Genomic DNA, 72089 nt, shown 5'->3' on the forward strand with positions numbered 1-72089 from the left:
TGGAAAATAGACCCGGGGGCCATAGGTTTCACTAGAGGCTTCTCTCATGAAGGCAAATAACATGGTGGGTGAACAAATTACTGTCGAGCAATTGATAGAAAAGCGCGAAGTTATGACAATATCCAAGGCAATGATTATGCATATAGACATCACGTCTGTGTCAAGTAGACCGACTCCTGTCTGCATCTACTACTATTTCTCCACACATCGACCGCTATCCAACATGCATCTAGAGTATTACGTTCATAAAGAATGGAGTGACGCCTTAAGTAAGATGACATGATGTAGAGGAATAAACTCAAGCAATATGATGAACACCCCATCTTTTTATCCTCGATGGCAACAATTCAATATGTGTCTCGCTACCCTACTTTGTCACTGGGTGAAATCATGCAAGATTGAACCCAAAGCTAAGCACCTCTCCCATTGTAAGAAAACCAATATAGTTGGCCAAACCAAAATGATAGTTCGAAGAAAAATACAAAGATATCAAATCATGCATATAAGAATTCAGAGAAGATTCAAATAATATTCATAGATAAGTTGATCATAAATCTACAATTCATCGGATCTCGACAAACACACTGCAAAAGAAGATTACATCATATATATCTCCAAAAACATCGAGGAGAACATGGTATTGAGAATCAAAGAGAGAGAGAGAGAGAGAAGAAGTCATCTAGCTACTAGCTATGGACCCGTAGGTCTGTAGTAAACTAATCATGCTTCATCGAAAGGGCAATAGAGTTGAGTAGATGCCCTCCGTGATTGAATCTCCCTCCGTCAGGATGCCGGAAAAGGCCCAAGACGGGATCTCACGGGAACAAAAGGTTGCGGCAGCGAAAAATTATTTTCATGGACTCTTCTGGTGGTTCTGAAATATATGTGAATATATAGGAGGAAGAGCTAGGTCAGGGGAGTCCTGAGGGCCCACAAGGTAGGGGGTGCCCCCTAGGGCGCGCCCTCCACCCTTGCCGCTGACTCGTGGCTCTTCTGGCTTGGACTCCAAGTCCCCTGGGTGTCTTCTGGTCCAAGAAAAATCATCATGAAGTTTTATTCCATTTGGACTCCGTTTAGTATTCTTTTTCTGTGAAGCTCAAAAACAAGGAAAAATAGAAACTGGCACTGGGCTCTAGGTTAATAGGTTAGTCTCAAAAATAATATAAAATAGCATATTAATGCATATAAAACATTCAAAACTGATAATATAATAGCATGAAACAATCAAAAAATATAGATACGTTGGAGATGTATCAGCCATCCGACCTTAATTTTAAAGATTTGGACTATGGTTCATCCAGGACAAAAAATACTTAATAATACTAGTAAAGATATGTATTCTAGGTTCATCCTTCAGAAAATACCCCACCACGAACAACGAAAACACACTGATCAACCAATCCTGACTCAATGACTCGGTCATAAATAGTTGACTCGTTGTTTAGTAGAGATTCCATGTCTTCTTGAAGCACTTGCCACAACTCTCACACTTTAAATTGAAAAGCATTTTCCCTCGCAAAAAAATAATTGAAAATCCTTTTGGGAGTCAACTTTAGAGGAACAAGTGGGCAGCTAAGGATCCAAAAGATACCATAGGAGTATGTAGTATACCGACCCAATTTTGCTTTATTGTACCCAAACAAAAGTGCACCGTGGTCAAGCTTGGCGACTAAAAAATCATTGTTTTAACCTTTTGGCTAAAGTCTAGCATGATTTGACCCCATCTTGAAAGTTTTTCACAGTTTGACCTTTTGATGACGCCACCCACTATGACGCTTGCATTGCACTGTAGACGCCATGGTCCATGGCGTTTGGCCCTGGCCCACCATCTGGCTCTCCATGATGAATGGATCGAACTGATCCATCGTCTTACAACCTTTTGTCTCTAGTTAGATTCAGCAATCCATTTCAAGTAATTCATGTTATGTTGTTTTTTGCAGGACCATATCATGTTGTTTTGCATGTGGCTTTTTGAACGACATTGGACTAAAATGCTCAAGATGTGACAATTATTGTTTTGCCTATCTTGGAAATGTTTGTATGACCATCCATTCAGGTGTACCAAACAGTCTTTCACATGCATATACTCCCTCTGGTTCTTTTTACTTTGTGTATTAGATTTATGTCAAGTCAAACTTTACAAAGTTTGATCAAAGTTATATTGAAAACTATCAACATCTACGATACCAAATATATATATTATGAAACTACATTTCATAGTGAATCTAACAATATTGATTTGGTATTGTGAATGTTGATACTTTTTTCTATAAATTTGGTCAAAGTACAAATACTTTGACTTCGAACAAAACTTATATGCAGACTAAAAAGGACTGGAGGAAGTATATGCTCATACGCGTTGTTAACAATGTTGTAACTTTCAAATGGCAGTTTTTTGTATTAGTGCTCTAATGCGAGTATGGGGAGGATAGTTAGGTATGTGAAACTTTAGTCATCTTTGGACAAATATGCATACTTCGAGTATTTGTTTAAACAATTGAATCATAAATGATTAAAATGGGAGAAAACAAAAGGCAACAGCTAGAGAAGTAAAAGTAGGAAAAGAAAACTCAAAAAACGAGAGAGAGAGAGAGAGAGAGTGATGGCGGGGAGGGTTGTAGTGTCAGAAGATGAAGTCTTGCCTCCCCTCCCCGCCGTCTTTCTAAAAGCTTTATCGAATATACAGTTACAAGATGACCAGTATACCTTTAGATGGATTTTTCTAAAGGTATATGCACAAGAGGAATTATACTAACTGAGCGTCTTGAATGCCTAAAAAAATCCTCTTTAATGCCTAAAATTGCACGCACATGAGCATCTTGAATGCCTAAAAAATTCCTTTTGTTACTGTTTTTTTTTAATTTACTGTTCATGCTCGGGCATAGATGAGCCTTGGTACAGAATCGCTTTCCGTTCCATTGTGATGATTACATAAGGGGAAGGAAAAGTATAGATACCCCTAGAAGTATCTTGTTTCGTCCACATAAACCCTCATGTCAAAAAATAGGATCTTAATCTCCTCAACTATCGAAAACCATACAAATCACTCCCGACCCCACCGAAGCGGTATGGAACGGTGGTTCTGCCTACATGACGCTTGGGTTGAGCGACCAACTGCAATTGCAACTACAAAGCAGTGTGGAATGGTAGGTTGAGCGACCAACCGACCATGCCAGATATGGTGGGAAATGTTGCATGGAAAACAAAAATTTCTACGCACACGCAAGATCTATCCATGGAGATGTATAGCTATGAGAGGGGAGAGCATCTACATACCTTTGTAGATCGCTAAATGGAAGCGTTTATCAACACAGTTGATGTAGTCGTATACCTTCAGGATCCATTCCGATCAAGCACCAAACGTACAGCACCTCCGCGTTCAACACACGCTCAACTCGATGACGTCCTTGCCTTCTTGATCCAGCGAGGGGCGAAGTAGTAGATGAGTTCCGGCAGCATGATAGCGTGGTGACGATGGTGGTGAAACTATTTCCGCAGGGCCAAGCACAACAGTTTTAGATCATAGGATGAACTAGAGGGAGAGGGGGCACCGGCACACGGCTTGGTGAATCGTGGTGTGTTCTAGGGGCTAGCCCCGCCCCTCTATTTATATGTTGAGCCCTGGGTCGTAACTTGGAGAGAGGGCCTCTCCAAAGTCGGTTTGAAATGCAAGGAAGAGTCCTTCTCGGATTCCAGCACCAGACGCCAGGGTCCCTGGCGTCTGGTCCCTGATCTCCGCAAAACTTCCTTTTGCACCGACCTAAAGCCCCGTGGGCCTTAACCCTTGGCCCAACCAAAGTGTCCTCGCACCAGAACATTTCTAGAAACATCTGAAACCCTTACGGAGATCAAACACTATCATCCCATGTATCAATCTTTACCTTCGGACCATTCCGGAGCTCCTTGTCATGTCCGTGATCTCATCCATGACCCCGAACAACATTTGGTCACCAACATACATAACTCATATAATACTATATCGTCAATGAACGTTAAGCGTGCAGACCCTATGGATTTGAGAATGATGTAGCATGACCAAGACGCTTCTCTGGTCAATAACCAATAGCGGGACCTCGATGCCCATATTGGTTCCTACATATTCTACAAAGATCTTTATCGGTCAAACCTTTATGACAACATACGTAGTTCCCTTTGTCTGTCGGTATGTTACTTACCCGAGATTCGATCGTCGGTATCTCCATACCTAGTTCAATCTCGTTACTAGCAAGTCTCTTTACTCGTTCTGTAATACATCATCTTGTAACTAACTCCTTAGTCACTTTGCTTGCAAGCTTCTTGTGATGTTGTATTACCGAGAGGGCCCATAGATACCTCTCTGTCATATGGAGTGACAAATCCCAATCTCGATCCATGCCAACTCAATAGACAGCTTCGGAGATACATGTAGAGCACCTTTATGATCACCTAGTTACGAAGTGATGTTTCATACACACAAGGCATTCCTCTGGAGTCTGGGAGTTGCATGATCTCATGGTCGAAGGAATGTGTATTTGACATTAAGAAAGGAGTAGCAATAAACTGAACGATCATATGCTATGCTAATAGATGAGTCTTGTCTATCACATCATTCTCCTAATGACGTGATCTCGTTATCAAATGATAACTCATGTCTATGGTCAGGAAACCTTAACCATCTTTTGATCAACAAGCTAGTCTAGTAGAGGCTTACTAGGGACTTGGTATTTGTTTATGTATTCATACATGTATTTAAGTTTTCGATCAATACAATTATAGCATGAATAATAAACCTTTATCATTATTAATGAAATATAATAATAACCACTTTATTATTGTCTCTGGGGCATATTTCCAACAAGATATAGGTTTTGCTGGGAGCGGTCTAAATGACCCTCTGCCCCTTCACCTTCGTCCCCTTCTCTTCTCATCTTCACATTGCAATTGCCCCTCCCCCCTCTCTCTCACGGCAGTGACAAGGTGTAAGACGAAGATCACTGACATGAACCCAACATCGTACAATGGTGTGACGAGCAGATCTGTCACCATAACTAGGGAGTGTTTAGTTTCCTAGGTGCATCCGACCTGAATCACATGCGGGAGCTCGGTTGGGTCTGGCCTGGTTGAGCTGATGCAAGATGGAGTTGAGATGTGTGTTTGGTGTACTTGCATGGGGCTAGGTTCACCTCAGATGTTGTTTGGTAGGCTGCATGAGGCCAAATAATATGATAGATGTGGAATTTGATTCTAGGTACTACTACGTCTTGAGCTTGCGTTGATTTTCCCCGAAGAGGAAGGGATGATGCAGCGTAAGTATTTCCCTCAGTTTTTGAGAACCAAGGTATCAATCCAGTAGGAGCCCACGCTCAAGTCCCTCGTACCTACACAAAGCGATAGCTACTCGCAACCAACGCGATTAGGGGTTGTCAAGCCCTTCACGGTCACTTACGAGAGTGAGATCTGATAGATAGAATATTTTTGGTATTTTTGATATAAAGATGCAAAGTAAAAAGTAAAGGCAAACTAAATAGCAAAACAATATAAAAGTGATGGAGATTGATATGATGAGAATAGACTCGGAGGCCATAGGTTTTACTAGTGGCTTCTCTCAAGAGCATAAGTATTCTACGGTGGGTGAACAAATTACTGTTGAGCAATTGATAGAATTGTGCATAATTCTGAGAATATCTAGGCATGATCATGTATATAGGCATCACGTCCGTGACAAGTAGATCGAAACGATTCTGCATCTACTACTATTACTCTACTCATCGACCCCTATCCAGCATGCATCTAGAGTATTAAGTTAAAAACAGAGTAACGCTTTAAGCAAGATGACATGATGCAGAGAGATAAATTCATGCAATATGAAATAAACCCCATCTTGTTATCCTCGATGGCAACAATACAATACGTGCCTTGCTGCCCCTTCTGTCACTGGGTAAGGACACCGCAAGATTGAACCCAAAGCTAAGCACTTCTCCCATGGCAAGAACTACCAATCTAGTTGGCCAAACCAAATGGATAATTCGAAGAGACTTGCAAAGATAACCAATCATGCATAAAAGAATTCAGAGAAGATTCAAATATTGTTCATAGATAGACTTGATCATAAACCCACAATTCATCGGTCTCAACAAACACACCACAAAAAGAAGATTACATCAAATAGATCTCCACAAGAGAGGGGGAGAACTTTGTATTGAGATTCAAATAGAGAGAAGAAGCCATCCAGCTACTAACTATGGACCCGAAGGTCTGAGGTAAACTACTCACACTTCATCGGAGAGGCTATGATGATGTAGAAGCCCTCCGTGATGACGGCCCTCTTCCGACGGAGCTCCGGAACAGGCCCCAAGATGGGATCTCGTGGATACAGAAAGTTGCGGCGGTGGAATTAGGTTTTTGGCTCCTGTTCTGATTGTTTGGGGGTACGTGTGTATATATAGGAGGAAGGAGTACGTCGGTGGAGCACCGAGGGGCCCACGAGGCAGGGGCACGCCCTAGGGGGGGCGCGCCCCCCACCCTCGTGACCTCCTCTTTGATCCCTTGCAGTAGGGTCCAAGTCTCCTGGATCACGTTCGGTGAGAAAATCACGTTTCTGAAGATTTTATTCCGTTTGGACTCCGTTTGATATTCTGTTTATCCGAAACACTAAAATAGGCAAAAAAACAGGAATTCTGGGCTGGGCCTCCGGTTAATAGGTTAGTCCCAAAAATAATATAAAAGTGGAAAATAAAGCCCAATATAGTCCAAAACAGTAGATAATATAGCATGGAGCAATCAAAAATTATGGATACGTTGGAGACGTATCAGGCATCCCCAAGCTTAATTCATGCTCGTCCTCGAGTAGGTAAATGATAAAAAGAGAATTTTTGATGCGGAGTGCTACTTGGCATAATTTCAATGCAAATCTTCTTAATTGTGGTATGAATATGAGACTCGCTATAACATGGTGCTACTTTGAAGCACAAGTGTGGAAAAAGGATAGTAGCATTGCCCCTTTTTTATTTTTATTTTTTGGGGGGGCCTTATTTTTTTGGCCTTTCTCTTTTTTGGGGGCAATGCTCTATTGAATGATGATCATCACACTTCTATTTATTTACAACTCAATGATTACAACTTGATACTAAAACAAAGTATGACTCTATATGAATGCCTCCGGCGGTGTACCGGGATATGCAATGAATCAAGAGTGACAAGTATGAAAGAATTATGAATGGTGGCTTTGCCACAAGTACTATGTCAACTACATGATCATGCTAAGCAATATGACAATGATGGATGTGTCATGACGAACTAGATGGTGGAAAGTTGCATGGCAATATATCTCGGAATGGCTATGAAAATGCCATAATAGGTAGGTATGGTGGCTGTTTTGAGGAAGGTATATGGTAGGTGTATGATACCGGCGAAAGGTGCGCGGTATTAGAGAGGCTAGCAAGGGTGAAAAGGTGAGAGTGCGTATAATCCATGGACTCAACATTAGTCATAAAGAACTCATATACTTATTGCAAAAATTTAGAAGTTATCAAAGCAAAGTATTACACGCATGCTCCTAGGGAGATAGATTGGTAGGAAAAGACCATCGCTCGCCCCCGACCGCCACTCATAAGGAAGACAATCAATAAATAAATCATGCTCCGACTTCATCACATAACGGTTCACCATACGTGCATGCTACGGGAATCACAAACTTCAACACAAGTATTCTTTAAATTCACAACTACTCAACTAGCATGACTTTAATATTATCACCTCCATATCTCAAAACAATTATCATGCTTCAATCTTTTCTTAGTATTCAACACACTCAAAAGAAAGTTTCACAAATCTAGAATACCAAGCATATTATTAGGCAAATTACCATGCCATTAAGAGACTCTCAAATTAATTTAAGTGAAGCATGAGAGATCAATAGTTTCTTTAAAACAAATCCACCACCGTGCTCTAAAAGATCTAAGTGAAGCACATAGAGCAAAATTATCTAGCTCAAAGGATATAAGTGAAGCACATAGAGCAAAATTATCTAGCTCAAAAGATATAAGTGAAGAACATAGAGCAAAATTATCTAGCTCAAAGGATATAAGTGAAGAACATAGAGCAAAATTATCTAGCTCAAAGGATATAAGTGAAGCACATAGAGTATTCTATCAAATTTTAATTCATGTATGGCTCTCCCAAAAGGTGTGTACAGCAAGGATGATTGTGGTATACTAGAAAACAAAGACACAAATAATACAAGACGCTCCAAGAAAAACACATATAATGTTGGTGAATAAAAATATAGCTCCAAGTAAATTACCAATGGAAGTGGACGAAAAGAGGGGATGCCTTCCGGGGCATCCCCAAGCTTTAACTTTTTGGTGTCCTTGGATTATCTTGGGGGTGCCATGGGAATCCCCAAGCTTAGGCTCTTTCCACTCCTTGTTCCATGATTCATCAAAAGAATTCACCCAAAACTTGAAAACTTCACAACACAAAACTCAAAATAGAAAACTCGTGAGCTCCGTTAGCGAAAGAAAACAAAAGACCACTTCAAGGTACTGTAATGAAATCATTATTTATTTATATTGGTGTTAAACCTACTGTATTCCAACTTCTCTATGGATTATAAACTATTTTACTAGCCATAGATTCATCAAAATAAGCAAACAACACACGAAAAACAGAATCTGTCAAAAACAGAACAGACTGTAGTAATCTGTAGCTAGAGCAAGATCTGGAACCCCAAAAATTCTAAAATAAATTGCTGGACGTGAGGAATTTATCTATTAATCATCTGAAAAAATAATTAACTAAATATAACTCTTAAAATAAAAATGGCAGCAGTTCTCGTGAGCGCTAAAGTTTCTATTTTTATACATCAAGTTCAACAAGACTTTCCCCAAGTCTTCCCAACGGTTCTACTTGGCACAAACACTAATTAAACACAAAAAACACAACCTAAACATAGGCTAAATAATTTATTTATTAATAAACATGAGCAAATAGCAAGGAATAAAAATAAAATTGGGTTGCCTCCCAACAAGCGCCATCGTTTAACGCCCCTAGCTAGGCATAACAAGCAAGGATAGATCTAGGTATTGCCATCTTTGGTAGGCAACCCATAAGTGGCTCTCATGATAGTTTCATATGGTAATTTTATTTTATTTCTTGGAAAGTGTTCCATGCCCTTTTTTAATGGAAATTGAAATCTAATATTTCCTTCCTTCATATCAATAATCGCACCAACCGTTCTAAGGAAAGGTCTACCAAGAATAATAGGGCAAGAAGGATTGCAATCTATATCAAGAACAATGAAATATGCGGGCACATAATTCCTATTTGCAACAATAAGAACATCATTAATTCTTCCCATAGGTTTCTTAATAGTGGAATCCGCAAGATGCAAGTTTAGAGAGCAATCATCAAAATTACGAAAATCTAGTAAATCACACAAAGTCTTGGGAATAGTGGAGACACTAGCACCCAAATCACACAAAGCATAAAACTCATGATCTTTAATTTTAATTTTAGTAGTTGGTTCCCACTCATCATAAAGTTTTCTAGGGATAGAAACTTTCAACTCAAGTTTTTCTTCATAAGATTGCATCAAGGCATCAACAATATGTTCGGTGAAGGCTTTATTTCGACTATAAGCATGTGGAGAATTTAGCACGGATTGCAACAAGGAAATGCAATCAATCAAAAAGCAATTTTCATAATTAAATTCCTTAAAATCCAATATAGTGGGTTTAGCAACATCTAGATTTTTATTTCTTTCAATCCTACTTTCATCAATTTCATCATTAAGATCTAAATACTCTGAATTTTTAGAACGCCTTCTAGGTAAAGGAAGATCATATTCAGTTTCATCAAGATTCATATTGCAAAATAAAGATTTAATGGGAGACACATCAATAACTTTTAGATCTTCATCATTACTTTCATAGGAATTGGTAGAACACGATTTAATAAAGGCATCTTTGGAAGCACGCATCCTAGTGGTTCTTTCTTTACACTCATCAATTGAAATTCTCATGGCTTTTAGAGATTCATTAATATCATGCTTAGGTGGAATAGATCTAAGTTTCAAAGCATCAACATCAAGAGCAATTCTATCAACGTTCCTAGCCAAATCATCAATCTTAAGCAATTTTTCTTCAATCATAGCATTAAAATTCTTTTGCAAAGAAATAAATTCTTTAATATTAGATTCAAAATCAGAGGGCATCTTATTATAATTTCCATAAGAGTTGTTGCAGGAATTCCCATAATTATTAGAAGGATTACTAGGATATGGCCTAGGATTAAAATTCCCTCTATAAGCGTTGTTACCAAAATTATTCCTACCAACAAAATTCACATCCATAGATTCATTATTATTCTCAATCAAAGTAGACAAAGGCATATCATTAGGATCAGAAGAAACACTCTTAGTAGAAAATAATTTCATAAGTTCATCCATCTTTCCACTCAACACATTAATTTCTTCTCTCGCATGCACCTTTTTATTAGAAGTTCTTTCAGTATGCCATTGAGAATAATTAACCATAATATTATCTAGGAGTTTAGTAGCATCTCCTAAAATGATTTCCATAAAAGTGCCTCCCGCGGCCGAATCTAAAAGATTTCTAGAAGCAAAATTCAATCCGGCAAAAAAAATTGTATAATCATCCACAAATTCAAACCATGAGTAGGGCAATTACGTATCATTAATTTCATTCTCTCCCAAGCTTGTGCAACATGTTCATGATCAAGTTGTTTAAAGTTCATAATATCGTTTCTAAGAGAGATGATCTTAGCGGGAGGAAAATACTTAGAGATAAAAGCATCTTTGCATTTGTTCCATGAATCAATACTATTCTTAGGCAAAGACGAAAACCAAGCTTTAGCACGATCTCTAAGCGAAAAGAGAAATAGCTTCAATTTAACGACATCATTATTGACATCTTTTTTTCTTTTGCATATCACATAAATCAACGAAGCTATTCAGATGAGTAGCGGCATCTTCGCTAGGAAGGCCGGCGAATTGATCTTTCATAACAAGATTCAACAAAGCAGTATTAATTTCGCAAGATTTAGCATCGGTAAGAGGAGCAATCGGAGTGCTAAGGAAATCATTATTATTGGTATTGGCGAAGTCACATAATTTGGTAGTATCTTGAGCCATCGCGACAAACAAGCAATCTAACACACGAGCAAACAAAAAGCAAACGGACAAAAAGAGACAAATAGAGAGGGAGGATAGAGAGAGAGGGCGAATAAAACGGCAAGGGTGAATTGGGGGGGGGAGGAAAACGAGAGGCAAATGGCAAATAATGTAATGCGAGAGATAGGGATTGTGATGGGTACTTGGTATATTGACTTTTTGCGTAGACTCCCCGGCAACGGCGCCAGAATTCCTTCTTGCTACGTATTGAGCTTGCGTTGGTTTTCCCCGAAAAGGAAGGGATGATGCAGCAGAGTAGCGTAAGTATTTCCCTTAGTTTTGAGAACCAAGGTATCAATCCAGTAGGATCCCACGCTCAAGTCCCTTGTACCTGCACAAAGCGATAGCTACTCGCAACCAACGCGATTAGGGGTTGTCAAGCCCTTCACGGTCACTTACGAGAGTGAGATCTGATAGATAGAATATTTTTGGTATTTTTGATATAAAGATGCAAAGTAAAAAGTAAAGGCAAAGTAAATAACAAAACAATATAAAAGTGATGGAGATTGATATGATGAGAATAGACCCAGGGGCCATAGGTTTCACTAGTGGCTTCTCTCAAGAGCATAAGTATTCTATGGTGGGTGAACAAATTACTGTTGAGCAATTGATAGAATTGTGCATAATTATGAGAATATCTAGGCATGATCATGTATATAGGCACCACGTCCGTGACAAGTAGATCGAAACAATTCTGCATCTACTACTATTACTCCACTCATCGACCGCTATCCAGCATGCATCTAGAGTATTAAGTTAAAAACAGAGTAACGCTTTAAGCAAGATGACATGATGTAGAGAGATAAATTCATGCAATATGAAATAAACCCCATCTTGTTATCCTCGATGGCAACAATACAATACGTGCCTTGTTGCCCCTTCTGTCACTGGGTAAGGACACCGCAAGATTGAACCCAAAGCTAAGCACTTCTCCCATGGCAAGAACTACCAATCTAGTTGGCCAAACCAAACGGATAATTCGAAGAGACTTGCAAAGATAACCAATCATGCATAAAATAATTCAAAGAAGATTCAAATATTGTTCATAGATAGACTTGATCATAAACCCACAATTCATCGATCTCAACAAACACACCGCAAAAAGAAGATTACATCGAATAGATCTCCACAAGAGAGGGGGAGAACTTTGTATTGAGATTCAAAGAGAGAGAAGAAGCCATCCAGCTACTAACTATGGACCCGAAGGTCTGAGGTAAACTACTCACACTTCATCGGAGAGGATATGATGATGTAGAAGCCCTCCGTGATGACAGCCCTCTTCCGGCGGAGCTCCGGAACAGGCCCCAAGATGGGATCTCGTGGATACAGAAAGTTGCGGCGGTGGAATTAGGTTTTTGGCTCCTGTTCTGATCGTTTGGTGGTACGTGTGTATATATAGGAGGAAGGAGTACGTCCGTGGAGCACCGAAGGGCTCACGAGGCAGGGGCGCGCCCTAGGGGGGCGCCCCCCACCCTCGTGACCTCCTCTTTGATCCCTTGCAGTAGGGTCCAAGTCTCCTGGATCATGTTCGGTGAAAAAATCACGTTTCCGAAGATTTTATTCCGTTTGGACTCCGTTTGCTATTTTGTTTATCCGAAACACTGAAATAGGCAAAAAAACAGCAATTCTGGGCTGGACCTCCGGTTAATAGGTTAGTCCCAAAAATAATATAAAAATAGAAAATAAAGCCCAATATAGTCCAAAACAGTAGATAATATAGCATGGAGCAATCAAAAATTATAGATGCGTTGGAGACGTATCAGGTACTTATACATGTATGTAAAATTATTAGAAGATAATTTTGATGACATGCACTTCAACTCAGATATTTGCTTATTGAAGTAAAAAAATGATCAAATACAGATAAGAAATCATGATATTCTAAATCTGACTAATTTCATATGAAGATCCTTTGAATCAAAGAGGTGGCTAAACAGCGAAAGGAAACAAATGAAAACCAATGTATTTCTTTGTGTACTCCATTGTCAGCATTCATGAGGTCCTATAAATTAGCAGCCGATCTTTGTGTTTCCGCTCAGCCTGGCTGGGAGCCCGATTTTGCATCAGTCAGGTCTGGCCCAGTGAGACATGCAGCCTACCAAACATGGAGAAAATTGTATGGTGGATGCGATGCAGGTGCAAGCCAAGGAACCAAACATGCCCTAGATCTCCATATGAGTAATTTATGAATCTCTCCTTATTATCAATTCAGGTAGTTTTAGGGGTTTGGGGGATTTCAAAATCGGTTAGGGTTCACCTTAGATTGCATCAAAGACTATCTTTAGATGCTTTAATCGACCTCGTGTCACAGTTTTATTAATTTTCGGAGATCTATAACTTTAAAATATTAAATCTAAAAAATAAGTGGCTTTCGATAACATCAATACTCACAAAGGGCATCGTGATTATCTTTATTAATTTAGGAAAATAGCCATACCATCCACGAGAGTTTTTGAGAGAAAATCAATGGGCATCGATGAAGCTATTGCTGATTCGTCGTCGGCTCCGACTCTTACTAAGAAAACAGAAAATTGGAGAGAGAAAAAGTGGATATTGCACAGGAGAATCTGACCAAGAAAATCTCTATCTAATAATAAAAGGGCTATTGCTTCTGGCGATACGTCATGTAATTTACCATATAAGTTGAAAAAAATACCCATCAATTCCACCCGTAAGTCAAAATCGTTTTTTTCTTAAGTTGCCTCCACTGGCTTTTAGTTCATGTACATCTATGTCCTAAAACATCACAAGTGAACAACCCGCTAACTGTCAAGCGTTTCAATCCCCCCTACTCCCTGTTTTCTGTTTTTTTCCTCTTCTAACTGGCAAGCGGTTCGATTCCCCTACTCTCTATTTTCTGTTTTTTTCTCTTCTAATGAGTAGGTGGGCCGCACAGTGTCACAGTTCGACCCAGCCTCTCTGTTTAACTTTTCTTTTTTTGGACATTTAAGTATTTTTAAAATAATCATATTTTTTCAAAAATTAACACCAAATTTAACTTGTTATTTATGGAAATCGCTTAGAAAAATGTGTAGATTTCAAAAATGCTTTTTCCTCAGAAATCTTACATGTTAATCATTTCAAAAAAGTTAATACTTTTTCTTATATGTGGTATTTTAAAATGTCTATTATATATTTTTCCTACCCATTTAAATTAACTAGATAGGATAGTACAATGTCACAATTCAGCCTGGCTTCTTTGTTTAACTTTTCTACTTTTTGACACATTCAATTACTTTTTAAAATATTCATATCTTTCAAGAATTAACACCAAATTTAACATGTTATTTATGAAAATCGCTCAGAAAAAATGTGTAGATTCCAAAAATGCTATTATCTTACATGTTAATCATTTAAGAAAAATAGTACTTTTTCTTATATGTGGTAATTCGAAAATGTCAATTATATATGTTTTCCACTCATTTAAATTGACTAGATAAGATAGTTAGATGCTCTCACAAAATATATTATTTGGTGCCTAGCTTTCGCTCCTTTTTTTTAAAAAAAAACTACTAGCTAGCTTTTGTTCTTTTTCAAAGAAAAACTACTAGCTAGCTTAGTGATATATATGTACGTGTAGAAATATATGTCTACATGTCGTTGTGTATGTAAAGCAGTTGATGGTCGGCTACAAATGACATGGACTAAAAAGGAATAATGTCCGATTCGCGCGCGCGCGGGGGGGAGGGGGCGCAAGGGAGGTAGGGCCTGGAGTTTGCACAAGCCGTGACATCAGACGGTGATTGGAAGGGCAGGAGGTCTCGACCAGATATCAATCATGATCTTGCCTAACACAAACAAACATGTTTTGCTTGCTCCCACCGTTACTCCAGATTAATCTACTTGATGTTATTGTTACTATTAAATTTGTTCATAATATTATTTATTTTTAATAAGCTGAAGTAAGTTGACTCGGGACCAAATCTCATGTTTCAAATTGACATCCTGAGAAATCCTACCCTCAGTTGATTCATTGTTCGACATGTTGTTCATTGTTTTGGAAGCTCACTGCGCCGAATGACCACTGGTTGTGATGTTAAAACAGAGGGCATGGACTTGTGAAGAGTGGTGAGAATGCTTATGATATTAGAGACGTGTGTTATTGTTTGATCTCCCGCACATTTACAGGTAGTATAAATCTAAGTTCTTCTCCAAAGAAATTATAAATCAAGTAGCACAACCATATATCAGAAAAACAACGCCGCAGAGTCTCAAAAGGCGACCAGCCACGAAACCAACTGAAGTCTGAGCTCTGGCACCCTCAATCTGTACGGACTAGAGTCATGAATCGACGCTCGCGCCGCAGAGGCAAGCGCGGGCGCACGAGCCCGGACCCCCCAGCGAAGCGCCGCCGCGGCCCGCTGGAGTCGATGCCCGGCGAGCTGGAGGCCGCTCCAGCTCCAGCGCCGTCCGTAGTGATGGTCGCCGGGCTGCCGCCCGGGTGCGGGGTGATAGAGCTAAAGTCGCGCCTGGAGGCGTACGGCCCCGTCGCGCGCACTCGCATAGACGCAGCCGCGGCCACCGGGCACGTCTCCTTCCGCTCCGCTGCCGCTGCCACGGCCGCCATTGCCGCTTCCCTCGACCCCGAGTGCGGCATCACCATCGGATCCAAGAAGGTAAAGATCTACGTTTGCTGAAGCGTGATGTCGCAGTTGCTGGATTCAGCATCAGGGGAGCCAATTTTTTGCTAGATTCGGGCCAATGCTAACTTGCTGTACATCTAGCAAGATCCGGTTAAGGTTCCAGCCTTCTTTTACTTGTAGTGCCAAAACAGCTGGATTTGTTGAGGTGCAAACCAGCTAGTTGATGGTGAATGCGTGAATTTCCCTGATGCCTCTAACAAGGCTAGACCAGGCATTGGTAGTCCATTACCCCTTTTAGGTTCATATTATGTTGGTAGGTTTTAGCTCAGTTCAGACATGTCAAACCCAATCTGGTTGTTCACTTTTGTCATTCACTTGGTAGTTTAATTTTTATTTACCCAAGCATTCTAGATTTTCGTAATCTAATCAATTTGCATACTCATTATCTCTGCAAAGTTGATTGACTATTTGATATGTTGTGCTTCATAGCAGTAACAATAACTGATTAAAATGGCAGGACTTGCAAAATTGAATACAGACCAGAATTAAGCATTTATATCTGTGATATACTGCTTGACATCACCCAATAGACTCTGTTGATCTCTGTGAGATTCTTGCTCAATTCATATGAAGCGTATGGGTGTGGGTTTCAGATGTATACTGTGTCTTGCTTTCACTTTATTCGCCAACCTTTGGTACTCAGATTGGTGTTTCTTTCGTTTGATACAGGTTTTAGTTGTACAGGCAAGTGAGGCGCCAAACAATTCGACAAGCGTAGTTCAATCAGACCCAGCGGATGCGAGTAACAATTTTGTGAGTGATGCTTTGGCCATCCCAAGCTCCAGAATAGCTCCAGAAGCAATCCACAAAGCGCGAGAAATAGTCGCTTATGATGATCTGTTCTGATAGGCGTTCTTCCTCTAGATAAGGGAGAAATCAGTGTGCTGTTGTGCAATATTAGGGTCTTTAGGTGTCTAACTGTAACCGAGGTATCTCCTATCTTGTGATGTTGCACTGTAGGCTGCAACTAATTGCTTGTCTTCATCATTGAACCTATGTGTAGATCAAGCAGTGTCGTACTATGTGAGTTTTCACTGAATTAATTTACTACCATGCAAATCAGGCATTATACATGATTACATTCGTACTAGAAACAAAGTGATGTAGGCAAAAAAGAAACCAGAAAGCAACTCCTGGTTAACCAAAATTGTGTTCTCGACCAGCATAAAAAGTAGCAACAATAAAATTTAAAGGGCACATCATCTGTACTCCATGTATATCCTGGAAGAAATGGTATCAAATAGTTAGCCTATACACACAAGCTATTATTTACACATTAGTATCTGGGAAATGAGCAAGTTCCTTTCTCAGTGTGGGCGAGATTCTTTCTGCAGCATGATGTCATTGGACCTTGCCAGCATTTTCACTGAATGGCTTGCCTCATCTTGGTGATAGTTGGGTGCTTTATCAACTTCAGTCTGTTGGTACACCACTTACTTGAGCTCTTTCAAATGGTGACTTTACTGACTCAGAACACATTGCAGCTGAACTGAGCAATTATGTGCTATTCTTGAAGCTTCTTGCCTTCCTTTTGGGGTACCACTCAGCATGTCTCACTAATGTTGCTACAAATTTTTAAAATAAAGAAAGTTAAGGAGAATCCCAAGTAGTAATCTGTGTGCTGGTAAGATAAACGAAGACGTAAATTCTAGGCCAATGTCACAACAGGTTAAATACAAGGTATAGCCAAAATGCATCATTTGTTGAAAGAGGAGAATAGCCTTGTAATAATATCTGCCTGCCCAATTATTCATAGGATAGTGTTGATATGACTGGTTGATTACTGTCAGAAGTAACCAACGTTCTACACAGATAGATTGGTCAAAAAAAGCAGACATAATTCTAACATTATCTTGGTCGCATCTTCATACTCTTTTTGGATTATGAAGCTCAAGAACAGCATGCCATAGTGCACTAAGGTTATTAAGACAAAATGTGTGCACTTCATCAAATGAAAGCAAGGGAATAAAAGACAAAGAGACAGGAAAGGAAGGTTTTATCCACTAGCAACAATATTGATAATAGGAACAGGGATAGAGATTAACCCGTCTTGCTCCTTGCGATTTGATATCTTCACAAAAGCGGACTGCCAAACATTGAGAATGAGTAGCTGGGGGGAAATCTTCAGCTGGCATTGCAAATGGGCGGGTCATTTTATCAAATTTGTCTAAGGTGAGATATGAACCAACTTCTTGCAATTGCTCCGGTTCCATAATTTGCATTGTGTGGTCATCAGGTAGAAAACAATCTGTGTTAGTTGCACTCTGCATGGAGAAATTTTAAGAAACATGTGAATTAAAGAGTAATGCATTCATTAAGAACAAATTCATGTTAATCAACCAAAATCACCTCTAAGCAACTTATATCTGCGCCACGACTATATGTCATCTCTATACGGAACCTCTTTGGATCTTCCAAAGGCACCTGTAATAGTAGTGCCAATTAAAGAAAAGAAACAACATTGCTTCATGTTAGATATGTTTCTTGCATGTCCTAATTGTTCCAGAAAATCAGTTCATGACTTCGAGGTGGTATAAGCCTCAAAACTTATAAGACAGAATCAGAGATATTATTTATCTAAAATATTGCCATGGAATGAATCCTAAAAGCATTAAAAGCACCTGTATGAAACTGATGTAGTTGCTGGCATGCTGTTCTCCATTATTATAATTAATATGGGTGCAACTAGATTGCTTAAAGAAGCAGTGCCGCAACCCCACTATTAATGCTTCTCCGTATCAGGGATTTTGAGGATTAAATTCACGGAAACAAATACTTAATATTCCCCCAATATCAAGATACTGAAACTAAATCTGGAACAGATGTAGAAGATTTATCTGTATTTCAATTGGTCATGCTTTATGTTTTTTCCTGGCATGATGCTGGCAAGTTGGGTTCCAAACTTGTTTATACCAAGAGATGGAAACTACATCAGCTATTTACTGCAGGTTTCACAAGTTTGTATCAATTTGATAGCAATTATACTGCACCAAGTAACATGTAAGAAAACAAGTGTATTTACACATTTAATAGTAGATCCTTTTCTAAAAAATAAAAGATAAAGACAGTAATAATTGTACTGTTTGCTTTTCGTTGGTGAAGTTAGTAACAAACACTGCAAAGGTACGATGATCCATCACACATGGTTAAGGGAATTTTAATACCTCCGTATTCTCAAACATACGCAACACAATGTAACTCATGTAGTCAAGTTCCTTTGTTTTAAATAGATGATCTGAAGCATTTTTGCAGATAAGACTCTCTTCTCCATTCAGAGACTCGTCCAAATAGCAGTATCGAAGTACGTTCATTAGAGAATGTATATGTGATTCCTACAAGAAGAGAAGAACAAAATCTTGAGTCGCTTCTGAGGAGAAAACGAGTGAACAAGAAAACTACTCCAGGATACACTTAATTTATTGAGAATGTAAAAAATGAGCATGATTGATATTTCATGCTCTATGATGTCATAACACGAGAAAGCACAAATGAACAAAAAAATCTTGCAAAAAAGAAATAAAGGTTGAAGATCATCTACATACCGATGTAAAATAGAGCCTTGTTCGAACACGTCTCTCGGGATCCATCACATTTGCATATCTGCAGGAAGATTATTTGCTTATCTGTTTGTATCATTCAGAAGTCAAAATGACTGGAATTCTTGGTAAGTTACTTACTTCGGATCTAAGCAGTATTTTGTTTCTTTATGGGAATCTAGATCAACTGACTTCTCGTCTGTGCTAGATCCTTCAAAACCCTCATTCCTAACACTATCATGGTAACACCTCTCCTTACGTTTTGTAGAAGATACTACTATTGGATCATGTCGTGTACTAGATTCAGCAGCTACCTCGGTAATCTCTCGTCTGGTGTTGTGCAGGTCAATCAGTATCTTGCCCAATAAACGGCGTGCTATCTGCAGAAATGGACAGAAGAAATAGAACGTGATGATTTTTACCACGAAACAAAGGGGAAAACACCCTAGCGTTGAGTAGTAGAATGTCTGCGGATTGTCCACAAGTTATCAGTTTATTTATATTCAGCATCCTCCCTGTCTAAATAACTTTATCTTCTTATTTACAATAAATACTGCATAATGAGCAATTGAATATACAACTATACAAGATACGTCACATTGAACAAACCCAACTTACAGAATCAATTCAAAAGACAATACCTTTGAACCTATTTTGAGTTTTTGTTTCGGATTTATCCCGTACTCGTTTGGAATGACACCATCAGCTAGCAACTGAGTGAAATAGTAACACAACAAAATAATTAGAAATGTAGAGCAGAAAATTTCAGAAAACAAAAATATTGGGCTGAAAATGGATCGAGAGATAGCACTGGAATGAGGAAACATCAAATTGAAGAGTACGTTTCGTAAGACTAGGCATACTTTCATCAAACTATCAAAATACTACACTTCTCATATTTTGTTTCACAAAAATGACACTCTTTTTGTCACACTGTATGCCAAAAAATCAAGGACTGAGGACTTCTTGGGCCCGGATAGCTCCAGCACCGAATAAAATGATCAACAGCGGGGAGTATTGCATCTATCAACTCTGTTTTATTTTGGGGATGAGAAACATGCTCGGTTTACCTGAGATACTTTGAAGAGATCATGCAGACCATTAAGATTTAGATGTGAGTTATGCAGAAGGTCATACCTGTCATGTACAGTATTATTAGAAAATAATGACAGATCAGCTTAAAGGTGATGTGCAGAAATGAAGAACCACCATCTTCTTCAGATGCATCATGCCATTTTGAATAAGCACAGGAAGCTTTGAATATAAGAAATAAAATATTTAAAGAAAAATAATGCACACAGCAGATGCACACAGGCACCGGAAAGCAATCAGCAAAAAAGGCAAAACAGTGTTGGTACGGTGATATTTCTTTCTCTTTGTGATACCTCCATTTGAAATTTGAAGTGATCCACCAGAGCAGCATATATAACACTAATCAAGGCTAAAAAGACCTGCAGGTAAGCTCAGATCTTCTCCGGGACTTGGGCAGAGTATGAGATCAGAAATTTATTGTCCTATGACCCTTCAGTGAACTCACTATTCTTGTTAAAGTAGGTCTTTGTACCAAATGACGCCTACATGAGGCAAGTAACTCATTATTCTTGTTGAAGTAGGTCTATTGCTGAGCATGGAAAATAGACAGTGACAGCAAAAGATCAACTAAGTTGTCAGACACCAAAAAGTTGTTGGCTATGATTTTCCATAGCACTTCTATTCGATCTTTATCAGAAAATAAAGGCCAGCTGTTTGCCTTTTTTATAGCTGTTTCCCAGATTTAGTTGGAAGAGGAACATGGAAAATTATATCACTGCTAGTTTTCAGGAAAGATGCAGGGTGTTACCATCTTGCAAGCTCATTATAAAAGACAACTTTGAATGGGTCTGGCAGTAATTTCCAGAGATCTTACAGAAGAGTATATGAAAACATATATTCAGCTCTTCTGTAAAGACAAAACCCAAACAGAAGTAAGAATCTGAGGGATAGACTGTTACCTACTTGCAAGAGTCATATATATCGGGAATCTGTGTAGTGTCAAAGCGCCTGCATTATAGAGAGAATTCTGACAATGGTTACACAAGGCTGCATTTCCTTAAGAGGACTTCTAAACGGGCAAGCACTCGATAAGAATGTTAAAGCTGGGAGGCATACTTTTTCCTTTCATTGTAGAGATCCCTCTCTAGTTTCTTCCAACGAGCAAACATCAAAAGGAAGCTTTCGCTGCCACAAGGCAATCCAGCAGCGATGCGGTCCATGTCAATTTCTGTTCTCCATAGTGCCTTCGCTTGATCATAAGGATGATTAGGTGAGTCACTATCGGTTGCAACCTCCTCATTTTCATCATCAGAGAGCCGCTTCACTTGTGAAGTTATTTCTTTTGTTAACTCAGCCTGATCAGAGAGGGACAACTTAGTTACTACCATTATAATTGACATATTAGAGTGTGTTGAAGATATTGCTGGATGTTTTAAGTGAGAAGAATGAGCAATAGTTTTGGCATTCTCTGGGGCATTCGCGATTCATGGCAATTGAAGCGAGAAATAGAGAAGAAGTAGCACATTTGTGTGGAACCTGTGGCCGACATGGCAAAACACAAAATTTCAACCAGTTTTCGGGATACCATGCACCAGTTTTGACAGTAGCCCGGTTTGGAGTAAAGGGTTTGTTCCCGACTCGAACAAGAGCTTTTATTTTGGAAAGGGTGGGGGAATCAAGTCACTCTTGTATAAAAAGTATAAATCTAGAATTCAAGGGAAATGAAAGAAGATATCTAATGGATTTACCAAATCTGTTAGAAGCTGAGCAGCATTTGTAGACACATCAGCCCCATCAACCATCCATGGAAACCCCGCAGGATCACCACCATTTGCAACTTTTGAAGAGATGATAATATCATGCAACTGAGCCTGCAGTGAACGGGCATTTTAGAAACATTGGACTCAATCTCAACATGAAATGTTTATTTATGAGCAAAATATATCCAAGATCATAAGCACAGGATAGTCTCACTGAGGCTTATATTTGCACAATTGGTTCAATTTCCTTCTAACAGCTAATCGTTTTACTTCATTCAGTTCTAAATATCATCTATAGTTTTCACTCTCTAATTTCTTAGTGCGATCGAGTTTTTGGGTATTATGAGTTATCCCCCCCCCCCCCCCCCCCCCCCCCCCCCCCCCCCACACACACACACACCCACACCCACACCCACAAAAAAAAGGGTATTATGAGTTTATATTGGTTCCCGTGGCAAAACTTATTTGAAGTTTCAAACTAATATTTACTATAGTTATGGTATTGGCATCTGAAGCATACCTTTGCTTCACTTATCTCAATAGTACCATCCTGCAGTCCATCAAGCATAGACGAGTCCTTACTCACTAGTGAAACCTGGACATATCACAATCCAGTGAATAGCAGTTCTGCTTTGCTTCAACTGACATATATATAGTATTGAAGAGGAACAGACCAGGATTGGTGTTAAGTCCCCTTCCAAATCAAGAAGACCCTTTGCGAAAGCCGCGGCAGACATCTACAATAAATCAATTAGCAAATATGGAAGCAACCAATCCAAAATTACCAATACATGCAGAATGACATAACAACAGTAAAGACTGGGAAATGTCCTTCCCAATGCCTAAAACAGTTGGGTTCAATGGAACAACCTTACAACCGTATGAAAGATCAACCAATTTATAATAGGATAATGCTACTCCCTCCATTTTTTTTACAAGGCCAGTACGTTTTTCGTGTCAAACTTTGAGTTATAATTTGGCCAACAAAATATGAATTATATGTCATTAAAAATATATCATCGGAAAGTTCTTTGAAATGTGCATCCAATGAAATAGTTCTTTATGGCATATAACTCAATTTTTGTAGGTAAAATTAATGGTCAAAGTTAGACATAAAAATATGAAGTGGCCTTGTATAAGGGAATGGATGGAGTACTATTTTGGGTGTCCCAGTGACAGGCAGTGGAATTAGAAGAGTTGCGAGTAAATAATGAATCATGTCATGTGGACATGCATTTTCTCCCAAAACTGTACGCCGGGGGGGGGGGGGGGGGGGGAGCAGTTATTTTATTAATAAAGTAAGCGAGATGTTTATTCTTTCGAAGAGAGTATGCATGATTTTATTTTAGAAAATGGAAGCTTCATTATCACTGGCCTGCATGCAGGTTTTGGTTTCCGTTCCGAAATCCTAAAACCTGCTATGGACCATGACATACTTTGATAACACAGGATTGCAAGAAGAATACTACGGTTTACCTGGACACGGCCTTCATCTGAACTATATATTTTCAGATCATGCCTATATGTACTGTGCAGGCGAAGCAATCCTGGTCCTTCACCTAAGTGAACCAAATTTGTAAAAATCAACACAACATTCACAGGCATTAACTGTTTAGTCCATTCAGATGATTCACAAAACACTTGAGAGCCGCTGTCTAGTGAAGTCTGAACAGAAATAAGAGCCAAATTAACAAAGAAAAAAAAGGATATACTTAGGGTACCAAAGATCAAGAATGGGAATTAAAAAAAGATCAAGAACGGGAATAAGCGCGATCAAGAATGTGGTCCACATGGCGAGGGCACAACAGCAAGGTCTTTTATCCGGAATCCAGTGACATAGTGTATGTGTTAGATGAGTTCAAAGCAGAATCTGAGCATTCGGCAGTTGCTTTCACTCATCGGTCGCATGATCCCCTGTGAGGTTTACCCTCTAGTCTGTGTTGTTTAGGACTTTTTTGTGTTTATTTCATTTTCAAGATGCTTTTTGCGGTCTTCTATATGACTATGCTTTTCTGCTTAATGATAAGATGTGCAAAACTTTTGCACGTTCTCTAAGGATATGAATGGACATGAGACAATGGAGTATGACCATATAAGCAGAGTCAACAATCTGACCAGCAGAAAGGAGCTGCATGGTAAATTGAGGAACATGAGCAACAGAAGGAACATGAAAAGATGAAGTTCTAAGAGTGCTTTTCTTAATGGTGAGGAGGTCCACATATACCCAACCCAACACCTAGGTATTTTGTTCCTGAGGGCATGGTATGTCATCTTCGCCGTTCTCCTTATGGCCTTAAGCAAGCCCTTTATGCTTGGTTTGAGCGTCTCACCTCTGGTCACTGCTGGGTATTTAGTGAGTGATCATGATCCTCCACTCTTGTCCACCATTTGTCCCGAGGTCGGACTCGTCTTCTTCTATAGGTGCAATCGGCCTTGCTAGTGACCTTATGAAGCATGAGCTCGCATAGCATACTGGCGTTGATGTTTCCTTCTTGCGATTCCATGTGCAACAGCTGTTTACTCTTTAGTATGTGCCTTCCTGGCTTCTGTTTTGTGGATTTTTCACTAAGGCCCAAATTAGAGCACAACACAAGTTTTACACCTCCAAACAGTGTTGTTCATCCACCATGAGTTTTGAGAGGGGGAGAGAGAAAACTGTGAGTTCTTTTTGGCGTATTTAACACACTACGTGCGTGTATATATCAACATATGGCCTCATGGAAATACAAGCTGCAAATTTCCTCACCTTCTTGATGACATGATTGTAGGAGATGTGCCCTAGAGGCAGTAATATCAGTTATTTTGTATCTCCTGGTTTGTAATGAAGGTTTATGTTCCATGCTATAACTGCAATGATTCTCGAGTCTGCAAATAAAACGAGGCTTGGAGGGAAACTCATGTGCACGTGTGGGATAATAAACGGTAAAATGTATTCCTAGTCAAGCCTCTATGACTGGCTCAAGTATTGCATGATGATCCTGTTTTCCTGATCATGGGCATGACTATGCCGGCAATTTTGAGGGCACAATTATTAGTAGAACACTTGTGTTGTATCGACCCAATTTGATGTTATGCTATGAGATACATTCGTCACAAGTTAATGGTTAATAACACAGAGAAGTCAATGTTTGCATAATTCCTTAGACCATGAGAGTATCGAGTTCCTTCATACTTGCTTCGTGAACTTTGGGGTATGTTAAACGTCATCCGTAACTGGGTGGCTATTACGGCGGCTTACGGGTTCACGGAAAAGTATGGCAAGTAACGAGATAGCTCAAGATTGGGATTTGCTCCTCCGACGATGGAGAGATATACTCGGGCCCTCTCGGTGTAACGGTATCCATCATCGTCTGGCCAGACACATTGTGATTTGATCACTGGGATGCCGGAACACGGAAACGAGAAAAGAGAACAAAACCGGTAACGAGGTAACTTGCATGGTGGACAAAATTGTTGATCCACAGGAATGCAATAAATCTCACCTCGGGTGTTTGTGACATATCGTGAAGCAACAGGAATAGCTCAAGGCAACTGGAGGTTCACTCGAATATTCATTCGTGTGGGTATAGGGGTCAATACGGGTGTCCACGGCTCCGATGTTGATCATTGATCGGAAGAGGTTCCAGGTCATGTCTATACTTCACCGAACCTATAGGGTCACACGCTTAAGGGTCATCTATCTGTTGAATACTAGACAGGGAGTCTGAGAGAAAATCACCGAAAAAGTTTCGGACACCGGAAAAGTTTCGGACAGCGGAATCGTACCGCAGAGAGAGGTCATCGGATGAGTTTCAATGATACCGAAAAGTTGTTTCGGGATATGCCATTAAGTCAAATTGGTTCCGGCAAATGCCTGATAATTTTTAGAGGGTGCCAGAATCATTCTGGAAGCTTTTTGGAATTTTCTGAGATAAAAACCGGAAATGTTCGGAGCTGCCGGAGCCACTTCAGATGCGTTTCGCAGATGAAAATCACTAAAACCGGAATTGTTTCGAAACGCGTTGAAAATTATTATGGTGGGTACTGGAAATGTTCTAAGCCCACATAAATATTTTCAGTTCGAACGGACACTGAAAAATGTCGTCGTGAATAGTGAAAGTGCTTTTTGGGATATTTTATGGTGAGTCACCTTTTGGGATATTTCCAAAAGGCTTCTAGAAGGGCTTGGGGGCCAAGCATGCTCCTCATGGGGGCCCCCCAAGGGGGTTGGCCGGCCACATGTGTGGGGCTCCATGGAGCTCCACTTCCCTCCCCATTATGCCCTTCATGTGTGACATTTGCATGGGCATTTTGGGTTTTTGTGAGCCATCCCTACCCCTTGGCTTTCCTATAAATAGAGGAGGAGTGGGCAGCCCAAAGCTCATCCCCTTGCTCTCATACACATGCCATGCATTATCTGACTTCTTCTCTCCCTCCCACGAAAAGAGTTTCGTACAGCCGTAAGGCTGTCTGGGTTCCGGCGGGAACTAGTTCTGGACGGCGAAGCCCTGCCGGATAGCTGGCACCGTATGTGTGCAACCCCGTAGAGAGGTCGTAGTTTCGGTCTTTTGCCCGAGGGGCTGTTCGAGTGTCCTCCCGAAGGGCTGTCCGAGTCTCCGTTCGAGTTTCGAGGGTCCTCCCGAAGGGTTGTCCGCGACATCGTCCGGGGGACTGTCCGACCGCCTCCCGAAGGGCTGTCCGGCGAGGGAGTACATCCTTGCGGTTGGGAGGTTGTAAATCCTAGCTGCGGGGATCTGCACCAACGATCTCCACCGACTCTTCTTCCGCTGCGCTTCGAGTCGGTACGGAACAGATCAAACCTTGTATGCAGTCTCCATAGTGGTCCTGGGCATGCTCGCTATACCGAAAATTTTCGTTTTCTGTCGCGTTCCCCTACAATGATAACTAAAAAAAACTCAACATACAACTTGCATTAAAGTAAATCAACTGAACTGAACCTAAACTGACCAGAAATATTGAAATTTTAGCCAAAGCCAAAGCTGCGCACTGAAACTCAAGTGGTAACATTAAGAAAAATTGTTCTAGTGAAAAGTAGAATAATATGGATAGCTTATGGAAAATGTTTAGTTACTCAGTTCACACATGCATTTCAGCTAAATTCGATTATCTCTTTGGCGACTAAAAGAATGATGTGGCAAATAGACAATTTGATATAGCAAATGTACCAAGGTTTATGAAGGCGTACTTGGATACATATTATTTCTGAAATATCTTCCCAGCTCTTCTGCCTGCACAATGAAAAAATGCACATGAAAAATGCATGACAGGAATTTATGTGAGTGAACTTAAAGGAATTCAGGCATGTTAAGGTTGTAGAGATAAAATAGTAACAACTTTATATTTAGAGAACAGTAGGCTCAATATTTGTACACTGGGATACGAAAAGATCGTTGAGCTAACCCAAGAAACATAAGAAATCAATAAAGTAATGCATAACATCCTTAACACCCCAAAATCTTTAGCAAGGTGCCCATTATGTTCATCAAACAATGGCTTAAGAACATAACAGAAACTTGAACATGTGAAGTAGTGCCAACCTGCTTTCTTCCTGCATGGGTTAGAACACCACCATACTTAAGAATCATTAGGGCTTCGCTTGGAACCTCCTCCTCCCCTTCTCCACTACTTTTAGGAATATGGGCCCAGTTTGATGGTTTTAGCTGTACTTTCCTATAGATACCTGAAAAGTGTCCACCCTGAAGGCCACAGGAACTAATATTTAATGTGTGTAAAATTATTGTTTTCTTCAAATACCCAAGGATAGAAAGATGTGCAGAATACATGTGCTAAGCAAAATATACATGTCTAATCATATTCCTGTATACCGCAGCACAAGTGCATTTCAGGACGAGAAACATGGCTAAATAATTTGCCTACTGATGTCCTTGTATTTACATCAACAAAAAGTATCCTTAGAAAATAGTTTCATATTTGAGTTTCATGCAGCATTATAAGCTAGGACAGTATTTTTGTCAAGATAAATCTAACCTCACTGATGACCAGGCTGTTTATGAGTAAATATGACATATGCCGCTGGACCACTTAGCCTCAAGTTTGGGATGGTAGTATCGAATTATAGTTGAACATAAATCTTGGAGAACCAAAGATAACCCTCTAGGTGAAACGAGATTAAGTATAACATCTGTCCACAACCATCGGATGGATATTATAAAAATTGGATTAGAGATTTTGGACGGCTCAGATCAAAAGCATATCAACGAACTCGTGCATTTTTATGTTGGTATACATAATAACAGCAGACATTTCTCTTCCGTTCACATATACATGGAGTCACATTTCTTAGTTCTTGTAGAATCTCGCTAAGTCTACTAAGTTTTCACTATGATTTAGTTCCCACCGTCAACCAAATAATTGTATCTTCAGATCTAATATTTGCATGCTGACATGTATAAAATTCCAGGTTGTTAAGAGAACTGTATGGTGTAAGGATATATCAACTTGTTTGCACCATGACTTCTATGCTTGCTTTCTAGGTAAACAAGGTATACAAAGAGATTATAATCTAAAACATTATCGAGGTCAATCATAATTTATAAATACTTTAACTTTGTTACCTCTTCAAGAACCGCTCTAACTTGCCGTAGCTTCTCTGCATGCTCGACCTCAGCATCACTATCACTTTCACGGCCAGATCTGAAGTTCATAGCAATTTTCTCATCTTTATTGAGGACGCAAAAGAGAACCAATATTAAATAAATTTGATTTATGTTCTAAATATGAGAACAATAAGGTAGTAAAATTATGGTCAGATGCTGTGAAACCTACTTAAGAATTCCACTGGGCTCCCGCTTGGGAGTGTGATGACTTCTTAAGAACACTTTTAACATATTCTATAAGTGGTGTGTATGAAATTTGGTAGCTGTTGTCCAAAATTACCCAATTCAATGGCACAATGTAACAAAACAGAGTAATCCTACAACAACAACATCAAAGGCTTTAGTCCCAAACAAGTCAGGGTAGGCTAGAGCTGAAACCCATAAGATCTCGCAACCAACTCATGGTTCTGGCACATGGATAGCTAGCTTCCACGCACCCCCGTCCATGGCTAGTTCTTTGGTGATATTCCAGTCCTTCAGATCTATCTTTACCGACTCCTCCCATGACATGTTCGGTCTACCCTAACCTCTCTTGACATTATCACCACGCTTTAGCCGTCCGCTATGCACTGGAGCGTCTGGAGGCATGCGCTGAATATGCCAAACCATCTCAGACGATGTTGGACAAGCTTCTCTTGAATCGGTGCTGCCCCAAATATATCCCGTATATCATCATTCCAGACATGATCCTTCCTTGTGTGGTTGCATATCAATCTCAACATGCGCATCTCCGCTACACCTAACTGTTGAACATGTCACCTTTTAGTCGGCCAACACTCAGAGCCATACAATTTGCAAGTCGAATCGCCATTCTCTAGGACCTGCCTTTTAGCTTTTGTGGCACTCTCTTGTCACAGAGAACGTCAGAAGCTTGGCGCTACTTCATCCATCCGGCTTTGATTCCATGGCTCACATCTTCATCGATATCACCATCCTTCTGCAGCATTGATCCCAAATATCTAAAGGTGTCCTTCTGAGGTACTACCTGCCATCAAGGCTAACCTCCTCCTCCTCATGCCTAGTAGTACCGAAACTGCACCTCATGTACTCGGTTTTAGTTCTACTAAGCCTAAAACCTTTTGATTCCAAGGTTTGTCTACATATCTCTAACTTTCTATTAACCCCCGCCCGACTATCAATGACTAGCACCACATCATCCACAAAGAGCATACACCATGGGATATCTCCTTGTATATCCCTTGTGACCTCATCCATCACCAAAGCAAAAATATAAGGGCTCAAAGCTGACCCTTGGTGCAGTTCTATTTTAATCGGGAAGTCATCATTGTCGCCAACATTTGTTCGAACACTTGTCACAACATTATCATACATATCCTTGATGATGATTGTTAGAGTTATATACATATAGCCATGTAACCTTTCGTATTTACCCTATTGTATAAGGGGTTTCCTGCATATATTCCACACCTGTACATGTATATATACTGGCCTATGGCCACCTGGAAATACAAGTTGCATATTTCCTAACATGGTATTAGAGCCAGGTCAATTTTTTTACACGCCGCAACTCGTGTGATTGATCCTCCCGTGGCGCCGCGGCTGCTTCTCTCTCCGCCGTCGACTCCCCACGTCCGCTCCACTCTTTCCTCGATCGAAGCCGCCGACGCGAAGCCGGTCTCCTCTCTGCTCGACACGAAGTCTCCGGGATCGAAGCCACCCGCTTCTTGCCCGACCTCTGCTCGAGCTAGGATTGAAGCCGCTCGGCTCGAAGTTGCCGGGATCGAAGCCGGTTCCGCTCCATCGCTCCTTGCCAACTCCAACTCGTCGCCCGCAGCCCCCGATTGGATCGGCCTACTCCAACTCGTCGCCCGCAGCCCCCGATTGGATCGGCCTGCTCTGCCCCGCCCAGACTTCCGCTCGAGGCCAGATCGAGATTCTGCTTCCGAGGCTCGTCCACTTCTGATTCCTACGGCCTGATCGAGCCTCCTGCCGCTGCTACAGATCGATACTCCTGAACGTCTGCCTTCTATTGATCCAAAAAAAAGGCACGATGTCTCAGTCCTCGGGTTGTGTTGCTGTTCCTCGCTGTCCGTTGATTTTTGATGGTACCAACTACATTGAGTTTATCGGCTTCATGCGCATTCATATGCATGGCCTTCATCTCTGGGGCGTTCTTTCTGGTGTAGTCCCCAGTCCTCCTGTGGCTCCTACTCCGCCGACGCCATTGGTTCTTGCTACCGACGCTGATCAAGCTGCCAAGGATGCAGCTAAGCTGGCTGATGACGCTGTCGTTCTTGCTTATGATGAGCAGGTTCAGACCTATGAGGACGCACTTCAGACTTATCATGCAGATCTGTCTGCTTACACTCAGTGTTCTTGCTTATGATGAGCAGGTTCAGACCTATGAGGACGCACTTCAGACTTATCATGCAGATCTGTCTGCTTACACTCAGTGGCTTGATGATGATGCTCGTGCCGCAGCTATTCTCACTGCTAGTGTTCTGCCTCAGTTTGCCTTTGAGTTTCTCGGCCTCTCTACTGTATTCGAGATGTGGACTCGGCTTCGTCAGCGCTATCAGCCCTCTGGTGATGCCTTATACCTATCTGTGGTTCGTCAGGAGCATGCTCTTCAGCAGGGTGACTCCACTGTTGATGAGTTCTATGCACAGAGTTCTGCTATCTGGCGTCAGCTTGATTCTCTCTGCACTGCTGGTTGTCGTACTTGTCAGTGTTGCCAGGCTGTGCGGGCTAATTTGGAGTTTCATCGTGTCTACGAGTTCTTGTCTCGACTCCGTAAGGAGTTTGAGCCCCGGCGTGCTCAGTTGTTTGCTCGTGGTCGTATCTCCCTCATGGAGGCGCTTTCTAAGATCCGTGCTGAGGAGACTCGCCTCCGTGGCGCTGGTTTACTTGAGGTTCCCTCTGTGCTTGCTACTCGAGTTCCTACTATGCCTGCTGCACCGACTCCTTCCCACTCGCGTGCTCCGCCGCTCTTGCCTACTCCTACGGGTGGTCAGGGTCGGTCTCGTCCTCACTGCGACTACTGGAAGATGGATGGTCATGTTGAGTCTCAATGCTTCCAGAAGAAGAAACACATGCGTAAGGCGCGCTCATCAGCTTCAGGGACTTCTTCTACTTCGACATCTTCAGCCACCGCCTTGACTGAGCAGGATATTCTGCGACTTAAGCGTTTGCTTGCCACTTCAGGTTCTCCTTCGACAGGTACTGCAGGTTCTGTGACTGATGCTTCCCGCACTGAGCAACCACCCTCTACACAGTCAGGTACATCCTTGTGGGTTCTGGACTCCGAAGCTTCTTTTCATATGTCTTCTCATTCTTCCAGTTTGTCCTCTCTTAAATCGCTTGATTTTCCTGTTCATGTACTCACTGTTGATGGTACTCCTCTTTCTGTTGCTAGTCGAGGCAATCTTACCACACCTTCTTACTCTGTTCCTGATGTTGCTCATGTTCCTCAACTTACCATGAATCTTTTTTCTGCCGGTCAACTTACTGATTCTGGTTGTTGCGTCATCCTTGACGTTGACTCTTGTTCTATTCAGGATCGTCGAACGCACACTTTGGTTGGGGCTGGCCCTCGCCGCCGTGACTCTCAGGGTCTTTGGGAGCTAGACTGGCTTCATGTTCCTTCCACTGCCACCACTATCGCTAGTCCATCAGCTTCTGTCGCTTCAGCTACCGATTCCTTCCAGCAGTGGCATCATCGACTTGGTCATCTTTGTGGGTCTCGCTTGTCGTCATTAGTTCGTCGAGGTCTTCTGGGGTCTGTCTCAGGAGATGTCCCTTTAGAGTGTCAGGGCTGTAGACTAGGAATACAGATTCAGTTACCTTACCCTATTAGTGAGTCGGTGTCTCAGCGTCCTTTTGATTTAGCCCATTCTGATGTATGGGGTCCTCTGATGTATGGGGTCCGGCTCCCTTCGCTTTGAAAGGGGGCCATCGATACTATATTATTTTCATAGATGATTTCTCTTGTTAAACTTGGCTTTATTTTATGAGTTCTCGCAGTGAGGTTCTTTCCATCTATAAGCGTTTTGCTGCCATGGTTCACACTCAGTTCTCTTCGCCTATTCGTGTGTTCCGTGCTGACTCCGCTGGCGAGTATATTTCCAAGATGTTGCGTGGTGTTCTTGCTGAGCAGGGCACTCTTCCTCAGTTCTCTTGTCCTGGTGCTCATGCTCAGAATGGCGTGGCTGAGCGAAAGCATCGCCACCTTCTTGAGACGGCTCGTGCGTTGATGATCGCCGCTTCTCTTCCACCTCATTTTTGGGCCGAGGCTATATTCACCTCCACCTATCTCATCAACCTTCAGTTGTCCGCTGCTCTCCAGGGTGGTGTTCCTTTCGAGCGTCTCTGTGATCGTTCTCCTGATTATTCGACGCTTCGCTTGTTTGGTTGTGTTTGCTATGTTCTTCTTGCCCCTCGGGAACGCACCAAACTGACCGCTCAGTCTGTTGAGTGTGTTTTCTTAGGCTATAGTGATGAGCATAAGGGCTATCGTTGTTGGGATCCTATCGGTCGTCGGATGCGTATTTCTCGGGATGTGACTTTTGATGAGTCTCGTCCCTTCTACCCGCGTCCATCTTCCTCGACCTTTTCTGTGGAGGATATCTCTTTCCTCACTTTTCCCGACACACCTATCACTCCAGTTGAGCCCTTGCTCTCCGTCCTGCTCACTCTACTTCTCCACCTCTTGCCGATTTGCCGCCACCATCTCCCACAGTTTCCTTACCTCGCATGTCACTAGATTCTGCACCTTCATCCCCGGTGATTTCTTCGTCTCCACCTCCTGATTCTACCTTGGCTATTCCTCCTAGTATTCTTCCATCTTTGCCTCAGCATTACACTCGTCGTTCACGTACTGTGGATGTTTCTGCCGACATGCCGTCCTCCTCGTCTCAGCCTACCTATGGCTTGCGTCCTCGTCCGCTTCCGCCTGTTGATCGCCTTGGTTTTTCAACTGTTGGTGCTGTCGTTCTTGAGCCGACTTCTTATCGTGAGGCTGTTGTTCATCCTGAATGGCAGTTTGCGATGGCAGAGGAGATTGTTGCTCTTGAACGCACTGGTACATGGGATCTTGTTTCTCTTCCTCCAGGTGTCCGTCCCATCACTTGTAAGTGGGTCTACAAGGTTAAGACTCGCTCCGATGGTTCTCTTGAGCGTTACAAAGCTCGTCTTGTGGCTCGTGGTTCTCAGCAGGAGCATGGTCGTGATTATGATGAGACATTTGCTCATGTGGCCCATATGACCACTATCCGCACACTTCTTGTCGTGGCCTCTGCACGCCACTGGTTTGTATCCCAGCTTGATGTTAAGAATGTCTTTCTTAACGGTGAGCTGCGTGAGGAGGTATACATGCAGCCACCACCTGGGTATTTTATTCCTGATGGCATGGTATGTCGTCTTCGTCGCTCTCTCTATGGCCTTAAGCAAGCCCCTCGCGCCTGGTTTGAGTGTTTTGCCTCTGTGGTGACTGCCGCTGGTTTTTCAGCGAGTGCTCATGATCCAGCATTGTTTGTCCACCTTTCTCCTCGTGGTCGGACTCTTCTTCTTCTCTATGTTGATGACATGATCATCACTGGCGATGACCCCGAGTATATTGCCTTTGTAAAGGCCCATCTTAGTGAGCAGTTTCTTATGTCCGATCTTGGACCTCTTCGCTATTTTCTTGGGATTGAAGTCTCTTCTACCTTTGATGGCTTTTTTATATCCCAGGAAAAGTATATACAGGATCTTGTTCGTGCTGCTCTTACCGATGAGCGCATTGTTGAGACTCCAATGGAGCTCAATGTTCACCTCCGTGATATTGATGGTGACCCCTTGCCTGACCCGACGCGTTATCGTCATCTTGTTGGGAGTCTTGTCTATCTAGCTGTCACTCGTCTGGATATCTCTTATTCGGTTCATATTCTGAGTCAGTTTGTCTCCGCTCCCACTTCGGTTCACTATAGTCACCTCCTTCGTGTTCTCCGATATCTTCGGGGCACGATCTCTCATCGTCTATTCTTTCCTCGCTCCAGTTCGTTACAGCTTCAGGCCTATTCGGATGCTACGTGGGCTAGTGATCCCTCCGATCGCCGTTCACTTTCTGCTTACTGTGTTTTTCTTGGTGGTTCTCTCATTGCCTGGAAGACGAAGAAACAGACTGCAGTTTCCCGTTCGAGTGCAGAGGCTGAGTTACGAGCTATGGCTCTTTTGACGGCAGAGGTGACTTGATTACGGTGGTTACTTCAGGATTTCGGTGTTTCTGTTACTACACCTACTCCGCTCTTGTCTGACAGTACAGGTGCTATTAGCATTGCGCGCGATCCTGTGAAGCATGAGCTCACCAAGCATATTGGTGTTGATGCTTTCTATGTGCACGCTGGTGTGCAGGATCAGGTTATTGCTCTTCAGTATGTGCCTTCTGAGTTACAGTTGGCAGATTTTCTTACGAAGGCCCAGACTAGAGCGCAGCATGGCTTCTACCTCTCCAAACTCAGTGTTGTTCATCCACCATGAGTTTGAGGGGGGGTGTTAGAGTTATATACATATAGCCATGTAACCTTTCATATTTACCCTATTGTATAAGGGGTTTCCTGCATATATTCCACACCTGTACATGTATATATACTGGCCTATGGCCACCTGGAAATACAAGTTGCATATTTCCTAACAATGATGAGCTACACAGAATCCTAACAGAGTAACCCTAACTCTTACAATATTTGATGATGATGAGCTACAAAGAATCCTAACAGAGTAACATGTATCTCTTGCATTTTCCACAGAACTAATGATGTTGAGCACGAATTGGACGGAAAGCAATTATAATGTAAACATATTTAAAATAGATCTTGGTGGGGGTATAGGGATCGTTTAGAGCTCCATAAACCATAAAAGTGGAGCAACCTTGAGATTCCAGAAAGTTACCTAGCACGTGGTACAAGGATTCTTGTTGCATCTAACAGATCTTGCAGTTGCAAGGCACTTTTAAGCTTCGCCTGCGTAATTATAACAACAGATTTTTTGTCAAGCAGCGAAGATACAAAGGATTTGAATAGAACCAAATAAAATTAACATAATTTTCTCACCTCCGCATGGGCCTTTCCGCCATTGTATTTCAGCATCAATTTTAAAAGCTTCTCTTGAGTTATTTTCAGCTTTACCTTCTGCTTTGGTGTGCGATCCCCACTTGCATAATTTGCAGTATCAGAAAGCAGCTTCATGGTAAAAACAAATTGAGAATCTTAATAATTATCCTTACTGGCGTATAACAGCTATGACACAGCGCAACTCTTCTGATTGCGTGGGTATGCCCACAGTTCCCAGTTCTCGATTTCTTACAGCATCTGATGGTTGCGCTGGCTCACTGATTCTCCATGGAAGATGGGCAGGAATGGTATAAATATGTGGAGCTTTCTCATCAAGAAACATTTTCCTCAGAATGCATGCAGCATCATCATAGTACCTGGAATTATGAAAGCATTCGCCATCTAAATAAGATATACAAAGGACTTCTGGGCTCTGACCATACTAATACATGAAAATTTTAGAATGGTCGTTGTCACCAGAAAGATGCTTACTTGTATGAGCTTTTCACAAAACTCCAGCCATTCACATCACATACATAAGATCTTGCCTCCCCCAGGTCACACCTTAGAAGATCAAAGCCACATACCTACACACAAAAAAGGGATATGTAACATGGGGATGCTACGTAAGTGCGTGGTTGGAAATTTCAGATAGCTTCAGTCTGGGCTCTGCTCATTTGGAGATTGGCTCAAGCAATGACGAGCATAGCTTATATTCTAGATTCTTGTCCAGTTAAAGTTCAACCATAGAAGACCATATGAGGAAGTGCACTGCTCAAGGAATCGATCATGTTCTGTGGATTTGGTTTGACCTTGTTCAACACCAAGGTCTACCATGGAAAAAAGAGTCTGGACCTTATCAGATTTTACCATTTAACAAATTTGAAGTCAACTGCTGAGACAAGTTCTTACATATTGACACAGGCTTTGGCCTACGTCCTACTCCCAATGTGGCCGTCTCAAGATTAGCCATGAGTGATACCAAGATACACTTTAGACTGATGAAAGAACGATAATTAAGCTAAGCCTATTTCAAATTTCTGGCTGAGTTGCGGCCAAAACTCACCTACTCTGACTTCCACAGCAATCAATTGACATTTGATAACAAACAAATCCAACTGGAATGTTTGAGAAGAGAAAACAAGAATGATCTCGATGTTGGTATCCACTTTTTCTGGTTGTACCCACACTCTAACAGCTCATAATGAATAAAAGAGATATATGCATAGGTTCTGAACGTAGATTTCATCATAGTAGTCATTAAAAGAGAAAAGCATCTTGAATGTACCGCTTGTCTGAAGGCTTGGCAAACATTCCGTGCAATTTGTTTCTCGGTAGGTGTCAGTAAAACAGGATAGCGGACCTTCAAGCAAGATACCAAATACATTATAAGACAAGACAAGAAACGAAGGAACACACCAAGGAAGCAATTTATCACTTTCTCTTTTCTTTAATTGTTCCATCAACATGCCAAAAACACTAGTCTAATAGATATAAAGTAGTGAATCCTAATGAGGCAAGGAAGGGTACCTCTTTTCCATCAGAATTTCTCATGACAACCCCATCTACAACTGGGGATTTACGAGCTTCAGCATGTGCATATCCTGGTCCAATTGTATAAACCTACAACAGAAAGCGCACATTCCCTTTTCAGTTAATAGAAGTAAGAGTGTATCTAACAATATAACTATCTATTGCTGCTTTCCTTAGAAGAAGAAATGTAGCCATTACTACCATATAACTACTTTAGTACTGTGCTGCCATGCAAAATTCTAACAGAATCACTAAATTACCTATACAAGTAGGGATATTGACTACAAGAGTATTTGTGCTGTCACTTCAATTAACAGAGATATATTTAAAATGGACCATATGGGCTAAATCCACAGACCTGTGGTGATACGGTGGGCACTATTGTATTGTGGATGACATATCACAAGAATGATTACAATCTTGGTAATCAGATAGTACTTAAAATCTCTGCAGTCAGTTTGGTGACAAGTGCAGATTAAATATACGGCACCCGAGAACTCGAGGGATAAATTCTCACTGCTTAGTAACTCAATCAAGAAGCTAATGCAGGACCAGATCTGTTTGAGCCTGTTGTGGATGACCGTCTTGTTGCTTAATTTCTTTACATGAAATCTGGGTTAGTGTTTTTATAGCTTATAATAGGGCAAAAAAACACCCTGCATCCATCAAGAAACCATGATGTTGAAGACGGACTTCCTTCGGATGCCAGAATTCAGGGTGAATTTGAACCCCTTTTGGTAATTCTACAGAGATTCTAGGCTCCTTATCATGGTGGGTTTTATGATGCTCAAGTAAATTACAGAGTTTATGACATGTGTTGATGAATGTATCTTTCTATTCAAGTGTCTAAATTATAACCATCAGCAAGTTGTACAAGCCCATTTTTTCACATATTACACAGGAGAGGAAAAATAAAGAAAAAGAGAAAGTGATAAATGCAAGGTGTATCACCTTGACATCTGTTCCTCCTGTAGGCATGAACTCCTCATAAATGTAAGATCCATCTCGCCTCACCTTCCTAACTTCTGGATAAAATTCACTAGATCTGTTGCCAACCTGCATAAATTTGGAGGAATTTTACATCTCATCACTGCATTTGTGTGTGTGTGTGGGGGGGGGGGGGGGGACAACAATATGGACTTGAAGAACATACATGATACCACTATTTGATGAAGAAAAAAATCATACATATGTGTAACCTATGGAATCACAAAAAGAAACTAGATATTATTCACCCATATGAAGCCAAGATATTACTCCCTCCGTCCCAAAATAAGTGTCTCAACTTTGTACACTAAGCTTGAGACACTTATTTTGGGATGGAGGGAGCATTTATGCATTTTATAGGAAATAAGCTAGTTCATTGTAGTGCTCCTGAACTATGCAAGAGTGTCAGCAAGGAATACTGACAGTGTCAATTTAGAAGCAAAAAAGATAAGTAAAGTGTTTAAACAGAAAGCAGATCATTTTCTAGTTAATTATAAGCTTATAACTAATACCGTGTCAGAGTAGGCTCGTTTGTATTTTCTCTAGCTGTAGCCTATTTCAGGCCTGTACAACAAGGCACAGCAGTCATTGCATTTTCTAGAAGTAAAAAAGAATGCTAATACTGTATTAGCTGCTATGGTTTCAACTTGGATTTTCTTGAACATAAAGATTTGATCGCAAATTTCAACCAAGAAGTGTGTGAAATTAATGGTATCAAAACTTTACCTTACGGAACAGTTCTTTCATTCCTCCACCAGCATAGCTAGGATAATATATCATTATATTATGGTCATCTCCTTCATGAATAAAGGTAATCAGGAGCAGAACAGGTTTATTTTAATACTTCTTCACCTTAAATAGGTGACTAGTAGTCAAGAGAACAACAGTTTGACAATGAAATTGCAGTATTGTACATATAACGGAATATGCATGGACGCACCAATACTGGCAACTCACACAAAAAGGCTCCATGCGTCCAGAATTAATTACAGAACAACTAGGCAGTTAGGAAGGGCAGGCTTTTCAGAAAATGGAAGAGCACACTGAACACAAGCATGCAATTTAGAAGTACCATGCCTATAGTAGGTTATAAAATAACAAGAAAAAGTGAACATTTTATCCATCAAACTAATATGTAATATACATACCATGTCAGCAACAATATCTGTGGTAATATTCTAATTTTTTATGGTAGGCAAGTATTGAGCTGAAAGAAAAAGAAACAGCTTCTATTCTTTGTGCAAATCGGTGAAGGGAAAACAACAAATCATGGAAGGACAGGCTGAATATATTAATCAAGAGATATTACCATCGATGGGTTTCTCCACGAAAGGCTTGCAAAAACGCTTTCCATGAATCTCAATAAAATCATCTTGCTCGATAAAGTAGTTTAACTCTTGATTAGGATGCTCTCTTCTGACAACAGCATAAGTAGGGACCGGAACTCCGAACAATTTAAGGTGCTAAACAAGCAAAATACAAATATATCAACATTTAGATCAAGAGAATATATGTTTGAATGTAAGATGAAGAAGCCTTTATGTAATAGGCTACAATCAGAATGCACTGAGTTTTGAGCAAGATCATTTCTTCCCCAAGCATCATAGAATGACACTACTCTATCAAGAAGTAAAAGGATAAACTGTTACAGGACAAGCGTTTTATTGAAATACCGAAGATGGAATAACAAAGTAGACAACCTGGTAGGAACCGGATCCCTACCAGGGCGTGGTCTCAGGTTGTAGAGGTGGAAGGAGGGATGGCGTGGAGGAAGGCGTGGTCGCCGGTGCTGGGGCGCCGTCGTTGCGTGCGCGCGCGCGCGCGCGCGAGAGAGAGAGAGAGAGAGAGAGAGAGAGAGAGAGAGAGCGCAGGGGCGGCGGCTAGGGTTAGGTCTCCCGGCTCCCTAAGGAAGCCGAGCAAATATGATTGCTTCTTGCTTAATCCCAAAACGGGTCCTTACACGAGTTTATATAATCCTCCTAATAAGATAATTGGGCTAAGCCCCTAATAACGATAAGATAAACTGGGCCACAACTAACTAGGCTAAGCCCCTAATATGCCAGTCATAACATCTCTCCCCGCCTGCACAAACAGCTCGTCCTCGAGCTGGAAGGCGGGGAAGATCAACGGTCGCCAAACACCTCCACGTCAACTGGGGCGGCCTGGTCGCCGAGCCCGGCGGTGGCGGGGTCCTCCTCAATGTAGTCTGCAGCCTCCAGGTAGAAGAGTCGTGGGCAGACGTGGCCCGGTACGTAGGGCTCGTCGCAGTTGAAGCACAACCCTTGGCGGCGACGCTCGAGTTGCTCAGCCGGGGTGAGCGGCGGAATGGGCGTGCCGCAGCCGCGGCAAGGGGCGCCGCGGAAGCCTGGGCAAGCCGACCCTGCGCGGTAACTTCCGGCCAGGGTGGCGGCCCAGCGGCCCAGGGCAGTGGCACCTGCTGGATGGCTACCGCGTGACGCTCGAACGCGCGGGCGCAGTACATGGCCGTCTAGAGGTCCTGTGGCCCGCGCATCTCCACGTCCATGAGGATGTGGTCCGGTAGGCCGCCGACAAAGAGCTCAGCCCGCTAACGAGCCGAAACGACAGGGGCGTGGCACGCCAGTGCTTGGAAGCGGTCGGCGAAGTCTTGCACCGAGGTGAGGAACGGAAGACGCCCAAGCTCCGCCGGACGGCTCCCGCGTATAGGCGGACCGAAGCGCAAGAGGCACAAATTGCGGGAGCGCTCCCATGGTGGCATGCCACCCTCGTCCTGGTTGAGGGCGTAGTACCACGTCTGCGCGGCTCCTCGAAGATGATACGAGGCGATCCAGGTGCGGTCGGACGCGAGCGTGCGTTGTCCCCTGAAAAATTGGTCGCATTGGTTGAGCCAATTCAGGGGGTCGACGGTGCCATCGTAGGTCACGAACTCCAGCTTGGAGAATCTCGGCGGCGGTTGGACGTGGACGACGGGCGGGTGCGCTTCGTCAGCACGGAGCGGCGAGGATGACGGGGCTGAGTAGGCGGGCATCAGGGTGCCGCCCTGGAACAGGGGCCCGTCGACGTTGGCGAAGGGCTCGGCGGAGCCCGAGGACCCGCCAAACTGCATGGCCGGGTGCGTCACCGGCGGAGGCAGCACGTGCGGCCCAACCAAGGCCGTCGTGTAGACCGGCTCAAGGGACCCAGCAAGCCAGGCCGGTAACGGAGACGGCGACGGGGGAAACCGGACCTAGTGGATGGGCACCCCCGGGCCCAGGGCCGCGGTCGCCGATGGCGGCGGCTGCAGTTGTTGCCCCTGCCGCATGGTGGAGGTGCCGGGGTTCGTCGCTGGTGGCGGCTGCCACGGCAGCTGCTGCATGGCGGCGGCGGCGGGGGTCGCCGAGGATGGCAGCTGCCACGGCGGCTGCTGCGGCAGCGGGGCGATGGCGAAGGGCACAGGCGGCTGCGGCCCATAGGATCTCCCAAGGAACGTGTAGATGCCCGTGACCGCCTGGGTGAGATCCCGGATGGCAGCCGTCATCTCCTCGGGGGTGAAGACGACGGGGACGGGCGCGGCGGAGGAGAGCGGGGCGCTGGCCATGGTGGCCATCGGGGCGGTCGTCGCGGTCGGCAGCGGGAGGGTCGGGGTGGGCGGCGGCGAGGACATGATCACACCAAAGCTATCTGATACCAAATTGTTATGGTACTGCTAGAAGGAGGGCGTGAAAGGGCCGGCCGGGGGCCTTTTTGCCCATGGCCGGGCAAGAGGGATGGGATTTCCTTCTTGATTCTTGCTTGATTAGATTGATATATCTCCTCCCCTTATATAGAGAAGTTTACTTGACTCCCTAGCAAGGCTTACTTGACCCCTAAGCAAGCGACCCTTATCTCTAATTAACCCTAAGACTAATGGGCTATAGCGCCAGCCCAGGCCAATTACGTACTCTAACACAACCGATGTATTGCGTGTGCGGATTAAGATCAGAAAAAATCCATAGTGTAACGAACAAATATAAAATCATAGTGTATACTTTGCATCATCTAGACAATTTTCTTCAAATACAAAATGGCAGGCATTTTGGTGGCGTCTCTGAGAAAAGCTAGTATACGGTAACCATATACTAACATAGTTACGTTAGGCAAAGTTCCGAAAATTCCAGAACATAAATGAAAGATATACCTCCATCTCAAAATATAAGACGTTTTTGTAGGCTAAACTAGCCTACGAATATCTCTAGTAGTACTTATGAATTAAAAATGGGTTTTCTTTGCAAGCCAAAATAAACATCTCTGATTACATCGTTTGCTAAAATATGGTTATCTCGGTTGTGCAAATTTCCCCCAAAAAGAAGTGCATTTGAAGTTTCGAACTACTGTATTTATTGGGGAAAAATATCCTATTTGTATGAACAGTGTCACGCGGCGATACCCAATACTGTAGGCCTGAAATTAACACAGTCATGAATAGACTGCAGCAAAAAATAATCTTGTGAAAGAAAAGTCCTTCCTTTTAGTTTGGGATGACATTAAACTGTCGTCTTCCAATGATAAAAGGCATGAAAAAATCCAGCTTCAAAGCATCTACTATAGAGGGGGAAACTCATTTGAGCTCCGAAGGGAAGTTAATGATTTTTAAGTAAGGTTAATGATTGAAATAAATCTATAAGAAATACATGAAGGCCAGCTTGTTATGATATACCTCATATACTTTGCTGCGATCATGAAGCAGGTATTGTGGGTCCAACTCATTGACCAAAAAAGGCCTGAATAGCAATATTAACAAAATCAGATCGTAGAACTCCTTCAAAGTTGAATAAGTATTATAACTTCTAATCGAAGTTGTATTCTTGAAAGGATAAAATATATAATTGAAGTGTCATTTGCTTGTGTCTTTTCAAACAGAAACAAAAAGGAAATACATTCAAACTAAGTTGGCGCATGCAGCTTTGCAGCGCAAAAATGAACTCAGAGGATTATCTATACGATCTGTGAATTCTTTCATTTCTCCGGTTATGGGAAAAGGGGCATGGAGGAGATCACACCTATGAATACTGATAGGAGTTTAAGAAATATTGTTTTAAACAGAATTGATTTAGGCAGGTGAATTAGTCATGGGTAAATTCAAGGACAACTGTATCGGAGTAACTTTTTAGAAGGGAGCAATCCTTGAAGACAAAAAGGAAAGGTGTTTTGAATGAGGACTGGGAATCCATACAGAAGCCACACATATATGGTCAGTCTTAGAAAATATTTGCATGTCAGGAAAGCATAATGCACAACTATGAAACTTTGTCAAACCCAATACTAAGATCATTTGATGCATATTTAAAGTGGGTGCTTTGAAGAATTTATGAGACAGAAAGCATTTAACCTGCGTAAAACAGCATATTTCTCCGCCTTTTCTAATGGGTAGCCAGCTGAATAAAAGGCGATTAGACAGTCACATAAAGGCCAACTGCCAAAAAAAACAGTGGTTAGTTCAATACTATGAAAACTTGCACTTCTAATGGTGTCACAAACAAAAATACTGTCATGGGGTCATGGCAGGTCTGATGGGTAAGTGACATAGATGATAATCATCGACATTACAGGAATAAGAACTTAACATCTGCTAAGAAGCGCATAGATAATGGAAATTTAGCACCACAAAGTACAAAATTCTAAGATTTTACAATACACAGACAGATATTTCCAGTCACTCCCACATTGAATAAATATGGATAAGCTAGAGGAATAGTAGTTAGTTAAGTAATAATATTTACTAAACTCCATCCTTCGAGTAGGACAGCATGATCCACTAGTCCTGTTTGTGTATCTGTAAAGTAAATTTTGGCCTGCCTATACTCACTTTCTTTTTTCATTCAGAAAATTAATACTGAAAAATTCATATTCTAAGAAGACTTGCCCTTCACATTGTCAGGTATACCTTTCAATCGGATCTTCTAGAATTACCTTGTCACCAAAAATTATAATCTGCATACATCAAACATGCATATTACTTCAGTCTTGAATCTTGATGATCAGGACAATGATTTTAGTAACTTACCATGCTAAAGAACTAGAGTTCCTAACATTTGAACAGAAACAGGGGAAAGGAAAATAAATGAAAAGCTCGTCTAAGAGCTTAAGAGGTTCTGTATTTCTGAATCATGCCAGCAGTAATATAAACTTAATGGTCCAGCCTCAAATTCTGGTGTTCACATTTACACACACAGACTCGCACGCGCGTGTGTGCGCACCTTGCAAGGTTATTCCTTTATACTCCCTCTGTCCCAAAATAAGTGTCTCGACTCTAGTACAACTTTATACTACACGCAAAAAAAAATAGCACAACTTTATACTAAAGTTAGTACAAAGTTGAGACACATATTTTGGGACGGAGGGAGTGCCATTTGCTAAGCATGCATATTTTTTCTATGATGATTATAAACTTGAATTTGTGTCTCTGCGACACATTATTCAGTTGTATGCACTGATTCAAGAACTGTATGGTACGATGATATGTACTTTTTGTGACGACTAATATTCCAAGAATGGTGCAAGGGACTGATTAAGCAGAACGCAAAAAAAAAAAAAAAAAAAAAAAAAAAAAAAGACTTCATTCACGGACACAAGGAATTGAACCCAAGTGGCGGGACTGTACTACCCCCAATCCCCCAACCAAGGGAGCCAAGCATTCCCCACAACTCTGTTTATCTCCTCAATCATTGTAACCAATTAAATCATTTCTACAAGCACCAAATTAGTTACCGAAAGAAAACATAGGCGATAATCCGCACGGAAGGGCGGCCGAATCCCGAGCCATACCTCGAATTCGCCGAACGCGTGCAGCCTCTCAAGAATCTGCTCCATGGGAGAACATGACACCTGCAAAAAAAAACACGAAGAAACAAGCGGGAGAAGGACTCAGATAATCTTGATATTTTTCTTCTCACTCCCGCATTGCGGCCAACCCAAGAAACACAGACCACGAGAACTCGAAATTTTCTTGTCCCAAAACGCGCACCTTCTTCTCCATGACGCAGACACCAATCCTGATCTTGCCTCCGCCGTGGGCACCATGGTTCCGCCGCTCCATCCCCTCCGGTCCCCTCCCGTCCGTTGGTCCAAAGGTTACAGCAGGAAAGGGGATGTTTGTTTCTTGGGCATTCTTGCTCCCCAGGACCGGAATCTGGGAGGCTTTATGCTTTACAGAGGGGAGGAAGGAGGAGAAGTGAACGCAGCCCAAGAAGAAGAGGGGATGTCAGCAGTGAGTACTGTGTAAATGAGACTGGGAGGTTTCTTTTCTTCTCCTTCTTCGTCTTTTGAGCTGACTGAGACGCTTTTTCTTTTTCTTTTGAGCTGACTTGAGCGGCTTTCTTTTCCCCCGAACGCCGTGTTTATTTATGGATTTTAATCTATTAGAGCAACTTTAATGGGACGATTCATTTTGTCCGCGGTCATTTGCTTGGGTCGGCGCGGACAGAAAAGGCGGCCCAATGCGCCGACCCAAACGGATGCGCGTCCGTTTCTCGTTCGCGGGCGACCCATTCTCAAGTTTTTTTAGCCTGATTTGCGTCGGCGCGGACACGCGACGGACACGCGCGCTCGCCTACTTCTGTCCTCGGGCCCGCTGGTCTGTGACACATTGGCCTCCCCTCTCACCCCCCCCCAGCCAACAAGTAACCCTCGCCCCGCCTCCTTCTCATCGACGCCGCCGCCCATTTTTGCCGGCGACTCTTCCAGCTGCCGCCGCCTCCACATCCGCCCAACACGCCGCCCCTGCCCCCAGTTGCCCGCCGTCGCCGTTTGCCGCCGGGGAGCAAACTGGTTCCCGCCGCCGCTTCCCCCACCGCACAGCCGCCCGCGACCAAGAAGACGCCTCGCCGCCCCCGCCACATCCGACCAGCACGCTCGTCGGACGCCGTCACAGTCGTCGGATGCCGACAGGGCAACTAGCTAGTCTGTGGGCGCCGCGTCTACCCTCGTCGGCCGTCTCCTTCGATGCCCGCAAGTTGTTCGACAGTTTGCCAAGGTACGAAAATAGACTCTGCCGACGAGTTCTTTTTCCACAATTTCCTTTGCGACTCTGACGATTCGTCGTCCGACGACGAGGAGGAGATATTGGCTGCCGTGTTGGTCCATCACCACCTCAACAACCAGCGGCCGTTGTTCCGTGGCTCCATTCCGGGCCACCTTTCGGCGTTGAATCGTAACCAAGAGAGTGGGCATTTCCTTCTGTGAAAGGACTAATTTGTTACAACAAACCCGTTGTTCAAACATCACAAATTCCGCCGCCGGTTTCGTATGAGTAGGCATGATTTCAACCGTATTAGAGAGCGAGTGGTCGGCTATGATGACTACTTCGAGTGCAAAGAGGATGTCGTCGGCAAGATTGGTTTCTCCTCTTATCAGAAATGCACTGCCGCCATCCGAATGCTTGCATACGGAATGCCCGGTGATCTCATTGACGAGTACGTCCGTATGAGCGAGTCTACATGCCTAGAGTCCCTGTATAAGTTCTGCACGGCTGTGATTGCTGTGTTTGGCCATGAGTACTTGAGAGAGACGACAGCTGAAGATACAACCCGTTTGTTGGCGATGAATGCCAGCAGGGGCTTCCCGGGGATGCTTGGCAGAATAGACTGCATGCACTGGGAGTGGAAGAACTGCCCTTCTGCTTGGCAAGGGCAGTATAAGGGACATGTCAGGGCTTGCACTGCCATACTAGAGGCCGTGGCGTCTCAAGATCTCTGGATCTGACACTCTTTCTTTGGCATGGCTGGATCACACAATGATATCAACGTGCTTCAGCGCTCGCCGGTATTTGCTAGGCTTGTCGAAGGCAACAACCCACCGGTGAACTTTACTGTCAACGGCCACAACTATGACAAAGGGTGCTATTTGGGTGACAGTATCTATCCTCAGCGAACCACTATTGTCAAGACAATACCCAACCCTGTCGGAGAGAAAAGGAAAAGATTTGCCCAAGAGCAAGAGAGTGCTAGAAAGGATGTCGAGCGTGCCTTTGGTGTTTTGCAATCTCGATGGGGCATCGTTCGGTATCCTGCTAATACTTGGAGCACGCAGAAACTATGGGAGGTGATGACTGCTTGTGTGATCATGCACAATATGATAGTAGAAGACGAGCGCCCGAAACGTTTGTACAATCAAGGCTTTTTAGTTTCAGGGTGAGAATGTTGAGTAGCGGCAACATTTGAGCAGTTCACTCAGTTTAATGAAGACATGCGTGATTGGGAAACTCACGTGCAACTGCAAAATAATTTGATTGAGCATATGTGGGCTCATATTGGCAACCAATAGATGTATCTTCTTTTATTTGTTTGTAAAACTATGTGAAACATTTTTATTTGTATTTGGCTTGTAAAACTATACTATTTATTTGGGGGGCTAAACTATTTTGCTTGCTATTTCATTTCACAATATGTTTGAATGCAAATCAATGTAAAATTGGGCGGCCAGCCGGCCACGCCTGCACATATGGGTCGGCGCGTTGGGCGCGCTGCCGACCCATATGAAAAACAGGGCGGACGCTCGGTGAGCGGCCGACCCAAACGGACAAAAAGCGGACGAAATCGCCGTCCGTTTGGTCGGCCCGTTGGAGTTGCTCTTATGGATTTGCTCAGCGAAAAACTGTAGAAAAATCCTACTCCCTCTAATCCACATTACTTGTCGCTCAAACGGATGTATGTACGTTCATTTTTCTTTCTATTCCTGGTATAATTAAGAGTATGAGTGTGAACTGTAAAAAGTGTTATCGAAATATGTAAGTGGCAACCGTGTGGCAGATTGCAAAACTGCCACACGCATCGCCATCCCGATCTCTTTCCTTTCCCGCACGCCTCCCGATCTCCTTCCTTTCCCACACGTCCTCCCGATCTCCTTCCTTTTCCGCCCTCCTAATTTTCACCAGTTACGGCCCTATGCGCCTTTCAGATTTTTGGGCAAAAATAATGCTTGAATTGGGATTTATCTCTGGTCTGCAGGTAATTAACGAAGGGAGCTAACCATCTCGCATATGACACTAATTGTTGAACAAGCTAAGAAAAATACTGTTTTTGACAAGTTTTGCCTTTAATATTTTAGCACTGAAAAACTTTTGTTTCACCTATCAAACCTGGCACATAAACTTTTCCCGTGGTAAATTATCCATCACCACCACGATAAATGACGCACCACCAACATGATAACTTATGTATACCACGCAATACATTATGTGTAAGTAGCATGGTCATAAGCATTGATGGCGTGATAACTTTGGTGAAAGCGTCGTGGTAACTTTGATCATTGGAAGAAATTTGTTGAACCCCGGCCCCCGGTAATTTCTGTAAATAGCACGATAATATTCACGCCATAGACCTGATAATTTAGATACAAACATTATGGTAACTTTAACCATTGGGGAAGAAAAATGTGAAAAGATACCAGATAATTTATGTGTAAATAGATGATAATATACGCAGCGCACATCTGATAACTGAGATAGAAACACCATGGTAACTTTGACCATAGGGAAGCTTTTTTTTAAAAGATACTCCAGTATCTTCTGTGTAAATAGTACGGTACTATACCTCCATCCCCTGGTATTTTTATGTGTAAATAGCATAAAAACATATGCCCCGCGATAACTAAACACCATGATAAGTTTTTGACCCGTGGGGGGGAATTTCGCTGAAACATACCCCTGATAAAGTTTGTGTAAATAGCATGATATTTTAAGCACTGTAGGCTTGATAGGTTACCTAGAATCACCATGATAACCTTTTGTCCCGGAGACAAGTTGTTCAAAACATCCCTGATAATTTTTACGTGAATAACATGATAATATAAGCACCGCATAACCGATAACTTACAATATAAACATGATGGTAACTTTTTACCAAAGGAAAACAAGTTGTTAGAAACATACACTCGCCTCGCGGGGCCTCTTAGGTGAACACAACACATGATGTGCCACAGAAAAGCCACATAATGTTTAGTGTCATGAGGAGGCACATGTACTCGTGGGTTGGCCCAGAAAAATGGCCCACTTTGACCCGCTATAGGCGTGATAAGTTACGCAAAAACATCGTGGTAATTTTTGACCTATGGAAAAAGTTACCGAAACACACTCAGTTTTTTATGTGTAAGTATGAAAGAACATGCGGTGCCCCCATGTTTGGTTTTGGTAATTGATGACAATCTCTATGGACTAATGGTTGCCTTGAGTTATATTTGAAGGTTTTGTCCATAGGCTTTTCTTGGAGTACATGTGTTGGTTTCAAGGACAGTTTGTGTTGACCAAGGTGCTATTAAGGAATTATCCAAAGCTTGGTCATGTGAGAGTTGAGCTTATTGCAAGCATGTCTTGAAGAAGAAGATTGTGTGATCATTCATGTTTACCTTCAAGACATCATCCAAATGAAGAGAGTTGGAAAGATTCAAGGTTGATCAAGACTAAGTCAAGAGTGAATCAAGTTGATCAACTCACAAAGCATAGAAGATGTACCGAGCGGGATCAAGTGACCCCATGGTTTGATAAGCATTATCCATTGTGCTTTGTATACTAACCCATGGTCTATGTGAGAGTTCTACGTGGGGTTAGGTACGTGTTCATGGGCTTGTGTCAAGAGGAAGATATCACTCAACCCATGGAGAGGATGACATCAAGTGATGATCGTCATCAAGATTGCCGTGTGCAAGTTCAAGTGGATCATCGCGAAGAGATCAAGTGCTTGAAGCTTGTCGTTCATTGTGGTGACAATGGACTTATGAAGATGTGCCGAAGAGTGGCTCACCCATAGTGGACTATGGGGGAGCAATCATCTAGTCTTCATCGAGCCAACACAATCAAGAAAGGTGGTCCAACTTGAGGAAGTCAAGATCGTCATCATCTAGCTCAAGTGGACCATGTGCAAGGCAAAGGTTTGCCCTTGATAGGTTTTTATCGGTCTCATGGTGGTAGTTTGGAGACCGGGTTATAGGATCGTTTGTCGTACTATCAAGGGGGGCTCTCAAGTTGGTAGCTTGATCGTATCGTTAGTAGAGAGCTCAAACCATTGCATCCTTGCATCATCTTTCTTGGTTCTTGTTTGGTTCTCTTTGTGAGTCTTAGAGCTTATGGTCATCTTGATGACAAGATTGAGTTCATCAAAAACGGAGTTCGCATGCATCTTCTATGATGTTTTCGGTGTTGGAGGTTTTACCGGTCTTTTCCGAGGAAGGGTTCTCACCATTCTCTTATGGGACTTTTCTCATTTGCTTCTTATTGATATTTCTTTGAAGATTGTGTTATCCCTTGTCGCTAGCTTTTCAACAAACTTGGTTTCATCGAATTCGGAGTCCGTTTGCAAAAGTTGTGGCAGTTTTGGTGTTCTGAAAAGGCTGCAGCGGTACTACCGCGAATTGGAGCGGATGTAATTTTTTACTACCGCTCCAGAGCAGTACTACCGCGGCTCCTACAGCGGTAGTACCGCTCCGTACTAAAAACTCGTCCCAAGTCTTGCGGTGGTAGGCACGAATATATTTTTTTAGTACCGCTCGCAAGCAGTAGTACCGCTACCATTTGCGGTAGTACCGTGAGGACGAGCGGTAGTACCGCTCCGGCGGTTCTTCTGGCCTTTTGCCTCCTCGCTGTTGTTTTTCAAAGGGGTACTTCCGCCCTAGCGGTAGTACCGCTCCTTGGAGCGGTAGTACCGCTCTGTGCGGGCTGTGAGCATAACGGTTGGATTTTTCCCCACCTATAAAAGGGGGTCTTCTTCCCCAATGAACCTTATCTCTTGAGCTCGTTTTTGTCCCCATTGTTGACCTTCTTTGAGCTTGCTAATTCTCAATCCCTCCATGGATTCTTGCTAGTTTTTTAGGGAAAAGATAGAGGAGATCTAGATCCACATTTCCACCAATCACTTTCTCCTCTATGTGAGGGGAACCCCTTGGATCTAGATCTTGGAGTTCTTGGTGTTCTCCTTCTTGTTCTTCCTCTCATTTTCCTCCCTAGCATTAGTTGCTCCAGTGGGATTTGAGAGAGAAGGACTTGGGCACTCTATGTGCCCTTGCCATTGCATTTGGTGCATCGGTTTGAGTTCTCCACGGTGATACATGGAAGTGAAGTTTGAGAAGCTTATTACTCTTGGGTGTTTGGGCACCCTAGAGCTTGTTCCTCTTGGGTGCCTTGGCGCCCTAGACGGTGGGTGGTGTTCGAAGCTCAATCGTTGTGGCGTAAAGCTCCGGGCAAGCGTCGGGGTCTCCAATTAGGTTGTGGAGATCGCCCCGAGCAAGTTGACGGGTACCGGTGACCGCCCCCAAGGGTTGCCAAAGTGTACGGGTTCGGTGACCGCCCCCAAGGGTTGCCATTTGTACGGGTTCGGTGACCGCCCTCAAGGGTCCCTTAGTGGAATCACGGCATCTTGCATTGTGCGAGGGCGTGAGGAGATTACTATTGGGGAACATTGCAGAAAACAAAAAAAAATCCTACGGTTTCACCAAGATCCATCTATGAGTTCATCTAGCAACGAGTGATCGGATTGCATCTACATACCTTTGTAGATCACGCGCGGTAGCGTTCAAAGAACGGGGATGAGGGAGTCGTACTCGACGTGATCCAAATCACCGGAGATCCTAGCGCCGAACGGATGGCACCTCCGTGTTCAACACACGTACGGTCAGCGTGACGTATCCTCCTTCTTGATCCAGCAAGGGGGGAGGAGAGGTTGATGAAGATCCAGTAGTACGACGGCGTGGTGGTGGATGCAGGAGTCACCGCAGCAGGGCTTCGCCGTTCTACTACGAGAGGGAGAGGTGTAGCGGGGGAGAGGGAGGCTCTAAGAGTCAAGGGTGTGGCTGCCCCTCCCCCCCCCTTTATATAGGCTCCCCAAGGAGGGCGCCGGCCCTAGGAGATGGGATCTCCTAGGGGGGCGGCGGCCAAGGATGGAGTGGCCCCCAAGGCAAGTGGGGCGCCCCCCCCCCCCACCCTAGGGTTTCCAACCCTAGGCGCAGGGGGTGGGCCAAGGGGGGCGCACCAGCCCACTATGGGCTAGTTCCCCTCCCCAATTCAGCCCATGGGACCCCCGGGACCCATCCGGTGGTCCCGGTACAATACCGGTGACCCCCGAAACTCTCCCGATGGCCGAAACTGCACTTCCTATATATAATTCTTCACCTCCGGACCATTCCGGAACTCCTCGTGACGTCTGGGATCTCATCCCGGACTCCAAACAACTTTCGGGTTACTGCATATTCATATCTCTACAGCCCTAGCGTCACTAAACCTTAAGTGTGTAGACCCTACGGGTTTGGGAGACATGTAGACATGACCGAGATGGCTCTCCGGTCAATAACCAACAGCGGGATCTGGATACCCATGTTGGCTCCCACATGCTCCTCGATGATCTCATCGGATGAACCACGATGTCGAGGATTCAAGCAACCCCGTATACAATTCCCTTTGTCAATCGGTACGTTACTTGCCCGAGATTCGATCGTCGGTATCCCAATACCTCGTTCAATCTCGTTACCGGTAAGTCACTTTACTCGTACCGTAATGCATGATCCCGTTACCAGACACTTGGTCACTTTGAGCTCATTATGATGATGCATTACCGAGTGGGCCCAGAGATACCTCTCCGTCATACAGAGTGACAAATCCCAGTCTTGATCCGCGTCAACCCAACAGACACTTTTGGAGATACCCGTAGTATACCTTTATAGTCACCCAGTTATGTTGTGACGTTTGGTATAACCAAAGCACTCCTACGGTATCCGGGAGTTACACGATCTCATGGTCTAAGGAAAAGATACTTGACATTGGAAAAACTCTAGCAAACGAACTATACGATCTTGTGCTATGTTTAGGATTGGGTCTTGTCCATCACATCATTATCCTAATGATGTGATCTCGTTATCAATGACATCCAATGTCCATAGTCAGGAAACCATGACTATCTATTGATCAATGAGCTAGTCAACTAGAGGCTTACTAGGGACATGTTGGTGTCTATGTATTCACACATGTATTACAATTTCCGGATAACACAATTATAGCATGAATAAAAGACAATTATCATGAACAAGGAAATATAATAATAATCCTTTTATTATTGCCTCTAGGGCATATTTCCAACAGTCTCCCACTTGCACTAGAGTCAATAATCTAGTTACATTGTGATGAATCGAACACCCATGGAATTCTGGTGTTGATCATGTTTTGCTCTAGGGAGAGGTTTAGTCAACGGATCTGCTACATTCAGGTCCATATGTACTTTACAAATATCTATGTCTCCATCTTGAACATTTTCACGAATGGAGTTGAAGCGACGCTTGATGTGCCTGGTTTTCTTGTGAAACCTGGGCTCCTTGGCAAGTGCAATAGCTCTAGTGTTGTCACAGAAGAGCTTGATCGGCCCCGACGCATTGGGTATGACTCCTAGGTCGGTGATGAACTCCTTCACCCAGATTGCTTCATGTGCTACCTCCGAGGCCGCCATGTACTCCGCTTCACATGTAGATCCTGCCACGACGCTCTGCTTGCAACTGCACCAGCTTACTGCCCCACCATTCAAAATATACACGTATCCAGTTTGTGACTTAGAGTCATCCAGATCTGTGTCGAAGCTAGCATCGACGTAACCCTTTACGACGAGCTCTTCGTCACCTCCATAAACGAGAAACATTTCCTTAGTCCTTTTCAGGTACTTCAGGATATTCTTGACCGCTGTCCAGTGTTCCTTGCCGGGATTACTTTGGTACCTACCTACCAAACTTACGGCAAGGTTTACATCAGGTCTGGTACACAGCATGGCATACATAATAGACCCTATGGCTGAGGCATAGGGGATGACACTCATCTCTTCTATATCTTCTGCCGTGGTCGGACATTGAGCTGAGCTCAATTTCACACCTTGCAACACAGGCAAGAACCCCTTCTTAGACTGATCCATATTGAACTTCTTCAATATCTTATCAAGGTATGTGCTTTGTGAAAGACCTATGAGGCATCTTGATCTATCTCTATAGATCTTGATGCCTAATATATAAGCAGCTTCTCCAAGGTCCTTCATTGAAAAACTCTTATTCAAGTAGGCCTTAATGCTGTCCAAAAGTTCTATATCATTTCCCATCAAAAGTATGTCATCTACATATAATATGAGAAATGCTACAGAGCTCCCACTCACTTTCTTGTAAACGCAGGCTTCTCCATAAGTCTGCATAAACCCAAACACTTTGATCATCTCATCAAAGCGAATGTTCCAACTCCGAGACGCTTGCACCAGCCCATAAATCAAGCGTTGGAGCTTGCACACCTTGTCAGCATTCTTAGGATCGACAAAACCTTCCGGCTGCATCATATACAATTCTTCCTTAAGGAAACCATTAAGGAATGCCGTTTTGACGTCCATTTGCCATATCTCATAATCATAGAATGCGTCAATTGCTAACATGATTCAGACGGACTTCAGCTTCGCTACGGGAGAGAAAGTCTCATCGTAGTCAACCCCTTGAACTTGCCGATAACCCTTAGCGACAAGTCGAGCTTTATAGATGGTAACATTACCATCCGCGTCCGTCTTCTTCTTAAAGATCCATTTGTTTTCTATCGCTCGCCGATCATCGGGCAAATCTGTCAAAGTCCATACTTTGTTTTCATACATGGATCCTATCTCGGATTGCATGGCTTCAAGCCATTTGTTGGAATCTGGGCCCGCCATCGCTTCTTCATAGTTCGAAGGTTCACCGTTGTCTAACAACATGATTTCCAAGACAGGGTTGCCGTACCACGATGGTGTGGAACGTGTCCTTGTGGACCTACGAAGTTCAGTAGCAACTTGATCTGAAGTTTCATGATCATCATCATTAACTTCCTCTCTAGTCGGTGCAGGCACCTCAGGAACATTTTCTTGAGTTGCACCACTTTCCGGTTCAAGAGGTAATACTTCATCAAGTTCTACTTTCCTCCCATTTACTTCTTTCGAGAGAAACTCTTTCTCTAGAAAGGATCCATTCTTGGCAACAAAGATCTTGCCTTCGGATCTGAGGTAGAAGGTATACCCAATAGTTTCTTTAGGGTATCCTATGAAGATGCATTTTTCCGACTTGGGTTCGAGCTTTTCAGGTTGAAGTTTCTTGACATAAGCATCGCATCCCCAAACTTTTAGAAACGACAGCTTAGGTTTCTTCCCAAACCATAATTCATACGGTGTCGTCACAGCGGATTTCGATGGAGCCCTATTTAAAGTGAATGCGGCAGTCTCTAAAGCATAGCCCCAAAATGATAGCGGTAAATCGGTAAGAGACATCATAGATCACAGCATATCTAATAGAGTGCGATTACGACGTTCGGACACACCATTACGCTGAGGTGTTCCAGGCGGCGTGAGTTGTGAAACTATTCCACATTTTCTTAAGTGTGTGCCAAATTCGTGACTCAAGTATTCTCCTCCACGATCTGATCGCAGGAACTTGATTTTCCTGTCAGTTGATTTTCAACCTCACTCTAAAATTCCTTGAACCTTTCAAAGGTCTCAGACTTGTGTTTCATTAAGTAGACATACCCATATCTACTCAAGTCATCAGTGAGGGTGAGAACATAACGATAACCACCGCGAGCCTCAACACTCATTGGACCGCACACATCAGTATGTATGATTTCCAATAAGTTGGTTGCTCACTCCATTGTTCCTGAGAACGGAGTCTTGGTCATTTTACCCATGAGGCATGGTTCGCACGTGTCAAATGATTCGTAATCAAGAGACTCTAAAAGTCCATCTACATGGAGCTTCTTCATGCGTTTGACACCTATGTGACCAAGGCGGCAGTGCCACAAGTATGTGGGACTATCATTATCAACCTTACATCTTTTGGTACTCACACTATGAATATGTGTAGCATTACGCTCGAGATTCATTAAGAATAAACCATTCACCATCGGAGCATGACCATAAAACATATCTCTCATATAAATAGAACAACCATTATTCTCGGATTTAAATGAGTAGCCATCTCGTATTAAACGAGATCCTGATACAATGTTCATGCTCAAACTTGGCACTAAATAACAATTATTGAGGTTCAAAACTAATCCCGTAGGTAAATGTAGAGGTAGCGTGCCGACGGCGATCACATCGACCTTGGAACCATTCCCGACGCGCATCGTCACCTCGTCCTTCGCCAGTCTCCGCTTATTCCGCAGCTCCTGCTTTGAGTTACAAATGTGAGCAACTGCACCGGTATCAAATACCCAGGAGCTACTACGAGTACTGGTAAGGTACACATCAATTACATGTATATCACATATACCTTTCGTTTTGCCGGCCTTCTTGTCCGCAAAGTATTTGGGGCAGTTCCGCTTCTAGTGACCACTTTCCTTGCAATAAAAGCACTCAGTCTCGGGCTTGGGTCCATTCTTTGGCTTCTTCCCGACAACTTGCTTGCCGGGCGCGACAACTCCCTTGCCGTCCTTCTTGAAGTTCTTCTTACCCTTGCCTTTCTTGAACTTAGTGGTTTTATTCACCATCAGCACTTGATGTTCCTTTTTGACTTCTACCTCTGCTGATTTCAGCATTGCAAATACTTCAGGAATGGTCTTTTCCATCCCCTGCATATTGAAGTTCATCACAAAGCTCTTGTAGCTCGGTGGAAGCGACTGAAGGATTCTGTCAATGACCGCGTCATCCGGGAGATTAACTCCCAGCTGAGTCAAGCGGTTATGTAACCCAGACATAGTGAGTATGTGCTCACTCACAGAACTGTTTTCCTCCATCTTACAGCTGAGGAACTTGTCGGAGACTTCATATCTCTCGATCCGGGCATGAGCTTGAAAAACCATTTTCAGCTCTTCGAACATCTCATATGCTCCGTGTCTCTCGAAACGCTTTTGGAGCCTCGGCTCTAAGCTGTAAAGCATGCCGCACTGAACGAGGGAGTAATCATCGGTACGTGTCCAAGCGTTCATAAGTCTTGTTCTGCAGGAAGAACAGGTGCTTCACCTAGCGGTGCTTGTAGGACATAATCTTTCTTGGCAGCTATGAGGATGATACTCAGGTTTCGGACCCAGTCCGTATAGTTGCTGCTATCGTCTTTCAGCTTGATTTTCTCTAGGAACGCGTTGAAGTTGAGGACAACGTTAGCCATTTGATCTACAATACATGTTGTAAAGATTTAAGACTAAGTTCACGATAATTAAGTTCATCTAATCAAATTATTCAATGAACTCCCACTTAGATAGACATCCCTCCAGTCATCTAAGTATAACATGATCCGAGTTAACTAGGCCGTGTCCGATCATCACATGAGACGGACTAGTCAACATCGGTGAACATCTTCATGTTGATCGTATCTTCTATACGACTCATGCTCGACCTTTCGGTCTTCTGTGTTCCGAGGCCATGTCTGTACATGCTAGGCTCGTCAAGTCAACCTAAGTGTTTGCATGTGTAAATCTTTCTTACACCCTTTGTATGTGAACGTTGGAATCTATCACACCCGATCATCACGTGGTGCTTCGAAACAACGAACTGTCGCAACGGTGCACAGTTAGGGGGAACACTTTCTTGAAATTATTATGAGGGATCATCTTATTTACTACCATCATTCTAAGTAAACAAGATGCAAAAACATGATAAACATCACATGCAATCAAATAATAATAATAGTGACATGATATGGCCAATATCACATAGCTCCTTTGATCTCCATCTTGGGGCTCCATGATCATCTTGTCACCGGCATGACACCATGATCTCCATCATCATGATCTCCATCATTGTGTCTCCATGAAGTTGCTCGCCAATTATTACTTCTACTACTATGGCTAACACGTTTAGCAATAAAGTAAAGTAATTTACATGGCGTTTCTCAATGACATGCATGCCATACAAAAAATAAAGACAACTCCTATGGCTCCTGTCGGTTGTCATACTCATCGACATGCAAGTCGTGATTCCTATTACAAGAACATGATCTCATACATCACATATATATCATTCATCATTCATCACAACTTTGGCCATATCACATCACAGAACACTTGCTGCAAAAACAAGTTAGACGTCCTCTAATTGTTGTTGCAAGTTTTACGTGGCTGCAAGAGGGTTCTAGCAAGAACGTTTTCTTACCTACGTTAAAGCCACAACGTGATTTGTCAACTTCTATTTACCCTTCATAAGGACCCTTTTCATCAAATCCGCTCCAACTAAAGTGGGAGAGACAGACACCCGCCAGCCACCTTATGCAACTAGTGCATGTCAGTCGGTGGAACCGGTCTCACGTAAGCGTACGTGTAAGGTTGGTCCGGGCCACTTCATCCCACAATACCGTTGAAGCAAAATAAGACTAGTAGCGGCAAGAAAGTTGACAACATCTACGCCCACAACAAATTGTGTTCTACTCATGCAAAAGGAACTACGCATAGACCTAGCTCTGATACCACTGTTGGGGAACGTTGCAGAAAACAAAAAAAATTCCTACGATTTCACCAAGATCCATCTATGAGTTCATCTAGCAACGAGTGATAGGATTGCATCTGCATACCTTTGTAGATCACGCGCGGAAGCGTTCAAAGAACGGGGATGAGGGAGTCGTACTCGACGTGATCCAAATCACCGGAGATCCTAGTGCCGAACGGATGGCACCTCCGTGTTCAACACACGTACGGTCAGCGTGACGTCTCCTCCTTCTTGATCCAGCAAGGGGGGAGGAGAGGTTGACGAAGATCCAGCAGCACGACGGCGTGGTGGTGGATGCAGGAGTCACCGCACCAGGGCTTCACCGTTCTACTACGAGAGGGAGAGGTGTAGCACGAGAGAGGGAGGCGCCAAGAGTCAAGGGTGCGGCTGCCCCTCCCTACCCCCTTTATATAGGCTCCCCAAGGGGGGCGCCGGCCCTAGGAGATGGGATCTCCTAGGGGGGCGGCGGCCAAGGGTGGAGTGGCCCCCAAGGCAAGTGCCCCCCCCCATCCTAGGGTTTCCAACCCTAGGCGCAGGGGGTGGGCCAAGGGGGCCGCACCAGCCCACTATGGGCTGGTTCCTGTTCCCACTTCAGCCCATGGGGCCCTTCGGGATGGGTGGTCCCACCCGGTGGACCCCCGGGACCCATCCGATGGTCCCGGTACAATACCGGTGACCCTCGAAACTCTCCCGATGGCCGAAACTGCACTTCCTATATATAATTCTTCACCTCCAGACCATTCCGGAACTCCTCGTGACGTCCGGATCTCATCCGGGACTCCGAACATCTTTCAGGTTACTGCATATTCATATCTCTACAACCCTAGCGTCACCAAACCTTAAGTGTGTAGACCCTACGGGTTCGGGAGACATGTAGACATGACCGAGATGGCTCTCCGGTCAATAACCAACAGCGGGATCTGGATACCCATGTTGGCTCCCACATGCTCCTCGATGATCTCATCGGATGAACCACGATGTCGAGGATTCAAGCAACCCCGTATACAATTCCCTTTGTCAATCGGTACGTTACTTGCCCGAGATTCGATCGTCGATATCCCAATACCTCGTTCAATCTCGTTACCGGCAAGTCACTTTACTCGTACCATAATGCATGATCCCATTACCAGACACTTGGTCACTTTGAGCTTATTATGATGATGCATTACCGAGTGGGCCCAAAGATACCTCTTCGTCATATGGAGTGACAAATCCCAGTCTTGATCCACGTCAACCCAACAGACACTTTCGGAGATACCCGTAGTATACCTTTATAGTCACCCAGTTACGTTGTGACGTTTGGTATAACCAAAGCACTCCTACGGTGTCCGGGAGTTACACGATCTCATGGTCTAAGGAAAAGATACTTGACATTGGAAAAACTCTAGCAAACGAACTATACGATCTTGTGCTATGTTTAGGATTGGGTCTTGTCCATCACATCATTCTCCTAATGATGTGATCTCGTTATCAATGACATCCAATGTCCATAGTCAGGAAACCATGACTATCTATTGATCAACGAGCTAGTCAACTAGAGGCTTACTAGGGACATGTTGGTGTCTATGTATTCACACATGTATTACGATTTCTGGATAACACAATTATATCATGAATAAAAGACAATTATCATGAACAAGGAAATATAATAATAATCCTTTTATTATTGCCTCCAGGGCATATTTCCAACAATTACGGTGGCCCTAGTGGCTTCTTGGGGAGCATTGTGCCTCCACACCGCTCCAAACGGAGATTAGCATCCGCAAGGGTGTGAACTTCGGGATACATCATCGTCTCCGCGTGCCTCGGTTATCTCTTACCCGAGCTCTTTACTTATGCACTTTACTTTGTGATAGCCGTATTGTTTCTTGTCATATATCTTGCTATCACATAGTTGCTTATATTGCTTAGCATAAGTTGTTGGTGCACATAGGTGAGCCTAGTTGTTTTAGGGTTTGTGCTTGACAAATTAACCGCTAGGTTTATTCTGCATTTGTTCAAGCCTAAATCGTAATTATTTTAAAACGCCTATTCACCCCCCCTCTAGGCGACATCCACGATCTTTCAATTGGTATCAGAGCTTTATCTCTCTTTGTTAGGCTTAACCGCCTAGAGAGTAAAGATGTCGAATAGGGGATTAGGATTCTCTCACACTCTTAGTTTCGATGGCACAAATTTTGATGTTTGGGTAATTCGCATGCTTAATCTCTTTAGGGTCATGGACCCAAATTTAGAGCAAATTGTAGATATTGGTTTTTCTCCTCCAAAGGATCCTCAAAGATTATCTTTAGAGGATGAGAAAAACTCTTATCTCAATGCTCAAGCTTCTAATGTGCTTTTCGATGCTTTGAGCAATGTAGTTATATTTCAACTCATGTCGTTCCGGGATGCTCATGAGTTGTGGACAAAGCTTCAAGATAAATATGGCGTGTCCAAGTTTTGTGGGGATGATTGTTCTCCCTCCACATCCGGCCGTATAGTCTTCTCAACTTCTTCTACTTCACCTACATGTGGCTTGCCACAAGGTAATGATATGGTGAGTAGTGTTGGTCATTGCAATGATGATAGTATGTTTATTGTGGATGATCCTTCATCACTATCTTATTGCAATGCTCCTTCTTTGGGCTTTAACACTTCGAGCACTCCAAATGTTTCACATGCTTGTGTTGATAGTCCTTGCATATCATGTAGAAATTGCTTGACTAAATCCCATGATGATATGTTTACTATGTCTTGTTGCCATGATAAAGATGCATATATGTCCTCGAATTGTTGTGCTAACAATGTAGAGGAAATCCAACACCCCATGGAACAAGATGTGGTCTTGAATGGTGCTTCAATGGATCCTTCATCATCATCTATTTCATTTTGCCTTATGGCCAAGGCTTCAAAGGTATCTCCCACTTTGAATCCCAATATATCTTGTGATGATGGCAAGAGTGATGATGATGTTGATTATGATGAAGAGAATGATAATGTTGCCTCCTTAAAAACTAAGGGGGAAATGATTTTTAAAGCTCTTCACAAAAATAAACTTGCTCGTTCCAACTTCATGGAAATCATGTCTCTTGCCATTGAAGGCAAGAAATACATTGAGGAGTTGGAATCTCGTCTAGAGGAGCATGAGGTCACCATTGAGAAAATGGAAGCTCATGAGCGTGATTGCGCAAATGAGATCGCAGAGCTATCTCAAGCTCTTAAACATGAACAAACCACATCCGAATCTCTTGAGGAGACCTTTGCTCTAGAATTATCTAGAATAAATGAATCTCATGATAGAGCACTCGAGGTGGCCAATGATTTCAAAACTAAAAATGCTAAGCTTGAGGTTGCTCATGCTAGACTCCTTGAGGATTTTGAGCACCTCGAAAATGGCTCAAGGGTCATCAAGGGTGAGCTCATCAAACTCACCGAGTCTCATGCTCAACTTAAAGCTTCATATTCAAAAGAGCTTGCCAAGTTGTCTTCTCCTCTTGTTGCTAATGATGATGCTTGTGCTACTAACTCTATCTCTTGTGAAGCATCCATATTAAAGGAGAATGTTGAGCTAAGGGCTCAACTTGAGTTGCTATCTAGCAATTACGGGATATTGGAAGAAAATCATGTAAACCTCACAAGCTCTCATGATGATCTTCTAGTATCCCATAATGTGCTAAAGATAGCTCATGAGGCCATGCTTGCTAATTAAGGTAACATCTAGTGAGCCTCATGTGGATACTAGCACTACTTTTGGTCAAAATGCTATATTGCCTTGTGCTAGTCCTCGCGATTCATCCATGCATAACATTGGTACATCTTGTGATGAATTGCTTTCCTTGCCTTGTTGCTCTAACGATGAAGCTTATACTTCCTCTAGTACTTGTGTTGATACTAACCATGTAGAGGAAATCAAAGAGCTCAAGGCCCAAGTCACTTCTTTGAAGAAAGACTTGGAAAAGAGTCATGAAGGGAAATTCACACTCAACAATATCTAGAGTGTGCAAAAATCCCCCAATGACAAAGGTGGACTTGGATTCAACTCCAACAAGAAGAAGAAGTCCAAGGTGAACAAAAAGAAGGGCCAAAAACAAGTCAAGAATTCGGCCAAGATTGTTTGCTTCAAGTGCAAAATAGAAGGGCATCATGTTAGATCTTGCCCATTGAAGAAGAAGCCCATTAGTGACAAGCAACAAGGGAAGCGGCCACAAGTTCACTCTCATTCTCAACCTCAAGTTGAAGAAAAGCCTCTTCCCAAGAAGACTCAAGCTTATGCTTCTCAAGTTGAGAAATCAAGTGAGAAGAAAGTGAAGAGTAGAAGTTGCTACCTATGTCGCGAGAAAGGTCACCTCGCTTCTTCATGCACTAGTGGTAACTTATCCAACCCAATTATTATTGATGATGTCTATTCTCTTGGGAAGGATAAGGTTGGCAATGTGGTTGCCAAGTTTGTTGGTACTCAAAGTGGTTTGAAGCAAAGAACCATTTGGGTAGCCAAGCCTATTGTGACTAACATCTTAGGACCCAACTTGGTTGGGGACCAACTAGCTCATACTTGATCAATAGGTGTTGTTGGAGGTCTTTGGAGACTTGGCTACATTATGAAGAATTAAGGGGACTTCATCATTCTTATTGTCTCAAGCCAAGTAATTCGGGTTATCAAGTTTCTATCTTATATCCAGTGTTCCTCCTTGCGGTAACTCGTGCTTAAATTGTTTACTTGAAAGTTACTTGCCCCTTAGCATGTTGTGGTTTTGTACCTTGCATGTGCTTGTATATGGTGTGCTTCCAATTTGCTTATCTTGAGAAATCAAGTATGTGTATGTTGGTTTGCACATCATGTACGTGTGTGTTGTGTGTTGAGCCTTTTTGCATCTTGTTTATTTCTTAGTTGGCTCTTGTGAGAGATTAATGGAATATCCTATTATGGGGGAGTGATGTGCTTTGTGCACCTCACAATCCTATAAATGTGTGTACATGAGTAATACCATCTAGTATTGATATTTCAAGATTATCTAGTCACTATGTGGTATGTCTTCTCATGAGAAATTCAAATTCTAAATAGTCCATTAATTATCTCTTGTTGGATCCTTTTATTTGCCTCTTGTTTATCCTTAATTGGTATCACATTATGGGGAGTAATATGCTATGTGTATATTACTAGCCTAGAAAATGTGTACATTTGAGATATTGTCATCTAGTGTTGATATTGTAAATTATCTTGTTCCTAGGTGGCATGTTAGCTCTACAAGTTGCAATTTGCTTTTTGTTTGGTGTGAAGATGATGTCGGATATCCTTGTTATCTACCACCGGGAATTATTTCCAAATACTTCTTGTCTTTTGACAATTGGTACTCACTTATGTGTGGTAGAAATTATTGATCATCTTTACATTGGCCTTTGCTTTTATTTGCTTTATCTCTTGCCTAGGATTGTGTCAACTCCCATTTTATTCCATACCACTTGTGGATCTTGTTAATTTCTTGACCTTGTCTAGTGTTTTCTAGATATAGTGAAAGTGGTGATCCCACCTCGTGCATTTTGTATTCAAATGCAAATTCTCTATAATGCACTAGTCTTGGGGGAGCTATCCTATTCTCTATAAAACACTCATCTTGTGATCCTTATCAAGTGTGTGTTTGTGGAAGGCAAGCCATTTCTTTTTGGTGCTTTGTGCCATCATGAAACTTTGTAGAGGGCTTGGTTTGTTTGGAACCATTCTCTCTTTTGGGAGTTTGACATCTTTCTTTTTGAGTGTATCAATGGATATCTCATTCCTTGATGTATCTTTTATGGATATCCTCCAAGTGATGATTTATTCATTTGGTATCTTTTCTTCACTTGGTATTTATTTGTCTTTTGGTCTCGGTTCTTGAAAGTCTTGAGCATGCATATTTACTTCTTGTAGTTTCTTTGGCATGTTTTCTTTCTTTGACCCAATATATAGGGGGAAATCCACCAATTCTCAAATTGGATGAGATGTGCATTAAATTCATTTTCATATCTATATGCACATATTTATGTGGAGTTTGTCCTATGTGTTGTTGGTTCTCTAACTCTTTGGTCCCAATGAGTTTGGGTACCATTTTGTTTGTGTTATTGTTCTAGGAACAAGTGGAGATGCATTGGATGCTCGGCTCACTCACAAGGAAGGTGTTGTCACCATGTGCTTATTGGAGTCAAGCTAGGATGATCAATGAGCTACTTTGTACCTTCAATTGGTATCTACTACATCCTTCCAATGTTATCTCGGTAACAAGTATCTTCATATACTTCATGCACACATTTCTTGCATCAACCTTGTGTAGGTTGTATCATGGCATGTTATCCATTCTTTCTTGTGATACTTGTTTCCTTTCTCAAAGCATCCCAACAATGATGTCTTGTTGCTAGTTGTGATGTCTTTGATGGGTGTGTGGTAGGAATTCATTTATATACTATAAGACCATATCTAGCCATGTGATATGCTTCCAAGCAAATATCTTATTATTATATGTATGACTTCCTTTTGGATATCTTGTTCCTTCGTGTTGTAACTATTTCGGGTGTACATCCTTCTTTGTAGATATATATCATCATGATCTAGTCTACCTAGAACCATATACACTTGAGAGAAATTACATCTCTAGATGATATCCTTTCTTTCACGTCCACCTTGTCTTTCTTATGTTATTTCTTTGGTGGCTCCGTGAGAGCTTTTGCCTTGAGTGCGTGTCTTCTATCGTTGCATCTTGATGTGCTCTTGTGTGGTGAACATTATTTTCCTCATGCTTTTCTTTACGAGGTTTTTGCCATCTTAATTGGCATCCCTCGTCTTGACGCGCCTTTCATCTTCTATCTTCACCGCGGGTTGTCACAAGCATAGGTTCTCTATATGCTTATTAGTAAGCTTGTGAACCCATTTGCTTGTTGTGTGTGGGAATGATAGGCCTTGCACTGTGTTGCCTCAATCTTTCAAGGCTTTATTGATGCTTAATGCTCATCCATACATTAGTCTTCTCAAGTGCATTGCCTTGACTCACACACATCATTTTGGTTGAGCCCATTCTTAAGTTGCCTCTTTCACTTATTGCTCAACCATGTGTTTGTTACATGTACTAGGCTTAGTTTCCTATATGCTCACTTGCACTTGTTGTAAGTTTCTATTGATTTTGGGGGAGCTATGATCCTATTTTGTGCACTTTGTTTCCAAATTCAAATATTCTTATGTGTGCACAAATCATGGGGAGCCTCTCTAGTTTCTTTAGAACACTCCTTTGCTCATATCATAATATCTTTTATTCATGTGGCTCGTAGGATCATTGGCCTAGTTGGTTCAATTGGTATCTTTTGATAGCTTGCTTCAATAGATATCTTTTGATTGCTTGATTGCTTGTTTCTCTCTTTGTTATGTCTTTGTGGCATATCCTCCTTTTGCAATCTTTGGGCCTCAATATAGTTTGTCTTCCTCCAAGTATTTACTGTTGGATGTGTGTATTGCATTCCACTCTCTTGTTGAGAAATACACAATTTATGGAGGATCACAATCTATATTGGCCTTCTAAGCTTTTCGCCCATTTTGGCAATCGATGCCAATGGGGGAGAAGTTTCAGAGAGTTTTGTGGAGAAGCTTTGGTTTATGTTTCCTTAGCTTTTGCATCTCATTCGCATGCATTATTGGTTGTTGCAGTGCATGGTGATGCATAATTCCTTGTATAAACTCTCTTGAAAGTGATTGTCATCAATTACCAAAATGGGGGAGATTAAAAGAACATGCGGTGCCCCCATGTTTGGTTTTGGTAATTGATGACAATCTCTATAGACTAATGGTTGCCTTGAGTTATATTTGAAGGTTTTGTCCATAGGCTTTTCTTGGAGTACATGTGTTGGTTTCAAGGAGAGTTTGTGTTGACCAAGGTGCTATTAAGGAATTATCCAAAGCTTGGTCATGTGAGAGTTGAGCTTATTACAAGCATGTCTTGAAGAAGAAGATTGTGTGATCATTCATGTTTACCTTCAAGACATCATCCAAATGAAGAGAGTTGGAAAGATTCAAGATTGATCAAGACTAAGTCAAGAGTGAATCAAGTTGATCAACTCACAAAGCGTAGAAGATGTACCGAGAGGGATCAAGTGATCCCATGGTTTGGTAAGCATTGTCCATTGTGCTTTGTGTACTAACCCATGGTCTATGTGAGAGTTCTACATGGGGTTAGGTACGTGTTCATGGGCTTGTGTCAAGAGGAAGATATCACTCAACCCATGGAGAGGATGACATCAAGTGGTGATCGTCATCAAGATTGCCGTGTGCAAGTTCAAGTGGATCATCGCGAAGAGATCAAGTGCTTGAAGCTTGCCGTCCATTATGGTGACAATGGACTTATGAAGATGTGCCGAAGAGTGGCTCACCCATAGTGGACTATGGGGGAGCAATCATCTAGTCTTCATCGAGCCAACACAATCAAGAAAGGTGGTCCAACTTGAGGGAGTCAAGATCGTCATCATCTAGCTCAAGTGGACCATGTGCAAGGCAAAGGTTTGCCCTTGATAGGTTTTCTATTTTACCGGTCTCATGGTGGTAGTTTGGAGACCGGGTTATAGGATCGTTTGCCGTACTATCAAGGGGGGCTCTCAAGTTGGTAGCTTGATCATATCGTTAGTAGAGAGCTCAAACCATTGCATCCTTGCATCATCTTTCTTGGTTCTTGTTTGGTTCTCTTTGTGAGTCTTAGAGCTTATGGTCATCTTGATGACAAGCTTGAGTTCATCGAAAACGGAGTTCGCATGCATCTTCTATGATGTTTTCGGTGTTGGAGGTTTTACCGATCTTTTCCGAGGAAGGGTTCTCACCATTTTCTTATGGGACTTTTCTCATTTTATTCTTATTGATATTTCTTTGAAGATTGTGTTAGCCCTTGTCGCTAGCTTTCCAACAAACTTGGTTTCATCGAATGCGGAGTCCGTTTGCAAAAGTTGTGGCAGTTTTGGTGTTCTGAAAAGGCTGCAGCGGTACTACCGCAAATTGGAGCGGATGTAATTTTTTACTACGCTCCAGAGCAGTACTACCGCGGCTCCTACATCGGTAGTACCGCTCCGGACCAAAAACTCGTCCCAAGTCTTGCGGTGGTAGGCCCGGATGTATTTCTTAGTACCGCTCGCAAGCAATAGTACCGCTACCATTTGCGGTAGTACCGTGAGGACGAGCGGTAGTACCGCTCCGGCGGTTCTTCTGGACTTTTGCCTCCTCGCTGTTGTTTTTCAAAGGGGTACTTCCTCCCTAGCGGTAGTACCGCTCCTTGGAGCGGTAGTACCGCTCTGTGCGGGCTGTGAGCATAACGGTTGGATTTTTCCCCACCTATAAAAGGGGGTCTTCTTCCCCAATGAACCTTATCTCTTGAGCTCATTTTTGTCCCCATTGTTGACCTTCTTTGAGCTTGCTAACTCTCAATCCCTCCATGGATTCTTGCTAGTTTTTGAGGGAAAAGAGAGAGGAGATCTAGATCCATATTTCCACCAATCACTTTCTCCTCTATGTGAGGGGAACCCCTTGGATCTAGATCTTGGAGTTCTTGGTGTTCTCCTTCTTGTTCTTCCTCTCATTTTCCTCCCTAGCATTAGTTGCTCCAGTGGGATTTGAGAGAGAAGGACTTGGGCACTCCGTGTGCCCCCTTGCCATTGCATTTGGTGCATCAGTTTGAGTTCTCCACGGTGATACGTGGAAGTGAAGTTTGAGAAGCTTATTACTCTTGGGTGTTTGGGCACCCTAGAGCTTGTTCCTCTTGGGTGCCTTGGCGCCCTAGACGGTTGGTGTTGTTCGGAGCTCAATCATTGTGGTGTAAAGCTTCGGGCAAGCGTCGGGGTCTCCAATTAGGTTGTGGAGATCGCCCCGAGCAATTTGACGGGTACCGGTGACCGCCCCCAAGGGTTGCCAAAGTGTACGGGTTCGGTGACCGCCCCCAAGGGTTGCCATTTGTACGGGTTCGGTGACCGCCCTCAAGGGTCCCTTAGTGGAATCACAGCATCTTGCATTGTTCGAGGGCGTGAGGAGATTACGGCGGCCCTAGTGGCTTCTTGGGGAGCATTGTGCCTCCACACCGCTCCAAACGGAGATTAGCATCCGCAAGGGTGTGAGCTTCGGGATACATCGTTGTCTCCGCGTGCCTCGGTTATCTCTTACCCGAGCTCTTTACTTATGCACTTTACTTTGTGATAGCCGTATTGTTTCTTGTCATATATCTTGCTATCACATAGTTGCTTATCTTGCTTAGCATAAGTTGTTGGTGCACATAGGTGAGCCTAATTGTTTTAGGTTTTGTGCTTGACAAATTAACTTCTAGGTTTATTCCGCATTTGTTCAAGCCTAAATCGTAATTATTTTAAAACGCCTATTCACCCCCTCTAGGTGACATCCACGATCTTTCAATTGGTATCAGAGCCTCGTCTCTCTTTGTTAGGCTTAAACGCCTAGAGAGTAAAGATGTCGACTAGGGGATTAGGATTCTCTCACACTCTTAGTTTTGATGGCACAAATTTTGATGTTTGGGTAATTCGCATGCTTAATCTCTTTAGGGTCATGGACCCAAATTTAGAGCGAATTGTAGATATTGGTTTTTCTCCTCCAAAGGATCCTCAAAGATTATCTTTAGAGGATGAGAAAAACTCTTATCTCAATGCTCAAGCTTCTAATGTGCTTTTCGATGCTTTGAGCAATGTAGTTGTGGTGGCGACTTACGCAACACAGGCCTGATAACTTGCATGCGAATACCATGGTAACTTTGTCCTGAAGGAAAATCGCGGTAATTTTCTGTACTTTTTTGTAGTAACACAATTATAAAAAAAGGGATCAAAATGATTAGTTTCTTTAGTTTGAGCAACAAATACCTAAGGGTGGGGTTGTTGTGGTGGTGCGCTTTGGTGCCAAGGAGGTGTGGGTTTGAATCCCACATGTGCAATATTTTTTCTATCATGTGGTAGACGGGAATAAGTGGCAGTTTTCTCAGGGATGGGCGCGCGAGATGTGCGGGAGAAGCAGGTTTCTCGGGCAAGCCTGCAGGGTCGTTCGGGAGAAGGCGGGGTTGAAGGAAGAGGGATCATGTGGTACTTTAAAGTGAAAGAAATAGAGGTGTGACAGTTTTGCTTATATGGCGCACATGTGCCAAATATCAAAGTCCAAGTGTTATAGACAAAGTCCAGTTCACAAATTATGTAAAAAAGAGTCCAGTTCTCAAATTGTGTTGAGTTGCCCTTTTTTGTGTGCATGACACGCTTAGTCGTGTTTTGACACCAAATTTAAAATGAATATACCATGATGTATATCAGATAATCAAATAGGCATGACACTCTTTAGTCATGATGAATATAGATAATTTAAATTCAATTTGGAATAACCTAGTTTCATTTTGCGAAAATGATCTAGATCTATTATCAAAGTTCCGCGAAAGTGGAAAGCATCTCGAACATAATAAAAATTGCATTGAGATTCCAAGACTCCCAAACAACCACTATTGCCGCCAGAACGAGCCGCCAACGCGCCGCTGTCGCCGCTCCCCCACCGGAGTAGGCTTACCTTGTCGATGGCAGCCAAAAAGTCTTCGTGCACGTGCCCCTAAAGACCACCGCCCTAGAGACGCAGTCGTCGCCGTTGAATCCTTACATAGATCTGAAGCACCTTACACCAAATATGTCCACATGATGAGAAACACTAACCTCACCGCCCCAAAGAGACGCCAGGAATTACGCCGGAGCTCCATCGACTACGTACTTACATACGTACTCGAGGAGGATCAGAGTCCGGAAGATAAACTCAAAGAAGTAGCGTTGTCATCTGCTCGAGCACCGCCCCTGCGAGGACTAAAAAAATCCTAATCTAAACTACTAGCCGGAGCAGAGGCACCGGAATTCCCCACTCCGCCACCGGCCGCCGGAGCCGCAGGCAGAGGGGAGGCGAATCCATGGGCTCGCCGGCGAACTTCGGAGAGAATAGTTTGCCCTAGCCACCTAAGGTTAGTGAAGGAAAAACTTCGTTGGGCATAACCTAGTTGATACGTATTAAAAATCGCCAACCAACAATAGAGTCGGCGGGAGGGACCAGTTCTTGTTTTTGGTAGGTTCAACGGCTTGGTTGGGGTTGTGTGGCGGTGGCGATGTCCCTCAATAGGAATAAAAAATAGCGTCGGAGGAGGATGTGTGTAGGTGTGTCTCCGTCGAATCTCACGGGATTCGTTCAGTGTTGGTCTTCAGTGGATCTATTTAGATCCAGCTTTTGTTCGACTTCGTTCTTGTGGTTACTGGTTTGAACTTTTCGATCTGGTGCGCTAGTCCTTTGGGACCTTAGCATGACGACTTCCCGACTGTCTACTACTACAAGGTTTGCCCGACTCTGGTGATGGAGGGCGATGACGGCAGCGCGCCTTCGGCTCGCTCCAGTGCTTGTAGTCGTCGCTAGGTGATCCATGGACCTGATTGTAGTTTTTATTACCTCTAGCGTTTTTTGTACTGTCATGATTGACGAATAGATTGGAAATTTCTTGCAAAAACAATAGAGTAGGCAAACCTGAAAAGATTAACAGAATTACCACAATTGACTGAGTCAACCTATATCAGAGCCTAAGTGTACAGTTTGCACAAGCCCTTGATTCTCGGGGTCGAATTTGACTCGTAGTATATGGCATCTTCGTAGAGAGCAAAATCCCTATATTTATAGAAGAGCAAGACAAACATTCTCTAAGGAGACACAGGAAAGCAGGACATTCACAATAGAGTATTATTTAGAGTAACGAAGAGCAGGACAAACACGTCAGGCAGCTTAGCACCTCTTTAGTCTTCTACTCCCTCCATTCATACATAAGATGTTATTACACTTAAAATAATATGTGAGACAGATGAAGTATAACTGTTTCCCATTAGTATTAAGTGTGTCAGACAGACCTTGAACTGAATAAGGAAAGACCCAAGTAGGAATATTACAGTGAACATTCAGCTAGGCCGGGTGGGAATATCCGAGCAGCCAAATGCTCTGCTCCCCATGGAATGGAAGAGCATCCAGAGTTACGCGAAACCGGATCATATTACTTGTCGTAGCTTTAGTGCTTTAGTAAACATTTATTAAAGTTGAGGCAAGTAATATGGATCAGAGGAAGTAGGATATCTTATAATGCCGAACGGAGCGAATAGGTACAATCGTAGAAAGGCGTATATTTATCGAATAGCAAGACAAACGTTCTCTAACAAGACACGGGAAAGCAGGAAAATTCACATGACAATACAGTATTAAAGTATGGAGCAGCTGAGAGTGGATTCATAGCGTATGTTTTTTTTAACCAGTTTCATGGCGTATGGTCAAACACGTCAGGCGGCTTAATCACTCTTTAGTCTTGTATATAACTGCCCCCCATTAGTATTAGGACTTGTGTGGCCTTGCGCTGAATAAGGAAAG

The 72089-nt window shown here is 42.9% G+C and overlaps 2 protein-coding genes across 6 annotated transcripts; one reads left to right on the forward strand and one right to left on the reverse strand.

Annotated features, from left to right (window-relative positions):
• Window positions 1-15365: 15365 nt before the first annotated feature.
• Window positions 15366-16884, forward strand: LOC123062236 (uncharacterized protein At1g27050). The gene is made up of 2 exons (XM_044485671.1): window positions 15366-15786; window positions 16483-16884. The coding sequence occupies exons 1-2, from the start codon at window positions 15454-15456 to the stop codon at window positions 16657-16659; spliced, it is 510 nt and encodes a 169-aa protein (XP_044341606.1). The 5' UTR covers window positions 15366-15453; the 3' UTR covers window positions 16660-16884.
• Window positions 16885-16917: 33 nt separating this feature from the next.
• On the reverse strand, window positions 16918-45564 carry LOC123062235 (inositol hexakisphosphate and diphosphoinositol-pentakisphosphate kinase VIP1). 5 transcript variants are annotated; one of them, XM_044485667.1, is made up of 31 exons: window positions 45289-45564; window positions 45090-45149; window positions 44209-44255; window positions 43654-43737; window positions 42982-43045; window positions 39637-39790; window positions 39054-39124; window positions 38292-38396; window positions 37338-37430; window positions 37096-37170; window positions 36300-36394; window positions 36061-36184; window positions 35808-35936; window positions 35647-35717; window positions 28717-28795; window positions 27679-27837; window positions 27327-27369; window positions 23618-23700; window positions 22816-22878; window positions 22662-22736; window positions 22130-22252; window positions 21498-21736; window positions 21345-21389; window positions 20420-20486; window positions 19991-20062; window positions 19491-19729; window positions 19356-19413; window positions 18978-19145; window positions 18163-18237; window positions 17859-18077; window positions 16918-17378 (listed from the first exon to the last, which is right to left on the reverse strand). In XM_044485667.1, exons 1-31 carry the CDS (start codon window positions 45358-45360, stop codon window positions 17370-17372), a joined length of 3060 nt encoding a protein of 1019 aa, XP_044341602.1. In that variant the 5' UTR covers window positions 45361-45564; the 3' UTR covers window positions 16918-17369. The 5 variants fall into 5 exon arrangements, with proteins under 5 accessions (XP_044341602.1, XP_044341601.1, XP_044341603.1 ...); XM_044485666.1 differs by having other exon boundaries at window positions 35808-35907; window positions 35981-36184; XM_044485668.1 differs by lacking the exons at window positions 42982-43045; window positions 43654-43737; window positions 44209-44255; window positions 45090-45149; window positions 45289-45564 and adding an exon at window positions 38840-38891 and having other exon boundaries at window positions 35808-35907; window positions 35981-36184; window positions 39637-39725.
• Window positions 45565-72089: the final 26525 nt, after the last annotated feature.

Source organism: Triticum aestivum, chromosome 3A (genome assembly GCF_018294505.1).
Source record: "Triticum aestivum cultivar Chinese Spring chromosome 3A, IWGSC CS RefSeq v2.1, whole genome shotgun sequence".
NCBI classification, from domain to species: Eukaryota; Viridiplantae; Streptophyta; class Magnoliopsida; order Poales; family Poaceae; genus Triticum; species Triticum aestivum.

Excerpts from the sequence above, each read along its gene's own strand:
- LOC123062236 (XM_044485671.1), top strand. The coding sequence starts at position 15,454 with ATGAATCGACGCTCGCGCCGCAGAGGCAAGCGCGGGCGCACGAGCCCG. Across the intron at positions 15,787-16,482 it reads TCACCATCGGATCCAAGAAG|GTTTTAGTTGTACAGGCAAG; the intron begins GTAAAGATCTAC and ends CGTTTGATACAG.
- LOC123062235 (XM_044485666.1), bottom strand. The coding sequence starts at position 45,360 with ATGGAGCGGCGGAACCATGGTGCCCACGGCGGAGGCAAGATCAGGATT. Across the intron at positions 21,390-21,497 it reads CTCTACAATGAAAGGAAAAA|GCGCTTTGACACTACACAGA; the intron begins GTATGCCTCCCA and ends TCTATAATGCAG. Across the intron at positions 18,238-18,977 it reads GTATGTTTGAGAATACGGAG|GTGCCTTTGGAAGATCCAAA; the intron begins GTATTAAAATTC and ends CTACTATTACAG.